This window comes from Furipterus horrens, unplaced genomic scaffold, assembly GCF_987537825.1.
Source record: "Furipterus horrens unplaced genomic scaffold, mFurHor1.1.pri manual_scaffold_5, whole genome shotgun sequence".
In the NCBI taxonomy this organism is placed as follows: domain Eukaryota; kingdom Metazoa; phylum Chordata; class Mammalia; order Chiroptera; family Furipteridae; genus Furipterus; species Furipterus horrens.
Window position 1 is genome coordinate 141,791,787 of NW_028327175.1, and position 60,948 is coordinate 141,852,734.

The 60,948-nt window shown below is 38.3% G+C and overlaps 1 pseudogene; it reads right to left on the reverse strand.

The window, feature by feature from the left end:
• Positions 1–46,692: 46,692 nt before the first annotated feature.
• Positions 46,693–47,083, reverse strand: LOC150010017 (NADH dehydrogenase [ubiquinone] 1 alpha subcomplex subunit 6 pseudogene; annotated as a pseudogene).
• Positions 47,084–60,948: the final 13,865 nt, after the last annotated feature.

Consider the following 60,948-nt stretch of genomic DNA (forward strand, 5'->3'; position numbering starts at 1 on the left):
CAATTTTCTTGAATTTGTTGAGGCTTGTTTTGTGACCTATCATGTGGTCTATCTTTGAAAATGTCCCATGTGCACTTGAAAAGAATGTATATTTTGCTTCTTTGGGGTGAAAAGTTCTATATATATCAGTTAGATCCATGTGGTTTAGTGTGTTGTTCAATGCCTGTATATCCTTGGTGTTTCTTTGCTTTGATGATCTGTCTATTGTTGATAATGGAGTGTTGAAGTCCCCTACTATGAGTGTGTTGTTGTTGATATCCTTTTTGTGGTCTTCTAGTATTTGCTTTATGTATTTGGGTGCTCCTATGTTGGGTGCATATATGTTTATCAAAGTCATATCTTCTTGATGGATTTTTCCTTTAAGTATTATGAAATGTCCTTCTTTGTCTCTTTTTATTGTCCTTGCTTTGAAATCCACTTTGTCTGATATGAGAACTGCTACCCTGGCTTTTTTTTCCGGTCTGTTTGCTTGGAATATTTTTTTATATCCCTTTACTTTCAGTCTGTGTAAATCTTTTGTTTTCAGGTGTGTTTCTTGTAGACAGCAAATATGTGGATCCTGTTTTCTTATCCATTCCGTTACCCTATGTCTTTTAATTGGAGCATTTAATCCATTTACATTTAAGGTTATTATTGACGTGTATTTATTCATTTCCCTTTGTACCTCTGTTCCTCTCCTCTCTTGTTTTTTCCTTCTTTTTTCTTAGAACACTCCCTTTAGCATCTCTTGCAATGCTGGTTTGGTGGAGATATATTCTTTCAGTCTTCCTTTGTCTGAGAAACTCCTTATTTCACCTTCTATTTTGAATGAGAGTCTTGCTGGGTAGAGTATTCTTGGTTGTAGGCCTTTGTTTTTCATTGCTTGAAATATTTTTGACCATTCCATTCTGGCTTGTAATGTTTCTGTTGAGGAATCAGTTGATAGCCTTATCGGAGCTCCCTTGTATGTTATTTGCTGCTTTTCTCTTGCTGCTTTTAGGATTCTCTCTTTGTCTTGGAATGTTGCCATTTTAACTATGATGTGCCTTAGAGTGGGTTTTTGGGGGTTCCTCTTGATTGGAACTCTCATTGCTTCTTGGACTTGCATAGCTTTTTCTCTCATCAGGTTCAGAAAATTTTCTGTCACTATTTCTCCTATCAGATTTTCAATTTCATGTTCCTTTTCTTCTTCCTCTTATATTCCGATGATCCTTAAATTATTTTTTCTAATGCTATCCTGTAATTCCCTTACATCTTGTTCATATTTTTTCAATCGTTTTTCATTTTGCTGTATTGTCTGGGAGTTTTTCTCTACATTATCTTCTAACTCACTAATCCGATCCTCTGCTTCATTTAGTCTGCTTTTGACTGATTCTACTGTGTTTTTCAGTTCAGAGATTGTATTCTTAAGTTCTTCCTGGTTCTTGTTAACAATTTCTATGTCTTTTTTTATGCTGGTGTAGTTCTCTGCAAGTTCCCTGTAATTTTCTTGGAGCTGTTGGTAACTTCCTTGAAGGTTGTCATAGTTGATTTTAAGGATGTCGAGTATATTGAGCTTCTTTACCACCATTGTTTTGAATTCCATGTCTGACATTTGGGCTATGTCTATTTCATCTATCTCTCTTTCTGAGGATTCCTCTTTTCTTTTCATTGAGGGGTTATTTTTGCGTCTTACCATGTTGGATTCTTTTTGTTTTTATTTATTTATTTATTTATTTGGTTTTTTTTTGGGGGGGGTAGTCTGCTTTGACTTCCCTCCTTTGTGGTGTAATAGTCTTTATCGAAGGTCTGGGAGTTTCAGTGGTGCAGTCTCTTTGATATCCTGAGCCTGATGTTCTTGAGTTACCCTTTATGTCGTTTGTTTATGCTGTTCGGTTATATTTCAGATGTTCTTTGATAGGATCTTCCTTCTGGCTAGTTGGTTGAGAATCACTCTATCCGCTTTGTCTTGAGTTCTTTTGTGGATATGCTGTTAAAGACATAAACACACAGCCCAGGCAGGAGACCCACACCCTCAAAAAGTATCCCCCACTCTATCCTGCTATCGTTAGCCAACTAGCCCGTATTAATATAAATGTAATGAGATTTGAGCTTTTATACTATAAGAAGAATAGATAAGAGTTGTTTTTGGGGAGGAAAAATATAATTTTTGATACAGGGGGTGATAGATTAATAATATTTGAGACTGTGCAAGCCAGTTAGTAATATTTACATTGTATGTTAATAAAAATAGAAGAAAAGGATAGAAAAATAGAAAAATACATAATATAGTAAGAAAGTGGGATTGTATTGTATTTGGGTTTATATAGTAATTATATTATATTATTTAGAGTGATAGAGGGCTAAGCTAGACACACAAACAAATAAACAACGATTAAAGAGAAAGGATGAGAAGGAGAGGTTATATGCAACACGTAAGAGATAAAGTTTGTTATTATTGGAAGAGGTGAAGGAAAAACACCCCCCCAAAAAATCCCCAAGAAAATAGAAGAAAGAAAAGAAGAGAGAAAGAGAAGAAAATAAAAAATTTACCACAACCCCCCCCAAAAAACCCCAAAAGGTAAGAAAGAAAGGAACAAAGAAAGATAGAAAAGAAAGAATACAGAAGAAAGAAAGAAAGAAAAAAGAGAGAAAAAAAAGTTGAACAAAAAAAAATATATATATATATACCCCCCAAGAACCCCCCAAAAAAACCCCAGGAAAAGAATAAAGAAAGAAGGAAAGAAAAGAAATAATTAAGAAGAAAGAAAGAACAAGGGAGAAAAAATTTGGGAAAAAAAAAAAAAGCGATGTTTTTACTCCGTTTTAGCCTTGGTGTGTTGCCTTCTTTTTCTGGGTCCGCAGCTGGTCTAGTGTGGCAGGTCAGAGGTTCTTGTTTTTTGCAGGACTGGTGTGCGCCCCCGGTTGCCGCTATGGTGCGCGCCCGCGGTTGCCAGCACGGCGCGCTCCCTTGCTGCCCGCTGGAGCCAGTTGAGGTGCCCTTGCGCTCGAGCCCTTGCGCGCGAGCCCCTGCGCACTTGGGCGGCCCAAGAGTTTGCCCAGCAGTTGGAGCCCACTGCTGCCGGGCCACGGTGGTTCCCCGTTCGCGCCGAGGTGTCCCTGCGCGCGTCCCTGCCCGCGCGGGCGGCCCGAGTGCTTTCCCCGGGATTGGCTCCTGCTGTCGCTGAGCTGTGGTGGTTCCGCGTTCGCGCTGAGGTGCCCCTGCGCGTGTCCCTGCACTCGCGGGCAGCCCGAGAGCGTTCCCCGGGATTGGCGCCCACTCACCCCGGGCTGAGGTGCTTTCGCGCTCGCGCGCCGCCCCGTGCCCTCAGTCCCGCTGAGCCAAGCTCCGGGAGTTGGTCTCTCGCCTCTTAGGGCAGGGCCGGGGACACTTGTGCTCAGTGGAAGCGAGCATCTGTGGGTCGCTGCCTTCCCCTGTTCCCGTGCTGCAGCCGCCCGCCTTCCCTCACCCGTCTGGGCGGGCACAAACAGAGCCTGCGCTAGTGGTCTGCTTTCCGGCCTGGGGCCCTGCGCCCACGGGAGCTGTCTAGGGGTGTCTGTGCACGGTTCTCTGCCTGTTCAGTGGGCCCTCCCTGTGCCTGTAGGGGCACTGATCTTATGTCCGTTGGGGAGTGTCCGAGGGACGCCTGGACTCATGGCACCACGCACCTGGGCCAGTGAGTGAGAGCACTTCCCTATGTGCGCCCCCGCGACCCAAGGGTAGGGTTGGGGAGTGGATGAGCGCGCCTCTGCGCCTGGGCTCCTCCAGAACGGCCTACCACCCCCAAACTTTCCTCCCCTCTCTACCGTCCACTAGAGAAAAATATAAAGGAGAATTATGTTCTCACTTGCCCGGCAGCACGCTGTCTCCTGTCCTTCAGCGCCAATGCCACTTGGTCGAGTCCCGTCTCTGCCAGCGGGCAGAGATCTGCTCTCCGCCTGACTCCTCTCTGGGGCAGCCTGTGGTCGCCAAAAATCCTTTGTGTGCTTCCCGCCGCAGCTCGGGCAGCCGTACCCTTTTTCTCCGCTATCCTCACTAAACAGGTTGTTCCCAGATGGATTTTCTCTAATCCAGCAGTGCCTTGGCTCAACTCCCACCAATGTCCAGCTGCTCACTGAGATGTTCTGTCTGCAATTAGCCCAAACTGCAGATGGGTCTCCGGAGCCTAAAACCGCAACCTCTCCTCACTCCTCCGCCATCTTACCTTCTATGTTGAACACATTTTCATATACCTGTTGGTCATCTGAATGTCTTCTTTGGAAAAATTTCTATTCAGATCCTAAGCCCATTTTTAAATCAAAAAAATTTTTTTTTTCCTATTGAGTTGTACGGGGGTATATGATTTGCAATTATTTTCTTCCATTCTGTAGGTTGCTTTTTCATTTTGTTGGCTGTTTCCATTGCTCTGCAGAAGCTTTTTAGTTTGATGTAATCACAATAGTTTATTTTTACTTTTGTTGTGTTTGCTTTTTGTGTCATATCCAAAAAATGGTCACCAAAGTTGATGTTGAGGAGTTTACTGCTTATGTTTTATATTAAGTTGTTTATGGTTTCAGTTCTTATTTTTAAGTCTTTAATCCATTTTGAGTTAATTTTTGTGTATGGCGTAAATTAGTGACTTGGTTTCATGTTTTTCCATGTGGTTGTCCAGTTTTCCCAACACCATTTATTGAAGATATAATCCTTTCATCATTACCTATTCTTGACTCTTTTGTTATAAATTAACTGACCATATGTGCCTGGGTTTATTTCTGGGCTCTCTAATTTGTTCCATTGATCTGTGTGTCTGTCTTTATGCCAACACCATACTGTTGTAATTGGTATAGCTTTGTAATATAGTTTGAAATCAGGAAGCATGATGTTTCTTACTAACTTTGTTCTCCTTTCTCAAGATTGCCTTGACTACTTAGGGTCTTTTGTGGTTTCATATATATTTTAGGATTTTTAAAAAAAGTCCCATTGGAATTTTGATAGAGAGTGCATTGAATCTGTAGATTTCTTTTGGTATGGACATTTTAACAATATTAATTTTTCCAATCTATGAGTATGGAATATTTTTCCATTTGTTTGTGTCTTCTTCAATTTCTTTCATCAGTGTCTTCTAGTTTTCAGTCAGTTTGATTTTAAATACTCAGGCAAAAGAAAAAAATTTGATGGAGCAATTATTAAAATAAAGCATCAGAAAATTAATAAATCTGAATAATAGAGATGGATACATGGGAGTTCATTTTACTATTTTCTCTAATTTGGGGAATATCTAACTAGTCTATGATTTTAAAAGTTTTCTATGATAAAAATGTTTTAAATAAGGTCTTCTACCTTTAACTGTTCCTTTCTGACTTTTTTTTTTTTTTTTTTTTTTGCAGAGCTTTGTCCTAGGTTTGAATTTTGTGCCTAGGTGATTTTGATCATATTCTCAGTTTCTATCATCAGTTCAATTTTTACCTGAATTATTCTGAGTTTCCAAGCTTCTCTGTCTGTTTTCCATTATATAACTTCTGTTCTGTAGCCAGAATAATTTTCTAAGATGAAAATATTATTTATGCATTTATTTCATTCAGAAATATTGATCTGAATATTGAATCATAATCATATGTGGAAACCATATTATTTAGATTTAATTTTCCATCCCTCAAGTCATATTATAAAATGATGAAAGAATACCAGCTCCCAGATTATAGGTTCTACTAGTTATTCTATTTGGGCACTATAATCTTTTCTTTGAATATAATCTTTGTCTGAATCCCAGGAATTCTCTTTTCTTCCTATTAACATAATACTTTTTTCTGACTCACTTTCCTTTTCCTCTAACTCCAGATATTTGAGTTCCTTTGCCTTTCACCCTCATTGTTCTCTACTCTACACTTAAAAAAAATTGTTTTTAAACCTTAAAGATTAATAGATTTTGTGAGGGGGTGGTCATTGAAAATTATTTCCTTTTATTTTATTTATTTATTTATTTTTTAAATGTTTTTTATTGATTATATTGTTACAACAGTTCCAATCCTCTCCCCCTTGCTCCCCCCCACCCAGCACCCCCCCTCCCCCAGCAATCCCCCCCCAAGTCCACACCCCTGGCTCGCAAAAATTAACTATCCCCCCCCTCAAATATTAGGACCCTTTGTAATCTTGTAAAGGACAATGGGCGAAGGTCTCAAGCTCCTCTAGCTGCTTCAAGCTGGACATGGTCATCGTCCTACCTACCCTTGGGTCCAGAAAACCCTAATAAGAGTGGGGGTGTGGAGGGGAGGGTGGCCTTCCCACATGGGGAAGGATCGTGCAGACTCCAGGTCAGTTGGCTGTCTCCGGTCAACGGCATGCTTGGTTTAACAGGCTGGTGTCCTTGTTGTGTTCTTTGAGTCTCAAGAGGCAGCGCTGCAGAGAGGATTAAGTGAGGCTTATGTGTACAGATAATCACTCAGGTAATGCGATCATTGTCCTGGCTGGTTTGGCTCAGTGGATTGAGTCCGCCTGCGAGCTAAGTGTCGCTGGTTCGATCTTCCAGTCAGGGCACATCAGAGAAGGAAAACTCTGACTCCAAAAAACCTCCGCTGCCTTGCGGCATACCTCTTCAGGGGAAAGGCTAAGGGAGTAAACCCCGACAGAAAATCCGGAGCCGGAGTCCCTAAGGCGGTTTGACGTTGTAGTCAACACCGGCAACTCCTGCGGCGCACCTGAAACCAAGCTGTATTGACTCCGTCTTTCCCTTGGATCCTTCAGCTGCGAAGAGAGGGGGGGTCTGCTGCATGGGCAACAGCAGACCCTCCATATCACCCTGCCCAGGCTCTGTAGCTTCAGCTTCACTGGAGAGGACACTCCAGCGTCATCGCAAGATGTTGATTCAACACGGGAGGAGACAGATACCATGTCACTCCCGAGTCGGACTGCACAACCATTCTCGGCGGTGCAGATAGACTCTTAAGAAGCTACACCATCGTCTCTCGAGATGGACGGCTGCCGACAACGAATGCGATCATAGGCTTATGTCCTCTGGTTCAACCTTGCCCATCCGCCTGTGTTGTTCATTAGTTTCCTGTAATAGGTGACAGCATAAGGTATTTTTCTTTTGTTGCCTGGCTTATTTCACTAAGCATAATTTTCTCTAGTTCCATCCATGTTGTTGCAAATGGTAGAAGTTCCTTCTTTCTTTCTGCTACATAGAATTCCATTGTGTAAATGTACCATAGTTTTTTGATCCACTCATCTACAGATGGGCATTTAGGTTGTTTCCAGCACTTGGCTATTGTAAACAGCGCTGCTATGAACATTGGAGTGCATAGGTTCTTTTGAATTGGTGTTTCGGGATTTTTTGGATATAATCCTAGCAATGGAATTGCTGGTTCAAAAGGCAGTTCCATTTTTAATTTTTTAAGGAAATTCCAAACTGTTTTCCACAGTGGCTGCACCAGTCTGCATTCCCACCAGCAATGCACCAGGGTTCCCGTTTCTCCGCATCCTCTCCAGCACAAGTTGTTTGTTGATTTGTTGATGATTGCCATTCTGACTGGTGTGAGGTGGTATCTCATTGTGATTTTAATTTGCATCTCTCTGATGGCTAGTGATGTTGAGCATACTTTCATATGTCTATGGGCCCTCTGTATGTCTTCTTTGGAGAAGTGTTTGTTCAGGTCCTTTGCCCATTTTTTAATTGGGTTGTCTGTCTTCTTGGTGTTGAGTCGTATGAGTTCTTTATATATTTTGGAGGTCAATCCCTTGTCTGAGATGTCATTGGCGAATATATTTTCCCATATGGTTGGTTTCCTTTGCATCTTGCTGATGTTTTCTTTAGCTGAGCAGAAACTTTTTAGTTTGATGTAGTCCCATTTGTTTATTCTTTCCTTTATTTCCCTTGCCTTAGGAGATATATCAGTGAAAATGTTGCTATGTGGGATATCTGAAATTTTCTTGCCTATTTTTTCCTCTAGGACTTTTATGGTATCACGGCTTACATTTAAGTCTTTGATCCATTTTGAGTTTATTCTGGTGTATGGTGTGAGCTGGTGGTCTAGTTTCATTTTTTTGCATGTCCCTGTCCAGTTCTCCCAACACCATTTATTACGAACAACTGTATGGCAAGAAATTTGACAACCTAGAGGAAGTGGACAGATTCCTGGAAAACTACAGTCTGCCCAAACTGAATCAAGAAGAAGAAAAAAGTCTGAATAGACCAATAACAGCTAGCGAAATTGAAGCAGTAATCAAAAAACTCCCAGCACACAAAAGCCCAGGACCGGATGGCTTTACAAGTGAATTCTACAAAACATTTAGGAAAGAACTAACTCCTATCCTCCTCAGACTATTCCAAAAGATACAAGAAGAGGGAAGACTCCCAAACTCGTTCTATGAAGCCAGTATAACCCTAATTCCAAAACCAGGTCAAGACACAACAAAGAAAGAAAACTACAGACCAATATCGCTGATGAACATAGATGCTAAAATCCTCAACAAAATATTGGCAAACCGGATCCAGCAACACATTAGAAAGATCATACACCACGATCAAGTAGGATTCATCCCAGGGATGCAAGGATGGTTTAATATTCGCAAATCAATAAACGGGATACACCACATAAACAAAATGAAAGACAAAAACCACATGATCATATCAATAGATGCGGAAAAAGCATTTGATAAAGTACAACACCCATTTATGATAAAAACTCTCAGCAAAATGGGAATAGAGGGAGCATACCTCAACATAATAAAGGCCATATATGAGAAACCTGAAGCCAACATCATACTCAATGGGCAAAAACTGAGAGCATTCCCCCTGAGATCAGGAACAAGACAAGGATGTCCGCTCTCTCCACTCCTATTCAACATAGTCTTGGAAGTTCTAGCCACAGCAATCAGACAAGAAAGAGAAATAAAAGGCACCCAAATTGGAAAAGAGGAAGTAAAACTGTCATTATTTGCAGATGACATGATAGTGTACATAGAAAATCCTTTAGACTCCACAAAAAAACTACTCAATCTAATAAGTGAATTCGGCAAAATAGCAGGATACAAAGTCAATATCAAGAAATCGAAGGCATTTTTATACACCAACAATAAAAACTCAGAGATAGAAACTGAAAGAAAAATCCCATTTACCATAGCAACAAGAAAAATAAAATACCTAGGAATAAACTTAACCAAAGAGGTAAAAGACCTGTACACAGAAAACTACATAACACTGAAGAAAGAAATTAAAGAAGATACAAATAAATGGAAGCGTATACCATGCTCATGGATGGGAAGAATCAACATCATTAAAATGTCCATACTACCCAAAGCAATTTATAGATTCAATGCAATCCCTATTAAAATACCAGCAACATATTTCACAGACCTAGAACAAATACTTCAAAAATTTATATGGAACCAAAAAAGAGCCCGAATAGCCACAGCAATTTTGAGGCAGAACACAGTAGGAGGAATCACAATACCTGATATCAAACTATACTACAAGGCCACGGTAATCAAAACAGTCTGGTACTGGCATAAAAACAGACATACAGATCAATGGAACAGAATAGAGAGCCCAGAAATAAGCCCAGGTTCATATGGTCAACTAATATTTGACAAAGAGGGAAAGAACATCAAATGGAGTGAAAATTATTTCCTTTTAGACTTGACATGACATTTTATTCCCAAGTCCTGGAAAATTTAAGTTTGCTATTATGTTGCTGTATGTTTGATTAGCAATATGTTTACTTATCTGTCTTTCCACTAAACAAACCAGTATCCTTGAGGATGAGAGATGGGCTTTCATCTTATTTCTAGGGCCTAGTCAGCTTGAAAATGCACTAAATATGACTCCTTAGTTTCTAACACATGGAAATGTTTTCTGAATAAACAAAACAGGAAAATGCAACTGCCCCTCAATGGAAGATGCCTGATTTACAGCCCTTAGCTCTTCCATTCATTCACTCCATTCATCAGCGTTGAATTTCTTTCCTTAGGAGTCAAAATTCTCTAAACTTCATGTGTCACACTTCTGCAAGCAAAGACACTAATTAGATTATTTTGCTTTAAAAAAAGATATAATTGGCATATAACACTACGTTAGTTTCAGGTGTACAACATAATGATTCAATATTTGTGTATATTACAAAATGACCATCATGCCACAGTGTCTAGTTAACATCCATCACCATACTTAGTGAATTGCTTTTCTTATGATGAAAACTTTTACAATCTACTCTCTTAGCAACTTTCAAATATAGGATGCATTATTATAAACTATAGTCAACATGCTTTACATTACATGCCTAAGACTTAATTATTTTATAACTGGAAGTTTATACCTTTTGATGAAACTGTTGAAGAAATAAGCAAATAAACAAGTGTGTGTGTGTGTGTGTGTGTAAAGAAAAGAAAGATTGAGAAAGGAAGGAAATATAGATAAATATAGGTAAAGTATATATGGGAGTTTATTTTGTATTTTAAAAATTTATAAAAATTGAAAGTCGATAGAACATGCAAGGATCTGGGATTGATTTTTAAAAAACAACCCATGTCTAACTTCCCCTTTGAGAAGTTTCAAGCATCCCCAGAGGTATGCAGTAGCTCTGCCATCCACACCTCTGACTCCTTTCCTTTTTCCCTTGTAATACTCTGTAGGCTGAGCTGTTTTCTTCTTGCTCCCAGAAAACCTAGAATTTAGATGTTTGCATGTCTAAGTTCCTGGAGAGACATCTCAATTATCAAAAATATCTAGACTCGAAAGATAGAAGAATGGTGCCCTGAAAGCCGGGTGGTTTGCTCTTGGAAACATTACCAGAAAGTGGGTGGAAGCATCAGGAAACTGAGTTTCAACCTTAAAAACCAGCTTTTGCAAAGGAGTAGAGAGGTGAATTCCTGTTTCTACTTTCTAGACATTTTCTCTTTTCCCCTTAGCAACCCCCTCAACAAACATTCTCATTTCATTTTTTTTTTTCTTTTTCTGTTTGACAGTTTTGTTTTTTTTTATTGTGGTACAATACAGCAACATAAAATTTACCACCTTACCCTGGTTGGTGTGGCTCAGTGGGTTGAGCGCCAGCCTGCAAAACAAAAGATTGCCAGTTGAGGTCTGAGTCCCAGTCAGGGCACATGCCTGGGGTGTGGGCAGGGTTCCCAGTTGGGGTCCTGCGAGTGGCAACCAACCAATTAATGTATCTCCCCCACATCAATGTTTCTCTCCCTCTCTTTCTCCCTTCCTTCCCCTTTCTCTAAAAAATGAATAAAATCTTAAAAAAAAATTTTACCATCCTAACCATTTTTAAGTGTACAGCTCAGTGGTAACATATATGCTCATATCATTGTGCAACCGTCTCCAGAACTCTTTTCATCTTGCAAAACTGGAACTGTGTTGCCATTATACAATAACTCCCCATTCCCTCCTCCTACCAGCCCCTGGCAACCATGAGAGGCTGTCTCTGTGATATTTACTACTCCAACTACTTCATATAAGTGCAATTATATAGCATTTGTCTTTTTGTGACTGGCTTATTTCAATGAATACAGTGTCCTCAACATTCATCCATTTGTAGACTATGTCCAAATTTCCTACCATTTTAAGGCTGAATAATACAAGGTGGGGGAAAAGTAAGTTTACGGTTGTGAGTACACAAAACACAGTTTATTCTTATACTATTATTTATTAATTATTGTATTATTTTCCATGTGAACAATAGTTTCAATGAAGGAATATTCAAACTTAAAGCAAATTTGATGCAGAATCGTTGTTCTACTCACTCAGTCATTTTGAATGTGACAGCCACACAGTACACATGCTCACTCAAGGCATCTACCATCCCCACTGACTAGTACAGTGTCATTATGGTTCACGCATGCGCATTCCAGTCCACTCTCCTTGGCTCCCAGGTTACATTGATGTCGTGCAAACTGTTCTCCTTATATTAACAATGGCTGGACGTTTTCTGGATAGACCTTGTATATACCACATTCTGTTTACCTACTCATTCATTAATAGACATTGCTGCAATGAACATGGGGTATATATATATAATGTTTTGAGTTAGTATTTTTGTGGGTTTTTTTTTTTTTTTTTTTTTTTTTTTTTGATAAATACCCAGAAGTGGAATCACTGGGTCATATAATAGTCCTCTTTCAACTTTTTGAGGAATCTCTGTACTATTTTCCATAGTGGCTGCACCAATTTATGTTCCCACCAACAGCACAAGGGTTCCCTTAACTCCATATTATTGCCAACACTTGTTATTTCTTGCCTTTTGGATAGCAGCCTTTCTAACAGATGTGAGGTGATAGCTCACTGTGGTTTTGATTCACATTTCCCTGACAATTACAGAAGAAGCCACATTGAGATTAGTATAATAGAAAGAGATGTGAAAAGGGCTGGCCCCACTCAGAGAAGACAAATAATGTATAATTTCACTTATATGTGGAATTTAACGAACAAAATAAACAAACAAACAAAATAGAACCAGACTCACAGATATAGAGAACAGACTGATGAGGGGCTGAGTGAAGCAGGTAACGGAGATGAAAGGGCAAAGGGAGGATAATTGGTAACAGAGAGAGACTTGACTTGGGGTGATGAACATAACACAATGTACAGATAATGTATAAGAATTGTACACTTGAGACCTATATAATTTTATTAACCAATATCACCACATTAATTTAAATAAAAATGTTTGAAAAATAGACTATGAATAGGGTAAAAAGGCAACACAAAACATGGGAGAAAATATTTGAGAATCATATATCTGGTAAAGGATTAATATCCCAAAAGTAAAGGAAACTACTAAAATTCAACAATAGCAAAAACCTAAAAACCTTATTCAAAAATGGGAAAAGGACTTCAATAGACAGTTCTTAAAAGAAGATATAAAATAGCTAATCAGCACATAAAATGATGTTCAACATCATTAATCGTTTGGAAAATACAAATCAAAACCACAATGGGATACTACTTCACACCCATAGAATGACTATTATAAAATAAAAAAATTAAACATCAGAAAATTATAAGTGTAATTGAGGTTGTGAAGAAACTGGAACTCTTGTGCACTCTTGGTGGGGTGTCAAATAGTTAAGCCACTGTGGAAAACAGTATGATAGGTTCTCAAATAATTAAAATAGAATTACCATATGATCTAGCAATTTCACTTGTAGGTATATACCAAAAAGTATTGAAAGCAGGGTCTCAAAGAAATATAGGTGCACCTGTGTTCTTAGCAGCATTATTCATAATAGCTAAAACATGTAAGCAATATATTCCAAATAATGAGTTAGAGTATTTTATAATATCATCTGTATATAGGTTAGCTCCACTTGTTATTCTATTATGTCACAATAGTGCCATTCTTATAATATTTGTGGAGATATATTAACACTTATGTTTTATGGAAATTACAGGATGTCCTGCAATTGTTAAATTCACTAGGCTTATTTTGTCTGAAGGATTTTTTAATTCTTCCTGAAATCCTCTTTTCATTTTGTCAACATATGCAAACTAGAGAAATGAATTGAGGTAAAAATTTAGTAATGCTAGTAAGGAATTTATAGTTCTGGCCAAATGCATGGAAAAGTCTAGCAAAAGTAGTTTGCAGTTCAAATTGTCCATTCATTTTTCTCAGATTGTGGCAACTGATAATAAAACAATTAGGCCCTACTCAAGAGTACAATTTATCTTATGATTCAGTGGCAACAAATGGCCTTTAATTGTCAGATAACAAGCCAGGTCCTATTTCATGTAATCACTCTTTACTATAATTGTATTCTACTTTGGTTTAACTATACAACCACATTTAAAAACAGAGCTCAATCAAAATCAGTCACTTATAGAAGAAAAGTTTTTAAATCAATGCAATTTTCACTTACTACTGTCTGTTCCCACCCCACTACTGACTCTTCTTTTTCAATAGCTGAGGATCATTCCTGAGAACTTACTTCCTGGCACTACCTGCCTATCTTATGCACAGGGTGAATATGAGGTGAATGGTTGCTCCTAGGTAGAGGGCTGCAGGAAGCCACTGCTCTAAATAAAACTGTCTGCAGGTGTCCTGCATGATGAGCAGTGTATGAATAGCATCTGCTATAAAATTCCCGGCCTTGGAGATGAAGAAACAAAGGCTATTTGTTACTCTAGGCTTTTAGGGTCCAGTTTTGAGAACTATGAGTTATCGTGAAAATAGAAATGACTATGTCTTTTTTGGGAGAAAATCTGCTAGCACTTCAAAGGTTGTTGGTGATATGCACCGTTGCCGGGATTTGTATGCCAGGCTGCCAAGCAGACAGCCACAGGAAAGGAAAAGACTTCCTAGAAGAAACATACCACTAAATGTTGTAAAGTGCAGTTGGGAAATCAGACCCAACTGGGACTTGAGAAGGTCAAATGACTACTCCACCCTCCATGTTCCCATTGATATCACTATAAACAAAAGTAATTCCAGCTGAAGGGAGGAAAGATGAAGCAATGATAAAGAACAAGACCAAAAAGGGAAGTCAGGTTCAAGAGGCCTATTTCATGTAAATATGACTAAGCTCCCTGAGGTCAAGTCCCACAAACAGGGTCTAAGGGAAGGAAGGTGAAGATCTCACTTTTGGTTATAGGCTCCCCCATGGAAGTTAGAGCTTATGCCTTCTAATTTGCTTTTTAATTTAAAGGGACAAGAAGGATTGGCACAATCTCTAGCTCACAATGTAACCCAGTATGATGGATGTGAAAACAATGGACAGTTCTTTTTAAAAGTGAAAAAAGCACTCTAGGAGGTAGAAACACCTTCCCAGCTGTTTTGGTTGATAAAAGGACTAACATCTTGTGGCAGATCATGTGTGTGAAGGAAACTATTTTTTTTCTCTTAAAAAGGGATGGTGTGCTGCAAGGGGCTGTTGCATCCCCATGAGAGAGAAACCCGGGAGGGAGGAGCTGCGGTGGGAGGACCACCACTAGATGTGGCTTCTTTCCAGATAAGAGGGTCAGGAACTCAGGGAAGGGCTATGATTTTGAGAGTACAAATGTGACCTGTACATCACTGGGAACCTACTCTGCCACAATGGAGGTAATAAAAATTTCCATTCCCCAGGCTCCCAGCAACCCTCTTAACAGGCACTGGTGCTGGTAGCCCCTTGCATGGTGAGGTCAGGATGGTGGTGATCACTGTAGGAAGCCGAGAAGATACTGCCCCTGGATCCAGCCACCAGACTGAGTAAGGAAACTGTTCTTCCAAAGGTTCTGCAGATACAGAAGCCCAGAATACTTCTGTGTTTTAAATTAATAATTGTTTTCAGAGATGTGTAACCTGGGAGTTTATGTCCTTAGGATCCCGCAAATTTATGGTTGACAGTCTTTTTTCCCAAATGTGTCTGAGCTGAAATAGCTGAATTATGCAAGAGGATGAGTGGAGTAGACTCTCAAGTGGAATTGTGGTTTTCCATCAATGTGATTCTTTCCCCTTGGATAATTCACAAAATTCACCTCCCGTTGGTTTCATGTATAAAGGAGAATCAGGAGCATCACTATAAAAAACAATTAGTACTGTTGTTGTTGGGATCATTTTCTGCGTGTTCTTTCCACACAGCCAAGTTAAGAGATTAGCCTACTGATTTATGTGAATGACAAAAGGTATCTGGATGTGTTCAACTGCTTTTATAAATAGTCCAAATTCCTTCTTTGGGAAGTATATGTAAGAGATCTGTGTTTAGTTGGAAAATCATTTGCTCCTTTCTTGATAATTGAGGTGAAAGTCCACATTGTTTTGATTAAGTAAAAAGAATTCCTGGTCTGTTTCTATGTCTGTTTCCCCCAAGTGGGAATTTCGCAGAAGACACAACTCATCCTCTGGTGATTGAGGAGAGCTGTGCTGACAGGAGGGAAGATCCATGGCAGAGCTGTCATCATCTGGCGTGGATGATCTGTCAGGCTCCCAGGCACCTGGCCAGGCAGATGCATTCTACTGCACGGGGTTCAGAGGTCGATGCTCTGGTCACTGAGCACGTCAGTGTTAAGAAGAGTGTTCTGCTCTGCTTCTAGCCCAATTTACCCAGAACTGGAAAATTGAAGGCTCTGAAATCAGGGAAATACATATCAAAGTACTTGTACTACTTGTACTAATATTTGAAACCAAAACTAGACAGTGGAGTAGAGTTAGATTCTTAGAAATATAATCATAGCTGGTGCTCTTTCTATTTCATAACATTCTTAAGTTCTTAATTGGTTCCTCTGAACTGATAAAATTTAAACATAGCTTATCCTTTCTTTCCTAACGACACCAGACTAAGCGCAATTTCCGGACCACTCTGTTTCTTCACACCTCCCTGATGTTCCTTCCACCAGGACTCTCTTCCCTCTTCTCCTGACTCTCTAGGCAGTTCCATCTCATTCCTCAGGACTCAGTTCAAGTGACACCACCTCTTATTCCCTGAGGGAGCCTCTGCTCCCCAATATTCACAATTATTGGAAAGTTTCTATAGTGTGGTTGTTGTTGGATCTTTTCTTCTAAGTGAGGGTTTCTCAAAGTATAATCCTTGGGTCAGGGGCATCAGAACACCTGGTGGCAGGCAGAGGACTTATTGAAATGCATTTTCCTGAGCCTCGCTCCCCACGTTCTCAATCAGAATCTCTGGGATCTCTTGGGAGTGAATCCCAAGAATCTGCATTTTTAGTAAGCTCCTTAGGAAATTCTTAGGCAAACAAAAACTTGAGAACCACTGCGATATACTATAAGAACAATAAAAACTATATTTCTATTAATCTTTGTGTCCCTAGTTAACGTGCCCAGTTGCTTACTGCATTCTTTATTTCTTTCTTATTTTCTTCCATTTAGTCATTTACTAAGAACCGACTGTACTATAAGTCACACATTTTTCTAGGAATAAGAACTATAAGGGTAAGCAAGTTCTACTCATCCGGAATCTATTGTCACATGATGCCTTCTAAACTCTGTTATTATTGTCAATTGCATAGACATCAAGCTCCTTATTCAGATATTACTATTTATAACTCATCATTATCTCCATCTTTAGTTCTCACTTTGAGTAATGCTTCATCTCACCCACAAACTCTGCCACAACTTTAAGCTGCAGTTTAAGTTTCATTTTCTCAACAAAGCTTTCTTCCTTAACTCCTTAGTTCTGTGTTTATCTTTTTGCTTCTTGGTCACTCAAAGACAGCTCAACTTAACTACTTCAGCAATTGTTTTAGCCATTAAATATTTTTTTGAGGGTGGATGTCTCATGTTATTTTCTAATTGTCTATGGATATGTATTTGTATATATGTATATATTATGACTCACACTAGATCATAAATTTCATGTAAGCAGGAGTCAGAGTGTGTCTTTTTCTACAAGTTTCAAGGTTGCTAGCATTTCGTTTACTTGCTCATGTCTGCATTCAATGCATAAATACTGTATTTTTCACACTATAAGATGCACCTGACCAAAAGATGCACCTAGGTTTAGAGGAGAAAAACAAGAAAAAAAAAAAAAAGAACCAAATGGTGTACTAAAATATTTAATAAAATATAACAGAATAATAGTTCAACCATGTAAAGTGAACAGCAGTCAACAGCGGCATTAAGAACCATCATCACTGTCACTAACAAATGAGGAGAGACTTTAAGGCTCAAGTACTCTTCTAGTTTTCTGGGACCCCCAAGAACTCATCATTTCTAGTGTAAGAATTATGGGGGCCTTTAATAACAGGCATTGAGGGAGCTAAGAGGTATCACTAGTTGTAACAGTCACTGAGAGTATCACTATCCTAGTTACAGGTTCTGGCAGACTACCCCCAGTGCCTGTTATGGCTAGTGATACCCCTTAACCCCCTCAGTGCCTGTGTTACTACTAAAATAGTGGCCCCACCATAACTCCCTTTATATACTACAAACTTCAGCATTTATGGCTATATACCCAGTTACTGCTGGCCTCCTCACACAGAAATCTGGTGTGCACTGGAAAGAGTATGGACATAGATGAGACAGCTGTAGCATCTAACGGAGCCAGTAGCCAGCAGAGAACATGTTACCTCAGCTCCACCCATCTGCCTCTTGTGATTGGCAGAGCTTAAGACACAGTGATTGGTGATTGAAGGTGGTTCTATTGATGCAGACCCCACCCAGTGTCAAAGACAGTATGCAATTGGCACTGTGCCTCATACCCATTACTAGCCTCAGCTGATTCGACAGGTCAGCAGTTGTAACTGGGAATGTCAGGTGGCTCTCTGAACTCTCCCAGGTCCCAGGTGATGGGCAGAGGCAGACAGCAATTGACCAGATGCCCTGATACTCAGCAGTAAAATGAAACATTTAAGTGTCCCCAGGGGTTTCACATGGGCCCCCTACTTTCTCTTCTACCAGCTGTTGCCACCACTGACAGGCCAGGTAATACACATCATGGTCTATGACGCAATATATGCTCCATAAGACACACAGACATTTCCTCCCCACTTTGGGCGGAAATAAAAATGTGTCTTATGGAACAAAAAATAGGGTAGCCAGTAAGCACCACCTATGTGTGAGACTCTTATTGGCTAGAACCTGAGGGCATAAAGAAAGCCTGAGGTGGCTGCATCAATGATTCACAATCATCGGAGGAGCAGAATTATTGGGAAATAATTTCAACCACCTGAGTGGATAGCTATAATGTAGGTATTAACAAAGATCCATGTAGCATCACCAATGTGCATAGTAAGATGCCAACTGAATGCCCATTGATTTAATTTGATTATACACAAAACCAATACTTCATATGATTTAATCAAATGAATGCACTTTCTTTTGTATTTTAGCTAAATCTGTGCAGGTTCTTGCATTCATGTATATTTGCCCACATTGTTTCCTTCCTTAACCCATCACTGCCTGGCAATATATTACCTTTTCCTTCCAGCATTTATCTCAAGTTTCCACATTAGAATTACCCAAGGAGCAAGAAGGAGAAGAAGGAGAAGGAGAAAGAGAAGGAAAAGGAGAAGGAGAAGGGGAAAGAAGGAGGAGGAGGAAGAGGAGGAGAAGGAGAAAGCAAAAATGCAAATGCCCTAAGTTTGGACTTTATCCAAACCAACTGCATCAGCATCTATAGAGGTGGAGCCCTGACACTGCATATTGTGGTTTTAATTTTTTTAGGTGTTCAGATGATTTCCCTAAGTAGCCAGGTAGCCAGCTAATGCTAAATGTAAATATTTAAATTAATTGGTCCTTTGGCTACAACGCTCATATTAAACTTATTCCAACACTTTATTCTGCCACCACACCCAGTAAAACAAGCACGTCTGAAAGATGTGGGCTCATTTCACAATCTCCTGCTTGATGAGACCTCTGCCATTTCTACAAAGAGTAGGGATTAGGAAAAGAGAAATGAAAGGTGAGAAGGGATTGAGATGAGTGGCAGATGAGGAGACTGCAGAGAGTGGTAGAGTATGAGGAGACTGAGAATTGTGTCATTGTGACTTTTATAAGCCATGAGTTAGTCCAGTGTCCCTGGAAAAAAATATGTGTGTACACACACAGAGACACACACACCACTGCTTGGCTTGCTTTTGTACTTTTGTATGTGGTTAGAAGCAGAGTATCTTAAGAGAGAAAAACAAAGGAAAAGGAAAAGTGATACAGGATATTCTGTCATGTAGTTTGTAATAGTTTGCCTTTTACTGAAAGAAAACAAAAATCCACAACAACAAAAAACTAAAATGATTCCATTTGACTAACAAATTTTGTGCTTCATCTTGAATTGAGGTGCTCTTTTTAATTATAAAAGAAACTACAGATAAATTAGTACTACTAAAAACAAGATATTTTAACAATGTTGTTATCTTCTAACATCTTATACATATCTTAATTGCATGAATCAGTGAACTCAAGCCAAGTATCATTAATATAAACACACTTGTACAAATGCAAGCATCTTTTCTCTGATGGCTCTTGGGTAGATGGTAGTCTCCATTAGAATCATCTGGAAAAATCCTGATGCTTACGAATTATTAAGTCACAATGTCTGGAAATGACAGAGAAAGACCTGGATTTTTAAAGATTCCCAAGTAATTCCAATGTGCAGCAAAAATTGAGATCTACTGTCCTAATAGATTTTTTATGCATGATTGAAAAATATCTGGAAGATAATTAGTCATAATAAGTAAATATCTTTTGCTCTATAATGCTTGGATTTCTAAAGGAACCTGATTACACACATGCTTTAAGGAACAAGTCTTACATCCACCTGCATTTGTATTGTATTAATTTATATACATGAAGGATAATTCCAAAAGAGTGAATGATTCAAAAACCTTCGAGTATGCAGTGTATGAGTTTGACTGTGACATAATATCCAGCATTCTTATTAAGGTTCCAGAAGCTAATATTCCAAAGAGGTTGTCTTTTTGTGATAAATACCACTTAACAACAGGAGAGGAATCCAGAATGATTTAAGGAGGCCGACGTCAACCTGGAAGAAAGTAGCAATTGAAAGACTATATAAAAATAAACTCAGGAGAAAAATTATGAGTTTATTTTAGTTTTAGGAATTTAATAGTAGAATGTGAGGTGACACATTATGTTCTGCACTGTTACAGACCCCAGGACATAGTGCTTATGTAAGCAAAAATGGTGAGAGGATGGGGACAAATGGACTTATTACTTGATCATCTACTGTTAGTAATCATGCATTTTATATGTTATCATGTTTTGAGGACAATAAAGTCTGTCAGGCTCCCTCAACCTGGATGCCCAAGTGTGGGCTGTTTAAAGAGATAATAATTAGATTTGAATGTGCAGTGCATGTGCAGTTATATAAGCATTGATGTCATATTTTGGCTAGTAGTCAGCTTTGTCTATGTATAGTATATAAGAGGTGGAATCCCCACAGGAGTGTACACGGCTAGCAGCAAGAGTGCACAGCGAGCAGCAGGAGCACAGTTGGCAGTGGGCTGGTGGTTCAGCACATGCACGTGGCAAGAGCAAGCACGAATGCTGTAATATCTGCAATAAAAGAATGTCAGAAATCCCATCTTTACCCCTCATGTTTTTCTGGTTGCCTGAGAGAAAGAAGAATCTGCATTGGTTCCTTGACACATGTTTAATTTGGCCATAGATTCTGCAAAGTGAATTATTGTCTCCTTTTTCCAGGTGAAGAAATTGAGGCTCAAAAAGATTAATTGGAATAAATGTAATTAAGTAAATAAATTTAAATTACAGAAGTTAGCTAATACATAATTATTGTTTCTTCACTGTCAAAAGAATATGATTTTCTTGTATATATTGTTCTACTCCAGATACAATATTAAGGAAAGTTTTCTGTCTAGAAAGCAAAGATTTTATGTTTTATTAAAATAATTATGTCATATTGTCATAATTAAGTACTTGATTAACTTAAGTAAACCATCTTACTCTATCCTAAAAACTAAAGGTTTGCTAGATTGTATGTTTGATACCTTTTACTGTCACTTTGGGTAAATAAATAATTTAATGTTGTATTATGAGGAAAAACAGTTAATTTCCTAAGGTGACAGATCTCTCTGTGACAAAGCCAGGATTCAAGTTCAGCTTGACCCGTCTCTGAGATTGATATCCATTCCATTGCACAGACCACACAACATGGTCCCCTTTATCCATCCTCTTGTATCTCCTCTGGGTGTACAGACTTGTGTGGTCCACAGGAACAGGCTGTATCTTTAAAGAGAGTAGTTATTAATTACTGACCTTAGCAAACAGGAACTGACAGCATCTGTCCCTGTGGGCTGCCTAATATAGCTGGGTGGAGACAGGCATGTGAGAGAGATTTGATCTCTTACGTTTGAGGAAACTGAAAAAGTTTGCACTGATTTGAATACATTCTAGACTGGATAAAATTAGTCTCTGACATCAGCATCTCCCAAGACTAAGAGCAGTTTAGACTTAGGACTTGTTCCAGAGGCCAGAGAAGATATTTCTGCTCACATTGCCAGAAACTCTTAGGAAGAGAGGATGCAGTCTGCTGAAAGTAGTGTGCCTTTGGGACCGTGGCTCCTTCTTGGAAATTATTAGAACTTCCACTAGCCATGGGTGAAGGAAGGCGGGTGTGATCCTGGTGGTAGTTATGAAAAACTACTATGACTCACTGCTGTTCCCTTAGCTGTTCTCAATCTACTGTACGCACACCATTGGTTTGCGTCATTAGCTTTCCTCATTCAGTAGTTTTGAAGATTCCCCAGACTCGCAGCTCTCACTCCACTTTCTTTGGATTGTGTCACCTCATTGGTTTATGGGGACCACTATCTATTTTAATAAGGCAAGTCCATTCAGCCATGCTGCTGCCCTCAGCAGGTTTCTTGCACCTTGCTGGTAGGCATGGTGGAGACCCTTTGTTGTGTGTCAATACAATACAATGGCCATGGAATTACTCAAACAGTTCCCTCACTTCAAAATTCCTTGATATTTTCTACTGCAATGACCTTTGTTTCCATTTTACTTTATTTACCTGTGGCCATCCCTGTTCTTTACACCTGCTGGAAACGTTGTATGGCAAAAACTAAGGTGCCAATCTCTGATTACAGTCTTCTCTCCCTCCAACTCCCCGAGTCACATGCCATCACCTTAATCAAGATTTCTAGTCCCTCTGCAACTGCCTTTTCTCCCTACACAGTACCCATCTCCTGGCTTTACTTCTTCTTTTTATGCAGGCCTTACCCATGCTGCGTCATTTAATCCACTTCATCCTCATGTCAGAATCTCCAACATCCCAGGGCTCTTTCCCTATCTATGCATCTGCAAATGGCAAACTTGGGTATCATCCAACTCTCTGCTTTCTCTGCTCCTACAACCACTTACTGCAACATGCATACACACACATACCACACTCTATGCAAGTGTTATAATGGTTTGTATTCCATTTGAGCTGGATATTCACCACCACTTGACAATACTTTTAGTAATAACTATATTTTAGGCCTTATATTATTACTCTGGCATTTGATGATCTTTGTTTGAAAATCATTTCTGTTTTGCCATTTTTTCAGGTTCTCCTCTAATCTAACTGATTTCTTGCATTCACCTTTATTGACTCATCTTTCTCCACCTGTATTTTAAATATTACCCAAATTTCAGTCTTTCATTCTCTTAACTTCTGTTTCATTCATTATCTTATGCACCCATGGTACCTACAATCATCTGTGGATGACAGTTCCCAAATCTCTATTTTAAACCTTAGTATCTAGCCTGAGTTAGTCTTATGTCAGACTTCCTGATTTTCCCTCAGTTTTCTCACTTGTGAAGTAGAGAAAATAATCATATTCACCTCATAGGTGTTTTGGGATATTGAGAGGATTGAAGCAAATGGTTTGTAAAGTATAGAATGCAGCTTCTGAAACAAGAAAGGGTGTGATCAGTGGAAGCTATTGTTATTGCAATTGCTCTATATGTTAAATCCCCAGATTTTCCTTAAGATACACAAAAGAACCTGCAGGGTATGATGCAGATGAACAATAGAAGTGAATGGTCACTAATTGGTCTCAGTAGATTTTTTATAGTCCCTAATTCTGACCCCAAGTGGGAAAACACGAAGTGCACTGTCCAGTATGCAAGCTATTCAAACCTGCATATCAAACCAGTGGAAGCATCAAAAAGTGAATCTAGTTTTTCCTTAATTTACAGATGAGCCTCATCCCAAATCTGGACTACGGATAGAAAGAAAGGGCACAAGGAAATGCTGTACTTAGATAAAAAATGGAGGATTCACATGCTTCAAATGGGTGAGGAGTCATGATATTTCACCATGGTTTTCATAACTAGGGGCACGACCACTTAAGCTCAAGTGGACAACATTCACATCTCACTCAGTGTTAGGCAAGGAGGTTTATAGAGGACCTTTTTCACTATTTCTCATTAGGAATTTATTGTTACAAATGGATAGGCAACATCTATGACCAAAAAAGACTTAACACATGAATAAAATCTAAAGCATCTGCTATCACTCTCTTCTACCTTCTCAGAGAGAAGCCAGAGGAGCCATGGACTCTAGTTGGAATGTGGTATTGCAGAAACCTGAGTTGGTGATCACTTCTCAAAAGGACTAATCAAAAACAGTGAGGCAAACACAAGCAAACCCAAATGTCAGACAGAAATCCACTTCGAAGAGCTTATTGTAAGAAGGCAATCAGAGATGCACGCAAGAACTTGTGAGGAAAAATGTTTATATTAGCTTTCTTTTACAGTGGCAACAACCCAGTTGAAAACAATGCAAATATAATAGGTCATAAACTCAATAACTCGAGTACAGTCATATGACTGGCTGAAAATTACAAACAAATGCTGACGAACAAGTATGTTCTTAAGAGTATTACTTCCATGAGAAAAAAACCATAATACAATCCTTAGGAGAAAATCATAAGACAATATAAAAGTTAATGACAGTTTTTTAAAAAGAAATATATATATTTGTATATATATATGAATCACTAGGAGGGATATTGCAAAATATTAGTAATGGTGGTCTCTAGACCCTGGCTGGTTTGGCTCAGTGGATTGAGCGTCGGCCTGCGAGCTAAGTGTCGCTGGTTCGATCTTCCAGTCAGGGCACATCAGAGAAGGAAAACTCTGACTCCAAAAAACCTCCGCTGCCTTGCGGCATACCTCTTCAGGGGAAAGGCTAAGGGAGTAAACCCCGACAGAAAATCCGGAGCCGGAGTCCCTAAGGCGGTTTGACGTTGTAGTCAACACCGGCAACTCCTGCGGCGCACCTGAAGCCAAGCTGTATTGACTCCGTCTTTCCCTTGGATCCTTCAGCTGCGAAGAGAGGGGGGGTCTGCTGCATGGGCAACAGCAGACCCTCCATATCACCCTGCCCAGGCTCTGTAGCTTCAGCTTCACTGGAGAGGACACTCCAGCGTCATCGCAAGATGTCGATTCAACACGGGAGGAGACAGATACCGTGTCACTCCCGAGTCGGACTGCACAGCCATTCTCGGCGGTGCAGATAGACTCTTAAGAAGCTACACCATCGTCTCTCGAAACGGACGGCTGCCGCCGCCGCCGCCAGTCTCTAGAGGTGTGATTGCTGGTGATATTAATAGTCTTTTTCCTATATTTAAAAATATCTTATTTTATTTATATTATTTATTTATATAATTTTGTAATAGAAGAAGCCTTCAAAAATGTAAAGGAAAAAAATCCAAAAGGTGAATTTTGTGGTAAAAAAGTCAATAGGATGGAGAGAGAACAGACCGTTTAAAAAGGAGACCAATTCAAAGAGGCAGAGTTTAGAACAATTTCAAGCTGAACAGAGGGAACTGGCAGCCTTGAGCATGGTCAGAGAGGGGGACATATGCTCATAATATATACCAGGATTTATAGGACACATAAGGTCATCGAAGTTGTATGTAGAATTCCTAACAAAAGTCTATTTGGATAACTGGAGCATATACCTGTAAGAGTTAAACAGCAATACTAGGTAAGAGCATACAACTGTACTAAAAACTTTTATTTCTGGATGTGGAAGAGGAGTGAGAGGGACAAGGAAGCACACTGATTGCACAACATAAACCTTCCTGGTGTAATTCTCCCCAAATGTTCTTTTAATTTTCCAACGTTAAAATTCATTTGTCCAGTGAATTCACTGGGGAGGTTTGTGTCTGTCTGTGTATGAGTGTGTGTGTGTGTGTGTGTGTGTGTGTTTGTGCATGCACTTGTTGGGGGTTATTTCTAAAACAGTTCCTTTCGGGGGTGAGGAGTAGTGGTACAATCTCAAACTGGTATAGTTGCCCCAAAAAGCTGATCTAGCTCTTTTTGTATCAGATAAAATGGACTTAAAAACTAAAATATTATTAGTGAAGACAACGATTACTGTATAAAAATAAAAGTTTTAAATCACTAAGAACATAAAGCAATCTTAAACATGTATGCATCTAATATTAAACACATATGCATCTAATCAAATAGTCTTGAAATACATAAAGCAAAATAGATAAAATTACATAAATAACATTATCAACCCACCATTATAGTAGTTGACTTCAACATCTCTCTTGATAACTAACATTATATATATTAATCAGCAAAGATATAAAAGATCTAAATAATACCGAAAACAGTCTTAACCTAATGGGTACAGGTTTCTGTATTTGATAGTTATAAAAATACATTTTTCTCGAGCACATATAGAACACATTTTAAAATTAGTCATATACCAGACTCCAAAATTAGCCTTAACAAATTTCTAAAAATAGGTATCATACAGACCACGATTTTTGACCACGATAAATGTTACAAATTCATTAAAAATATATTAGTAGTAAAACCCCACATATTTAGAAAATAAAATAAACTTCCATTTAATTTATGGGATCAAAAGACATCATAATAAAAATGTTTTGAAAGTTAGTACTGCATGATAATTTTAAAAGACTGACAAAATTTGTGGGGCATAGAAAAAATGGTGCTTTGAGACAAATAAGTAGCCATAAATAATAGTATTAGAAAACAAAGACTGAAGAATAATGAGTTAAGTATATACTTTGTGAAGGAAGCAAATTAAAAAACAAAATAAACCTCCAAAGGTAGAAAGAAAGATACAATAAAATAGGATTAGGAATCAATGAAACAGAAAATAAAGATACAATAGAGAAGAACAACACTACAAAAGCTTATCTTATTTTTTTTAAGTAGGTAACAAAATAGATCAAACTCTGGAGAAACCACACATTATTATATTATGAAAAAAGGAGTAATTAACCAACAAATAAAGCATTAATCTAAGAAAAGAATAAGATACATTAATAATTATAAGTGAATAACTTTAAAGACAAATAAAATAAAGAAATCACTAGAAAATTATACTATACCAGAAATAACTCCTGATAAAACATAGTGTCCATCTAATCCCAAATTGCTCAGGTGTGAGAGGATTTTCTTCCCACATTATCAACTCCAGCCTAAGTGTCTAAGATAGATAGTTTATGAATGATTTGGTCTACTGAAGAAAGCTGTCTGCATGAGGTGGGTAGGTTGGGAGGTAGGTCCTAAGCCAAAATTTTGGAACATGGGTGGACATCCACCCTCTAGGATGATCATTAGATGAGGTTCTGGTTGCTATTCATGAATTCTTCTCAGAGGAGTACAATGAAAAGGAAAACTCATGTAGCTCCCTACACCACACATGCAGTGTCTTTGAATGGAGATCCTAAGTTTAGCAGCTTTGAACTCTACATCCATGAAGGTTGCTCCTGGTACTGTCAACCAGTGATTCTTAGTCTCATTCTTAGTCTCTTCATGCTGATTTCATGCTTCTCAATTGATTCCTTCCCTATTTCCTGGATTTTCTTCTCCCCCACCCTAATCCATGGAATATTTTCTTGGTCTTGGAGATGTTAGGGAAGAGACAAAACAGTTCCTCTATCTTCCAAATCTTTTTATTTTATCCCTTCTTTTTAGTTTTAAATTCATATCCCAGAGATATGTCTGTGGTTTTGCTGTGAGACATCAATGGGTAACTCATAAATAGTTTCCTGGACGAATACAGGGATGGGAGTGCTTCTGAAGGAGAGCAGGCATAAGGAAGTGGGAAATACATATATTAGACTTTGGGACATACTAGTATTTCTTCCTCATATGTAAATAAATAACTATGAGACAAAGTCACATGTGCTAGAGCAGAGGCATGCAAGAGAGTCCATTGTACTATTACCAAGGAGCCAGGAAACACAACTTTGGTGTTTAACTTGTCTTCCAATGCCCATCCTATGCTATATATTAGGTCAAGCTTTGACATTAACATTGTAAATTCATGTGTAAGACTAGGAGCCATTGATTCACCTAATGCAGCATTAGCTTTCCATTTATTTATTTATTTACTTTTTATTTATTGGTTGCTTGGTTTGGGTCTTTGTCAGAGAATGAAAATGCCTTATCTGTTTAAAACTTGTTCATGCAACTTTCTCACAAGCCTCTCTAAATAAATGAAATGTTAAAATACATTTAAAAATTTTATTTGGAGGAGAATTCTCCTTGGAAACTTAAAATTTAAAGTTAAAATTAAAGTTAGGCTTAGGGGTTAGACATTTTGGGAATCTTGATTTGGGGTGGTAAATTTTTCTAATTCTTAAAAAATAATTTGGTTAATGTGCTTAAACATTTATAAGATCCCACATGTACAGAAAAAAAAAAAAAGAAAGAAAGGAAAATGTACTCAAGCATTTTAATGTGTTCTTGGCCTAGAGACAAAAAAAAAAAAAAAAATACGATTTATTGTTTAAGTATCTGAATGATTGAGAGCTCTGAGCTCTGTTGAACTCCATCCCATGAATAGTTACAATTATTCAGATTACTCTGTTCTTTTACTATTTCAAATTACATTCAGGAGCTCAAATAAAGGGACATAAAATGGTTAAGAACTTTCTCTTCATGAAAACAGTGGGTATAACATGCCTTAGGAAAGGGAGAAGACATGAATTTGGAGGTTTGGCAGTCAAGAATGGGACACTGAATGCAGAATTTTTCCCAGAACAAGTCATCTTATCCAACTGAATGAGCTCAGTTGTTTTCTAGCTTGTTTCCACTGTTTCTATATACTGCTGATGTCCACTAAGAATTTTTAAAAATGCTTGGTGTTCACAAACCCTTTCTTGGACCTTTGTGCTTCTGGCTCTGCCCCGAGGCACTCTGCTTCCCTTTCTGGATGGGTTCCTAGTTCTGATATTGGATTATTGACTTTCTGTTCTCTCTCTCATCTCCCATCCTCCATCTTTTTTGCTGATGTTGGATGTCCTCTTTTGGTTCAATAATATCACGAACAACTTTATGTTGTAGCAAATGAATGTTATTTGTTTGTTTTGGCCAGGCTCGAAGCCACTCCTCTTTGTGTGTAGTGCACACAGGAAGATCCATGGACAAGGCCTGCCTTTAAGTGGGCCCAGGAATAGATTCCACAGTGGTTCCAGACCCACCACAAGTCATTTCCAACCCTGTGTCGACAGCTATTTGGCCATGTGGTCAGGCCATAAACCATATCCATGAGCCGGCTTTCACATGTTAGCATTTGTCTTCAGAGAAAACTGGCTCCATGAGTATGGTACAAACAATGCAAATTTGTTTCCTCTTGAAAAAAGTAAGTCCTAGCACACACACTACTAAATATAAGTCAGTTCTCTGAGCTTTGGGGTTCTTTTTAATTGCTGTTATAGAAATATTAGAGAAAATAATAAGCTCTAAATTATTTTTATAAGCTAAAAAGTTAAGATGCATATAAAAAATGCACCTCCCAATATAAGAAAGTTACCTTGAATCTAGGAAGAACAGAAGGTCATCTACCTAGATGCTTTCAATGTACTAACTGCTTAGATGTGAAGGCAGTATATAACTTTAGTATTCATGACCTTAACTTCTACCCTTTCCAGCCGGAGACAGTGACTGTCCTTGACATGTAGTAAAGTTTTGTATACTACCCCAAAGAGAATCACTTGGCTTTGGAGAGTCTGACCCATTTGACAATCTGAGAAGCTTATGTGTCCCATTGAAGGTAAGTTCTGTTGGGACAAAAACTAAGTTCATCTTGTTCACAGCCGTAACTCTGATACTCAGCACAGTGTTTCACAGGACACATTTTTGCTGAAAAAAAAAGAGAGAATAAATCTGACTTTTCTGCTCACTGCTCATCACTATGTAAGCTTTGTCAACTAATAAACAAGTTAATGTGAAAGTGGCCATGGGGTGAGAAATAAAACTTGATAAAAGCAATTAACTTTTATTGTGAAATTGCTCAGGAAATTGAGGCTTCTCCATGGAAATGTAACACTGTAGAAAATCTACATTTAGACTATTGAGATTATATTTATGAATTTGTCATAATTTATTCAAGAATGTTTTTCTCTGGATGCCTCCCCTATGATAGGTGTTATGCTAGGAAATGGGAAAACAATAATGACAGCATTGATGGTCTTTTATATCTAAAACTCAGCAAGTGATGGATTTCTTCTTAGCTTAAGTTTATACCCAAAGGTTGTGTTAGTGTGTGTGTGTGTGCTGGGATGGGGCTTGGGGAGTGGGGCATGGTTAGAGGTAACAAATTTGAAAGTCTAGCCAAGTACTTTAGTTACCTGTTCAGGACCATTAGGTGCCAGATACACATTGCTTGCCAATGAGATTTAATTCCTAGAGTACACTGATGGGTATTACACTTGTAAAGTAAGCCTTGTGGGAGTCAGTAAAACAGCTCCTTCCTTCCTTCCTTCCTTCTTCCAGAAAAATGAGACAGGAGGAGACAAAGAGGAAAAGAAGAAGAATGGGAAGAGGTGGGAAAGAGGAAAACAGGAATGGAAGAAGAGAGAGGGAAAGGGGCAACTAATTTATTTTGATGGGTCAAAATTCCCATTTTCTTTATTTTGTCACCAATTATCAAAACCTTTTTATTATACTTAATGAATTAACATTACAATTAACCATTAATCTGGTGTAAAAGCAGAAGTCCAAGTGAAACAGGGTCATTTTATGCATTTTTTTTTTTTCAGAATTACTTCTTGTCCTCCTGGCCTTTCCCAGTTGAGTGCTCAATGGAGTTTTCCTCAAACTATTGAAGAGCACCACTCACCAACCTGCATATATATCCCCATGAAGAGACATTACTGCCCTTGACCCTTGCCTTTTCCTTAAGTCTCAGGGTGCCTGAGGGTGCCCTCCACTTGAACTCTCTGGTCTCTCTAAGTATCCTCCAACTCTTTAGAGCAAATTGAACCTCCTCTATTTTTGGACTAAAGACACACAGAGTTAGTTGCTGCTCTCCTTAATTTTTCCTCCTACTCCAAACAACCAGAAGCAACCCATATTATTTTTTAAATAAATAACAATCCACATAAACAAGATATAACAGTAAATGAAACATCAGCGTCTTAAAACTTATGGTGCATGATTTGCCATTTTGGGAAATCCAGGTGACTGGGTCCATGGGTGACACCAATACAAAAGTAGAGCTGAAATGTTTAAACCAGTTTCCAGGGAAACAGAAAAGGGTCTGTATTTCTACTCAATTTTAGGTATGACACAAACTAGAAGTTGTCATTTTAACAAAAAGTTAAGACTTGTATACAAGTCCATACATGATTACTTTGAAATGTGGGTTATAATGGTAGCCAGTTTCATTTTGCAGAGTATATAGGAGCAGAGTAAATGTTCCTAATCCTAAGCACTGCCTGGAGCTCTGCAGTAGCCAGAGACTAGCTATACAGATGCTGTATTTGGCATCTGCATGGTTGTGCCATTTGGGGAAATGTTGAATTGCTATATTATAGCTTAGGCAGTTAGATGCTATCCTGAGCCTGAACCCTCCCATCACCCTGCTATTACAGCCCCTCCCCAGGACTCTTCTCAGAACCTCCTCATAATCCAATGTCTAAAGACAACCAGGAATGGGCTTTAGCCCATGGCTATGTCAATCAGTTTGTTGCCTGAGCTACACTGAATGAAAAATATATTTGAATGTTATCCTTGAAAAGAGTTATTTCAATGCAGATGGCTTAAAAAATATTTATATCTGTCTGGAAAAAGTTCAGCCATTGTTAATATAATGAGAATAGTTTACATGACATTGATGTAACCTGGCGGCCAAGGACTGGAATGTGCACGTGTGAACAATGACAACTTCACTGTATTAACCAGTGAGGGCAGCAGACACCACTGAGTGAGCATGTGCACTGTGTGGCCGTTGCATACACAATGACTGAGCGAGTAGAACAACGAATCTGTATCAAATATGAGTGAAGCTCAAACATTCCTCCATGAAACTGGGTGATTCAGAAGGCCGCAGCTGTGGGCAAATGGTGATTGGCAGCTTCATCATGACAACGGATCTGCTCATGCATAACGTCTTGTGCAGAGTTTTTTGGTGAAACATCAAATCACCCAGGTGACTCAGCCCCCCTACAGCCCAGATTTGGTGCCTTGCAGCTTCTGGCTTTTCACGAAACTAAAATTACTTTTTTTTTTTTTTTTTTTAGAAAAACAGGTCTTTATTTATAATATTCCAACCTTGGGTGGGTGGGAGGACTTCAGCTCAGAGTCCTGTTCTCCCACGAGACCTAGCACTTTCCTTACTCCCCAAAAGGCTATAAACCAAAACCAAGCCCAATAGTTCCCATCCCTTATCTGTCAGCTCTCTCCTTCAGGATTTGGGGTATGATGTCACCAGCTTCTGTATAATAGTCCAGGAAAGCGTGTGCCATGTTACATTGGATCATTGTGAAGTCCAGCAAAGGCACAAATCCTAAGAGAATGTCCTTTCCATATGTCCTGAGTTCTAAGAGTCCAGATAGAGTCCTGGACTGCAAGGTGGAGTCCTTGGTGGCTTCAGAGTCAGTTGGAGCAGGCACGATCAAAGCAGCACATGCCTGCTTTCCTACTGGCCTGGGCCACATGGCCGAATCCTGACTACAGACTGCATAGCTGCTTCTCCCTTCCCACCACAGACAAGCTTCACAACAAGCTGCATAGCTGCTACTTCACTACAGACAGCGTGGCTGAATCCCCTTCCAGCTCACGGCTCCTTCCTCATAGCTACTCTTCCTCTTCTTTTCTACACTCACTTCACCCACATGGGCCTCTCTCATGGTGGACCAGCCCTCCTACAAAGCTGCCTAGCTGCTACATCATGTCTCTCTCCTACACACCAGACCTCCTAGCCAACTCCCATCTACACCCTTTCAGAACGAATGGCTTCTCTCTACAATCACCTTTGAAAGGGAAGAGATTTCAGACTATCAAGGAGATCCAGGAAAATACAATGAGGCAGCTGATGATGACTGGGAGAACTGTGAGGTCCCAAGGTGCCTACTTTGAAGGGGACTGAGGCATCATTGTCCTATGTACAATGTTTCTTGTATTTTGTATCTTCTTCAATAAATGGCTCTATTTTTCATATTATGTGACTAGATACTTTCTGGACAGACCTCATATATATACAAAGAGGACTGGAAGAAAAAGAGAAGTAAAATTATTATAGAGGAAAATAAAATCATTTCCCCAAATTGTAGTCCTCACAATTTCCAACTCATGAGGGAAAACGATGAAGCAACTCCAGAGCCAGACTACATATTAATTGGAGTCTTTTAAAAAATAAATGATAATGCTCCAGTTATTACCTCGATTCTAAAATAATTTCATAGTTTGCCTCTCTCCAGAGTGAGTCTGTGCACTGTGCCTAACACAGGGTCTGGCATATAATAGGTGCTTAACAAGTATTTGGTGAATGAATGACTGATTTTACATGCATCATTCCAAAGGATGATCATTCAGGGCTCTTCATATTCTAAGAGAATGAGAAGACATTTGTAACACAGATGAGATAAGTATTTATTCAGTGATTTATTGAAGAAGTATTTATTGTGTATGTATTGTAGGCTGAGTGCTGAGACTACAGGAATGTGGGGCAATTTTCATTCACCCACTTGACAGATGACTTGTCCAAGCTGATGTTTCTAGCAAGTGGGGAAATAGATCTGGAATCCCAGTCTTTAGTCTTAAAGACATTTTTTAAAAATGCCTGTAATTATTGTTTTAGTTGTGCTATGGCTGACCAGTTATGTGTATTATACTTCATTTGCAAAGATGAGACGTACTCTCCACATCAGTAAAGTGATAGACTTCGAGTGCTTTTTTGTTTGTTTGACGATAGATACACATGGCTATAGGCAACAGATGTATTTCTGGCAAGTACACTGTATACATAAATTTTATAAATTGAATTATGTTTTTCTTATTTTTAAAAAATGCCCTTTTTGGGAAGGTATTGTGTTTTGTTTGTCTTTTGATCCTAAGCATGTGGGACACTGCCTGATGTAAAGGTGCTCAATAAAAAAATTAATTAATTAATAGATAAATGCTTTCATGAATCTACCAGGGACCCCAAAGAACCTTCCCTGGTTGCTTCTGACCCTTGTATTCGGGTATGAGTTGCTCAGGCTGTGAGGAGCAGAGAGTGTAGGCGGACATGCTGGTCTGAGCCTTCATGGCCAACATACCAGGAAGTGTTATTAATTACCATTCAATATCTAGCATTTGAAATTTTACTCCTCAGCTTACATCAGTTTGGCTTAGATAAACGTTTACAAAAATTCTCAAAAAAATATTCATAGCAACTTGTTGAGCACCTTAGGCAGAGCAAAGAATACAAAGATAACATAGGCTGGACTCTGCTGTCAAAGAGTTTATATTTAGATATTTTATACTGACTCAAGTGGTGAAGTGTGCCTCAGTGATATAAAAGTTCTCAAAGAAACTCATAGAACTCCCCAGTTTTCAGCACCCCTGAGATCACACTTTTTAGTAAGGACTTTGACTCAGTTTCTCTTCAGGTATAAAGAGCTTTATCCAAACTGTTTTGGGATGAAGTAAACTCAATAAATACAACCTGAGGACTTCTGAAAGAGGATTTTCTTGTGCATTTTTCTTCCAAACCACAACCATTAGTTAGGGAAAGAAGCAAATTTCATGACATATCTAGCCTACTCCTTGCTCCACCCTTATTTCTGCCCAGTCAGAAACCCAACCAGGTAAAACTTTATTTTACTAGTAGCAAGCTGACCTCCTTCCTTGGTCTCTTTTTCCCAACCCAGCACTTCTCAGATAAGACTCTGACCTGCCACATCCTCTCCAACTCCAAAAATTTGCAATGCCATGACTCCCAGCAAACCCTGAAGAATGGAAACTTTGAAGTTTCAAGAGAATCCTTTCTGAAATTAAACAATACTTAAGAATACAATACAGTCAGTCTCAAAATACTTCATTCTTCAATTTAAAATTCATATTGCATTTCTCATAGTGAGTCATACTCTGAAGAAAGGAGCTTGTTACATGTTGTACATACTCCTCCATTGCATATTCTGGCCCATTGTTAGAGAGAAGATGAGGAATCAACTTCTTCTCTTTCCTTGAAAAATTCACTGACTCATGTCTCTTTCTGTTATGGCTTTGTTAGCACTCTTGGATGATTATCTGAACGCCAGCTGTGGCTTTCTTTGAAACTCTCTGTTTGGATGTAACTAGCAAGCATGAGTCCAAATGAAATTACCTTTATCTGCTGTTTCCTGTCCTCAAACCAAATGTCTGACCACATGTTTAGCTTAGAAGAGATAGGCTGCCATTTCACTTCTTAATAACTTATTTTTGCTAGACCCATAACAAGTGTTCCCAAAGCCCTGAATGGTGGGACAGTTCTCCAGCTGTCATGTGCAGAGCAGCTATTTCCTTTCCAAGGATGTGAGGCAAGCTTGGCTCTTGAGTCATGGGCCATTTTTTGAAACAATTATTTTAAAATATAGAGAAACAGATAAAAAGGTACATGACATTTTGGTAAATGCTCTTTTTTACTTCCTCTAGCCAAAAACAATAACTTAGTCTGGGAGTCCCAGGTCAAAAGTTTTCCCCTGGAAAAAAATCATGATATTGTGGCAAATGTTTAAGGCTCTACAAATCTTGCCCAGCATCCATGCCTAAGAAGCTGTCCTGTATTTTATGACTGTGATGATATCTTTAGCAAGGCTCAGTCCTTTCTGAGTCAGACTCATGCTTTGTAATCTCCAGGATGTTCCCCTGATGGCTCTGATCCCTGGACTTAACCTACAGGAAATTGCTGTATTATCTCCTGGAGGAGAAATTTCAAACTCTTACTCAGTTTCTTGAGTCAAGCTATCCCTCTCCCGGGTTCTATCTCCCTACCCTCCTCTTTGAATTATTGTGCAACCTTAGTTGTCCTCACATTTAATGGCAACAGCTACCATTATTGAACTCTCCTCTGAGAGGAAGTTTAGCCTGAGGTTAAAACATTGCTCCTGGGGTCAGACTACCATGTTTTGGAGCCTGAGGATGCTACGCGTTAACTGTGAGACTTTCATAGGGTTTCTTGAGCTCTTTGCCTTAGTTTCCTCAACCACTAAATGTGGCTGCTGATTGTACCCATATCTCCCTCACAGTACTGTGTGAGAATTAAATAGATAATATATATAAAAAGTACTTTTTCCTGGAAGGTAGTAGATGTTTTCTGTACAGTCATTAAAATTCATAATAAATTTGTATTTGAATGGCAAGGGAAATGTCAAGTATCCATTAAACAGTAAGAAATAACAACTCCTTGTTCTCATGGGAGCTCACACATTGGTCAGAGCCCTACCTCTCATTCCACCTGTGAAGAATAGATAGCCTATTAATGAAAATATATTCTAGCTAATATTCCATTTCTTGAACTTAGTCTTTCAGAGTAGGCAGTTCATAATATATTGTGTTGCTTAAAATATAGATAGATTTTATTTTAATTGATTTAAAAAATGCTATTAAGAAGGACCCATCCCGTGTACTGAAGGTGAGAAAGGCTATGAGAGGCTGGTGGGGGAGACAGTGAGAGAAAAAGATGAGAAAGGAGAGATAAGATAAAAGGAATAGTGACTCAAAAGGGTCGTGCCATGAACAATATACTTGTATAACAGCTGCAAAGCATGGATAATTCAAAACAAATTTTCATATTGGCTCAATAAAGAACTATTGGCATTATTTGCTGCCTTTATTTATGTAGCAATTAAAGACTTTTTAGCTTAAATTTAATCTTTCCCTGCAATAGGTTCTGTGGGCTGTGGCACTAAGTAAAATGAAGTCGAGATCTTAAAATGGTTTATAACTCAGACTAAAATGTAAGCAATCTGGTCTGAAAGTAACCATTGTGGTAGTACAGCTGTCTAAGCAGCAATGTTAGATGGTGTCTACAGCTGGTCCTTCAATTGCTGCAATAAATAAGTTATTCAACTTTAAAAATACTGTGTTATAGAGGCTTGGAAACAAGGGACTGACAGCGACCAGACGGGATGGAGGAGGGGGAAAAGGGGGAGAAGAAGGGGAAGGGTCTAGTCAAGGAACAGATATAAATGACCATGGACATGGACAACAGGGTGGGGAGTGACTGTGGGAGAGGGGGATAGGTGGGACCCGGGAGAGCAATGGGGGAAAATTGGGAAAACTGCAATAGATCAACAATAAAAAAAAAAAAATAACCATAAAAGAATAAAAATACAGTGTTAATCTGTTTGACCACAGCCTGAAACAGCCTCATACTAAAATGGTGGTATTTTCAGTCTCATTCAGCAAACTTACTGTTAGTGAGCTAAAAAATTACAAATTACATATTTAGTTTCCAGAAATGAGGTCCTATTATTTCTTTATTCTAAGAATTTAGAGATGTTTGAAGGGATCTGCTTTGTGTGGGGGCCTGTTAGGATTAATGACTAGGTGTATCAGTCAGAATTCCTCAGAAAAACAGAACAGTGTGTGTGTGTGTGTGTGTGTGTGTGTGTGTGTGTGTGTGTGTAGGGGGTAGTTTTTAAGGAACTGGCTTATCATAGGGACTGGCAAATTGAAGTCTGTAGGGCTGGCAGGTAGAAACTCAGGCAAAAGCTGAGGTTGTAGTCTTGAATCTGAAATATATAGATAAAGCTGGCTGTCTGGAAACTCAGGTAGGATTTCTATGCTATAGTCTTGAGGTACTGCCCTGGCTGGTTTAGCTCAGTGGATTGAGCGTCGGCCTGCGAGCTAAGTGTCGCTGGTTCGATCTTCCAGTCAGGGTACATCAGAGAAGGAAAACTCTGACTCCAAAAAACCTCCGCTGCCTTGCGGCATACCTCTTCAGGGGAAAGGCTAAGGGAGTAAACCCCGACAGAAAATCCGGAGCCGGAGTCCCTAAGGCGGTTTGACGTTGTAGTCAACACCGGCAACTCCTGCAGCGCACCTGAAGCCAAGCTGTATCGACTCCGTCTTTCCCTTGGACCCTTCAGCTGCGAAGAGAGGGGGGGTCTGCTGCATGGGCAACAGCGGACCCTCCATATCACCCTGCCCAGGCTCTGTAGCTTCAGCGTCATCACAAGATGTCGATTCAACACGGGAGGAGACAGATACCATGTCACTCCCGAGTCGGACTGCACAGCCATTCTCGGCGGTGCAGATAGACTCTTAAGAAGCTACACCATCGTCTCTCGAGACGGACGGCTGCCGACGACGACGAGTCTTGAGGTAGTATTTCTTTTCCAGGAAACTTCAGTTTTTGCTCTTAAAGTCTTTGACTGATTAGATAAGACCCATCACCATTATTGAAATATCCTTTATTTAAAGTCAACTGATTATAAATGTTAATCCTATATACAAAATACTTTCACATCAATATCTAGTCTAGTGTTTGGCCAACCAGCTGGGCACCAAAGCCTAACCAAGTTGACAAGCAAAATGGAGTTTTCTCAATAACTTAAAAATGGATCTGCCTTATAATCTAATGATTCCACTTCTGGGGACTTAACCAAAGAAACCCAACACACAAACATGAGAGAACATATGTACTCCTATGTTCATTGCAGCATTATTTACAATAGCCAAGATATGAAAGCAACCCAAGTGCCCATCAATAGGTGAGTGGATAAAAATGTTGTGGTACATATATACAATGAACTATTATTTGGCCATAAAAAAATAATTAAATCTTACAATTTGTGACAGCATGGATGGATCTGGAAAGTATCATGCTAAGTGAAATAAGCCAGTCAGAGAAAGACAAATGCCAATATAATCTCACTTATATGTGGAATCTAAAGAGCAAAATAAATAAACAAACAAAATTGAAACAGACTCATAGATACCAAGAAAACTGGTAGTTGCCAGAGGAAAAGAGGGGTTGGGGCACTGGGTGAAAGAGGTGAAGGGACTAAGAAGTACAAATTGGCAGTTACAAATAGTCGTGAGGAAATAAAGAATAAGAAATACAGTCAATTATATTGTAATAACTATGTATGGTGCCAGTTGTGGTACTGGAAATATTCAGGGGAACACTATGTAAAGTATATGATTATCTAACCACTAAGCTGTACATCTGAAACCAATAAAAAAAATTTAACCATCAGGGCTGGCCACTAAGACTAAGACCCTGAATAATTAGGTAACTGTAGCTACCTCTTAACACTTGAGATTAAGTGCCAAGTAGATTTAGTCCCCACAGTGTGACCTGCTAACTGAAAGCTCCTGGAGACACTCCTCATGGCTGAGTCATGCATTTTAGTTTTGTCAAAACTTGGAAACTTCCCGAATACCTCCCTGCTTTTTGAAGGTTTTCTCTTCCTCTTCTTAACCTTCTTCCATAGGCAACTTCAAAGTTCAGCAAATGTCTTAAGAAGAAAGCCAGCAGATCTCTAAACCTCCCATCTCAAATTATTCCTCGGCCCCCAAGGTCTCTAAATGTTGTCAGTCCAATCTAATAGTCCTGCCAAAAGAATTATTTTTCTTTCAGTTGAACAACAATGTCCGGTGAGAAACAAATCAGTTTGTGTTAGATTGGGAATGGATTTGCACTAATGCATCAGCTTTCTCTCATCTGGAGACCATCTGGCTACAGTTGAGCATTTTGAAGTTACAGACAGGTGTTGAAGCTACATTCTCTGACCATTGGAAGGAGTTTCTTCTTGTGCAAATTATTTGCCTCCTCTGAGACTTTAGCTATGTTATTTCTATCCAGTGTCACACATAACTAATCCACACAGACCATTAATTTTTTTTCCTTACCTACAAAACTGAAAAATGTGTTGTTATTAATCATTTGTAATATTCATGTTTAATCCTCACAAACCAATGGAGCAGGTATTATGGCCATATTTTACAGATAAGGAGACTAGGTTCACATTGCTTCTAAATGGTCAAACTGGAACTGATAAAAAGAAATGCCACCAAGGTTCAAGGCTCTGATTTATCCAGAACAAGGGATGCCTCCCAAACTTTCCAATTTCCTAAGAGTGATTTTGTAATATACTTATATTTTAAAATCTGTTTCTTATTTATTGACTTATTCTTTCTTTCTTATTTTATTTTTTATTCCTTGAGTGTAATGGATTTCTTATATACGCTACCTGCCATGACAAGTTACTTGTCCCAATGATTAATTATCAGGTCTTTAAAAGATGTCTAACTCTCCTCTTTGACAAGGTCTTGAGTGATATTCCTAAATATGTGGTTAGTTTTAACTGAATCTTCATATTTTTTCACCAGGCTTTTTGGTTCTACCACTGCCTATGGCTAGTTCTTTGAAGTTCTGTTATGAGGTATAGACATCACCCTGAAGATTTATTTAGTGAAACAGATTCTCTCTGCATTATTCATTCCCTTTGTGGTTTTCACAAACCAAAGTCAAATCAATGTCAGGTATATCTTTTTCAAAATAAAAACTTCTTTTGTTTTTTAAAAATTATTCTTTTAGTAACTGTTTCTGATCTTATTTTCTTATCTATAAAATAGAAATAAAAGCAATACCTTATATGGTTATTATGGCTATTACATTTAATTAGGTGACAATTAAACTGGGTATTAAAAGGAGGGTTCCAAGAGGAAAGGTGGCAGAGCAGGGTGGGCAGAGGGAGGCATTCTGTGTACAGGGAACTTTCTAGGCATATAACTTAGGAAGAGACTGGCATACTAAGGATAATTTGAGTTATGTTTAGAGTTATGTTTATTGAATGCTAGAAGTCCTTGCCCATTTTGAAACAAATCTGTGATTTTTCTGCCACTCCCCAATGTAGCAGTCTTTCTAATACAGTTTCTTTTCAAAATGTGTGTTTTGCTACAAGAATAAGTCATTAAGTCAACACTCAACAAATCTCCAATCTTGATTCTCTCCTCCCAAACATTTTATGACCGGGTTAAATAAAACTGGCCTCAGAGTATGATATTTGTAAGATTCCAATTCTTACTCTTCTCTTTACTTCTTATCTCTACAACATTTTTTTGCCCTTTTATAATGTGATTCCATCTTATTTTCCCCTGCTCAATTTCCCACATCCAAACTATGCCATGGACATCTCTGATAATGTGAACCTCATTTTTGTCTCCATCCACCCCCATATTTATTCCGCACCGCCTGACACATAGCAGCATTGAGACTTTGGTGTGGTTTAACCTATGCCCAGTTCCAGAGTGTACCCTGGTTGTATGAGATCATTCAGATCATCTCTACCCTTTTCACCACAGCTGTTACCTCAGAGTGAATGTTGCAGGCTCAGCTGTGGTATTGCCTAGGACTTTGACTTGCTGATTGGGGGAAGAGATGCTCTCTGTCTTTGCATGTGAACAAGAAAGCACGTGGTCATGATTCTGCTAGCAATGAGGAGTGGAGAAGGCATTGCAACAACAATTTCAGAGACGTGGGGTTAGAGCCCTAATCAAAATATACCTGAAGCCTAATTATCTACAGACACTAAATTTCCCTTTGTCATTGGGCATTTCCAAGTTTGATTTTCTATTATTTTCTATAATACATTCTAACAGATATAATTGCTTAACTAGACTAATTTTTATTTCTTGATTAAATTCTGGATAAGTTCCCTTATGGTAGGTCTTTATTTGGTGAGGTGGTCTATTTTAATCCATGAAATAGTCAAGAAGTCCCAAGATTAAAAAGTCAGCAAGCCCAGATATTAAGCCATGCCTCTTATTCTAAGGCTCACTTTTGGCTTCATCTCACAGTTAGAGAATCTCCCAGATGCAAAAGATCTCAGAAGTCATACTGATTAGTGTGCTTGACTCAGTAGTTAATGACTCCTAATTTCTCCTCCTTTGCACATGGAAAATCTGTCCGCATATGATGACAGACTTTAAGGACTGTTGGAGGGTTAACTTAGGTGATAGAGCATAGTTTCATGATATAATACTATACAACAATGACAAATATATAATACCAACTACGTGCTAGACACTGTTCTAAGCATTTTATATAACTCATTTAACTCATATTTAATCCTCATGACAATAGTTTTAGTAGGTATTATTATTTCCACACTTTATGTATGAGGAAACTTGGGTACTGAGAGGATAAGAAACTTGGGTAAGGTCAGACAGCTAGTAAGTTTAGACCCAGGAGTCAGATCCTAGCAGCCTGGTTCCAGATTCTATGCTTAACTAGTACCCTAATATGGTAAAATGAGTTTTATGTAAAGTATGTAATGGTGAATTTTATAGTGGTACCATTGGAAAAAAAACAAAAAATTGAGTTTTTCTTATCTCCCCAATGGCTTTGTGGTGATCCATCCACCTGCTCTATTCCAGTCCTTGGGAATGACCAACCTCTATTTACAAAGTTGCTAGCAAACATTAGGTGTGCCTCTTCTGGATAGGAAGAGTTTTACTTTATGGAAAGCTAACCAGCTCATTTGTGGCTTCAATTCATTGCAACTTTGGTTTCAAAATCTCTATGCTATGTGTCTGTACTTTGTGAAAAATATGTAGGAAGCTCATCTCTGTGGAATTTTGATTCTTAATCCTAAAAAATTACTTCTCTGACAATGTTTATTCAAGGCAAGAATGATATGTCATTTTTTCTTTATACAAGTAAATTTGTGTCCAAATACACATTTTCCATATAATAACACTACAAACACAGAGGAATGGTTAAATATATAAAAGACTGACAATACCAAGTGTTGATGAAGATGTGGATCAATCAGAATTCTCATATATTGTGGGTTGGACTATATTTTAGCACAGTCATTTAGGATAACTGGTAGGCATCACTTATACTAAACCCAGAAATATGCTCATTTAAACAATTTTAAATACTAGTTCCAGGTCTATAACCAACAGAAATACATAGATATGCTCACCAAAAGACAATATTAGAATGCTCATTGCAACACCCTTCGTAAATTCCAAAAACTGGAAGAAAAAGGCCCCAAACACTCATCTGTGCAATACGTAAACAAATTGTAATATATTCACACAATGAAATACTACATTGATCTACAGATACATGGAAAAAAGTGCAGGCTCAGAAACATATCGTGAGCTAGGAGCCAGACCAAAAAAGAGTACCTACTGTATGAGCTACTTTACATAACACGTAAAAAATGTGAAACTAACTCTCTTACACTATCAGGTTACTCTGAGGTAGACAGTGCTGGAGAAGGGGCACCAGGAGGTTTCTGAGATGCTGGTGTTGTTCTGGTTTTTGATTTGGGTGCCTGTGACATGGGTGTGCTTAGGTTGTAAAATTTATTTGACCTGTACCCTTATGATGTACACACTTTTCTGTAGGAATGTTATATGTAAATACATTTTTCTTAAATAAAGTACATGCGTGCAGTTTTTGCTGCCAAGTCTCAGTGAATAGTACATACTGTCAGTCTGTCAACAGACTAGGTTGGTTTGATCTTTTACAGAGAATGACCTTGATTCTGAGGGAAAAAAAAAACCCTGGCCAGATTCCATAACTTTTTAACCAAATAGAACCAAACAGACCAAAGGGAACATTTACAACATAATCAATCTATTTTTTTAGATTTATAAAGTGTTTGGATTAAAAAATAAACAGGATTTGCAACCAGAAAAATTATCCTCTTTTAATATTTATATTAATTTCCTGGGTAGTTGAATTTGGAATTTCAAAACTTTTATGTGTTCCTCTGGAGGGGGGCGGGGGAAGATATGCTTCAGTTTTATGATGGTGTCACTAGTAGCACAGTTATTTTGAAAACAATAATATATGCTTAGTTTAGTAAAATTCCAGAGCATTCAGGTTTTTTAAAAACAAGAAAAGAGATATATTGATAAGTAATTCAGGTTGCCTGTTGTTTTGGAGTTTTGGGAATAATACACAATATTGTGACCAATATTCATGATGCCAGCCAATTCTCTTAGAAATTCAAATTCAACCTTCATTTATTAGAAAAAACTTTTTTGCACAAAGCACCATTCTAGATATTTCATATTCATTATTTAATTACTTTTTATTGCAACGATGCAATATAGATATTTATCTCTTTTACACAGATATGGGAACTGAAGCTATTGAGATGAACTTGCCCAACTAGACCTCTCTCAGTTTGGGACTTTTTCATCATATTAGTGACCCTCAGAAACCATCTTCTTCTAGAGAATGATACTGCTGAGACATCCAGGAAGCAAGGAGCCTTATGCTGTGCTCACCAAGGCACCATCCCTTGCCCATAAATAAACAGATGTTAGTCTAGAAGAAGCAGGTATGAAGAAAAGGATATGGGTCTGGGAAGGTTACGGGAAGACAGGGAGACTTTGCCAAGCATTTCCATTTCTTTCTATGAGAATGAGGTCTAGACAAACAAAGTCCAGTCCAATATCTTTTTTTTTTTTTTTTTTTATGAATTACACGTGCTTTTCAGTACCTTAATACAGGGAAATTCAGTAATTCTTTTCCATTTGCACAAATGTTGATAAGAAGGAACAAACCACAGGGCCCTTTTGTCCTATGATCTTGACCTTGGAATTGCTAAAGAATGTGTTCATATGTCTTTGTCACAAGCTCTGCTGGAATCAAAAAGAGAAGAAATTGAATTCTGTAAACAAAGTTCAGAAAGACTCACTTTGGTTCCAGGAAAGGATTCACTTCAGCCTTGCACTCAATATGGGTTGAGTTGGCAGCTTCCACATCTCCTCTGGGAAGCCCCTGAGGAGGAGAACTTCTGTTGCATTAAAGGGTAATTGCTGTCATTGGAAAAATTAATTTTTGGGTTCTTTGGGTAATATTGTGAAAAGAAAAATATTTATTTAAGATTGGCCTGTATATGTAAGGCAAAACTAGACCCCAGAGAAATTAACAGCAACAACAAAAAAGTAGTGACTTCAACACTCCTCCTATTAGGGGGAAAAATAAAAGGCTATCAGGATGACAAAATTTTGTTCTTTGTGCCTTTCCCTTTAAGTAAAAAATAAAATGAAAAAGTGGACTAGGGAGACTGCTTAGGTATACGCGAAACTTTGCTCTTGGATCTCTCCTTAAGTCTTAAAACATTAGCTTTAACTGCTATTTCTACTTCCAAATATTCTGCGTGAATTAATTTAACTGTTTGTGTTTAGTGAGCCTTTTCTCTCTCTTTTGTTTCTCTCTCTTAAATTTGAATTGAGCAATGACAAGACTGGTTTGAAAGGTCAGCCTTCAGAGGCTCTTAATTTCCTCTTGGGCTCCACAATGAACCCGTGAGTAACCATCATAAAAGCTGGTGCCAAAAGGTTTTCCCAGAGAGGGGTCATTATTTCTGAGTCTTAAGCCTAGGTTTGCCATTTGACCAAAAGCTTTCTTGGTTTGCGAATTTGCTTACATTTTGTTGTCCATTTGAAGATAATTAAATAATTAAAATTGAAGCACATCTGGAAAGGAGCTCTTCAGTAAATGGTCATTGAGTAAATAGATAAATGAATGCATTGGTTCACCCACCTAAACCTGGTTCTGTCTCTGAGAAAAGTGGTTGACATTGACTCTTCTTTGCTTGATCCAAAGCTAGGATCTCTAGTATTCCATATAGTCCTCTGAAATTTCTTTAACGAAGGGATGAATTTAATGAATATGCAACTAGCTCATAGGAGAGATTACAAACTAATGTCCTATGGACTAAATCCAGCCCCAAACACTTATTTGCCTCTCATACTCTTTTAAATTTTTTAATTAAAATTTACCAGGCACAAGATTTTACCTAAAAATATAGATTCTCTCTCTTTTAAAAAATTTTTGATTTATTTATTGTTTTTCTATTACAGTTGTACCACTTTTTCCCGCATTGCTCCCCTCCACAGCCCACCTCTTCTCCCACAGTCAATCCCCACCTTGTTGTACATGTCCATGGGTTATTTATACTAGTTCCTTTACTAAACCCTTCCCCTACTAACCCCTTTCACTGCCTCCCCCCCACCCCCTGGTAACTGTTATTCTCTTCCTTGTTTACATGCCTCTGGTTCAGTTTTGCTCATTTGTTTGTGTTGTTCGTTAGTTTCCTGTATTACGTAAGATCACATGGTATTTGTCTTTCGTTGCCTGACTTATCTCACTGAGCATAATTCTCTCTAGTTCCATCCATGTTGTCGCAAATGGCAGGAGTTCCTTCTTTCTCTCTGCTGCATAGTATTCCACTGTGTAAATGTACCTCAGTTTTTTGATACACTCATCTACAGATGGACACTTAGGCTGTTTCCAGCACCTGGCTATTGTAAATAGTGCTGCTATGAATATAGGGGTGTACAGGTTGTTTTGAATTGGGGCTTCAGGATTCTTTGGGTATAATCTTAGCAATGGAATCGCTGGTTCAAAAGGTAGTTCCATTTTTATTTTGAGGAAATTACATACTGTTTTCCATAGTGGCTGCACCAGTCTGCATTCCCACCAACATTGCACTGGGGTTCCCTTTCTCCACCTCCTCACCAGCATTTGTTGTTTGTTGATTTGTTGATGATGGCCATTCTGACTGTGTAAAGTGGTGTCTCACTGTGGTTTTAATTTGCATTTCTCAGGTGATTAGTGACAGTGAGCAATCCTTCACATGTCAATCGGTCACCTGTATGTCTTCTTTGAAGAAATGTCTATTTGGTTCTTTGCCCATTTTGAAATTGGATTGTTTGTTTTTTGGTGTTAAGTTGTATAGGTGCTTTATAAATTTTGGATATTAACCCCTTATCACATTTATCATTGGTGAATATGTCCTCCCATTCATTGGGTGGTTTTTTCATTTTGTTGATGTTTTCTTTTGCTGTACAAAAACTTGTTGTTTGAGATACTCCCATTTCTTTATTTTTTTTCTTTTTTTTGAAAGAGAACCCAATTTAATTTACAGGAAACCCCACACTTTGGAGAAAGGGAACAGACAGGTGGTGTGCATGCCCTCGACCTACTTGTTCAGGCAAAAAGTGAGAGACGGTAGAAACGCAGCTTCCCGTTGGTTCATCAGCGGACCCCTATCGTGAGGTGAACTTTGTACACTGAGTTTATTTGTACTCTTAAGTATTTAAAGAACATGCACCCTTATACTGAATGACTTCATGGGTCATGGCCAGCATAGAACTTGGACAGGAAATCCTTTGGCCTTAGTGCTTCTGTTTCATGGAAGAAGCGCATGACGTGTGTCCGCTGCTTCCACACGTTAATCGTTTCCTCCAGTTCCATTTTTCCTTTAATGACCAGAAGATCAACCACTCTGGGGTCTGTGATGTGAGCATTCTTCATGAACATTTCTTGGACTTTATCCCGTCCCTGTTTCACAGAGATGTCTAGCTGGAATGAGCTCACAGTGGTTGGCACCTCCCGATACCAGGCGCGGTACAGCTCGCGCACCCTCCGCTTGGCCCCGTTCGTGTCCTGATTGACAATGGGCTTCACCGAGGTGGGGGCCGCAGCAGCAGCCTGGCAAAGGCCGCTTGCCACCATCTTGCTGTATTTTTTCTTTTGTTTTTCTTGCCCAAGGAGACATATCAGAAAAAAATATTGCTACAAGAAAGGATCAAAATTTTACTGCCTCTTTTGTCTTCTAGGATATTTTGTTGAGGATTTCAGCATCTATATTCATCAGGGATATTGGCCTTTAATTTTCTTTCTTTGTAGCATCCTTATCTGGCTTTGGAATTACAGGTAATGCTGGCCTGATAAAATGATCTTAGGAGTTTTCCCCCTTTCTGAAGTTTTTGAAATAGTTTGAGAAGGATAAGTTGTAGTTCTTCTTTGAATGTTTGGTGAAATTCACCTGTGAAGCCACCCAGTTCAGGGCTTTTGTTTGTTGGGAACTTTTTGATTACTGCTCAATGTCATTGGTTGTTAAAACTTATTTAATAATTTCATTTTTCCCATCAAGGTTTATCTGAATAGTGATTTCATCAACTCAGACTGTAAGCTAACTAAAGACTGATGATGTGAAGGCAAAAATCAAGTAGATGAAGCCATAGACTGGACAAGAATCAGTCCTGGGATGGGAACCTGATATCACACATGAGGCTGAGTCAAGCTAGAGTCAGACAAAAGGCTAAGGACCGACTCTCCAAGGTCCAACAGCTACCAAGAAGAGCCAAATCCAGAACTTACTGTAAAGTCCAAGTCAGAGTTCAGGAAACTCAGAAAGGAAAATATGTTTGGAGCCCGTGTCCTGCCTACAGGACTTCAACAAACATAGAAGCTTGAGGCCAAGTTTTTGCTTTTGTTTTGGCAATTAAGTTTATTTTTCTTTTATATTACAAAATTTTTAATGAATATGAATTCCATTTGTGGTGCCAGTTATACTCATTGAAGAATTATTCACTTTTTTCCTATAACCTGTCACTTAAAACTTTATTCTTACTTTTAGAGATATAAAAAAGTAATTTAGTTTTTTCCACTATTTTCTTGTTTGCTTATAACTTTAAAAAAAATTAATATCATTTTTATTGAGGTATATGCTTATCACTTTTCAAAGATACACAATAGTAGAGACTAGAACCTCCAGGTATCACTCATCTTCAGCAATGATCACTTGTCCAGTAAGTCTGATGACATGATTTCTGACAGTTATCTCTTACATCCTTTTTGATATAACTAGTGCTTCATTCGGATAATATCTTGGTGTTTCCACACTACTGGTATAATTACTGCCTTATACTAATTAATCACAGCTGATTTAGGGAACCTTTGATATACTGTTAAATTCTATTGTTGAAGTTAGCCCACTACTGTTACCAAAGAAACCCTGGTTCTTCTTAATGATACAGTCAAGAATTACAGCTCAGTGAGCCTATGCAAAGTTTATTAGTGAATGGGAGAGCAAAAGCAAGGGTGACCAAAGGCTGGGTGACCAGCACCCATGTGGCCAGAGCCCAGGAGGCCAGAAGGCCAAGAGAAGAGAGAATGACCAGAGGCTGGGAGGCCAGGGGTCCCCCCATATGGCAAAGGGGCCAAAAGAAGGGAGCAAGTCCTTTGTTCTGAGGACTTATATAGTTGGTGGGATGGGGCTGAGGGAGTTACATATTAATTGACAGGAAAAATGATGCCAGCTTTCCAGGGGTGATGTGACTACCCAAACATAGGTATGGGTGGGGGTCTGTTAGCCTGAATCCTTATCTTGCTGCAGAATTTATTTGTTCATTTTGCATATGTGACAGGGGCCAGGCAGTTAACCAAAGTTGTTTTAGGGGCTTTTCTTTGGGCACTTTAGTCCCCCTCCTCTTCCAGGCCTTGGGATGAATACACAGTGTTAAGGTTTTTCTTTTCCCAGCTAGTGGAGATGATACACACAGACTTTCAAGGGCTCGCCCTCTCCTACACTATCATAGTTTCCTTGTGGCATTCAGAATGCCTGGCAGCCTTATCGGATCAGGTTTCAAAATTACTGGGTCAATGGGGGAGACATTGCTTTAAGACTTCTATATTAAGTTCTTTGTCAGATTGCAATGGTGAGGGCCCTGCCTTTGTTTCCCCTTTGGTACTCATTCAACTGTAACACTACATTCCTCAAAGTATTTTATTTTACCTGGGAACATAAATTTTTAAAGTTTTACGTTTTGGCTTAGGTTGGGTTTGAAAATGTATTTGTCTGGTATCTGTTGGTCTCCTTGGGTTGGTCCATGTTTACCACATTGACCATCCAATCTTTGTGCTCTTTCTGTTAACATAGTAACAGAGAAGAAATTTATCCTCTGCATAGATAATCAGAATATAAAACTCAGCTGCTTGAATAATGACAGTGTGCATACCAATATAGTTCACAGCTTTTTGCAATAGGTCCATTAAGAAAGCTATATGATGCTCCTAATCCTACAGGTTTGTTGCCAGTGTGGACCAGTTGATTTTTCTCACTCTGATCATCGCTGAGCCTTCTTCACAACATGACAAAGTGAATCAGGTAAGAGAGCATGAATATTTCAACAAAAACTACCCTGTTACTGGATAAAACAAATAAAAACAATAACAACAGCAAAACTACAGTTAACCACTCTTGAGAGTGGAGCCATAATATTGCATTTTTATATAAATATTAAAACCACATTTCAAGGTTATTTTTAGGAATTTTAAGAATGAGATTGTTTTTCTTATAGCTAAAAGGCAATAACTCAGACATAGATTTCTTAACTTTCTTTATAAACATTTCAAGTTAAATTCTTACCATTTTACAAGGCCTCAAATGACTTTTAAAATACATATATCATGTATCTCTTTAAAAATAATTTTTTATTTTTCAATTACAGTTGATGTACAATATTATATTAGTTCCAGGTGTACAATCCAGTGATCAGACATTTATATAACTTGTGAAGTGGTCATCTTGATAAATCTAATACACATCTGGCACTATACATAGTTATTACAATATTATTGATTATATTTCCTATGCCATACTTTATGTCCTCATGACTATTTTGTAACTACCAATTTGTGATTCTTAATCCCTTCACCTTTATCAACCCACTCCTCAACCCTCCTCCCTCTGGCAGCCATCAAAATGTTTTCTGTATCTATGAATCTGTGTCTGTTTTGTTGTTCATTTATTTTGTTTTTTAGATTCTTCATGTAAATGAAATCATATGGTATTTGCCTTTTTCTCTCTGACTTGTTTCAGCACAATACCCAACTGGCAAGATATCATTTCTTTCTATGATGGAGTAATATTTCTTTGTATACATTTACCACTTCTTTATCCATTTATCTATTGATGGGCATTTATGTTGCTTCCATTTCTTGGCTATTGTAAATAATGCTGCAGTGAACATATGGATGCATCTATCTTTCAGAAATAGTGTTTTGGACTTCTTTGGATAAATATGCAGAAGTTGCATTGCTCTGTGTGTGTGTGTGTGTGTGTGTGTGTGTATCTTGTTATAGCTGTTGTTTTAAAGTCTATTTTGTCTGGTGTAAGTATTGTTACTCTGGCTTTTTTTCATTTCCATTTTCATGAAATATCTTTTTCCATCCTTTTACTTTCAGTCTGTGTGTATCTTGTGGTCTGAAGTGAGTTTCTTATAGATAGAATATGTAAGGTTTTGCTTTCTTATCAGCCACCCCATGCCTTTTGACTGGAGCATTTAATCATTTGCATTTAAAGTTATTATTGATAGATATGTATTTATTGCCATTTTATTATTTATATTTTTGAAATTTTTTGCTCTTTTAAAGAAGACCCTTTAACATTTCTTATAATACTGGTTTGGTGGTGATGAACTCTTTAGCTTCTCCTTGTTTGGGAAGCTCTTTATCTGTCCTTAAGTTCTACATGAGAGCTTTGCTGGGTACAGTAATCTTGGTTGTACATTCTTGCTTTTCATCACTTTTAATATTTGTGCCAATTCCTTCTTGCCTGAAAAGTTTTTGTTGAGAAATCAGCTGATAATTTTATGGGAACTTCCTCAAAGATAACTAACTGCTTTTCTCTTGCTGGTTTTAAGATTCTCTCTTTGTCTTTGAACTTTTAATCCTGATGTGTCTTGGTATGGGCCTATTTGGGTTTATCTTGTTGGGAACTCTCTGCACTTTCTGGGCCTGAATGTCTATTTTTTTCTCTAGGTTAGGAAATTTTCAGTCATTATTACTTCAAATAGGCTTTTAATTCTTTGCTTTCTCTCTTCTCCTTCTGGTACCCCCATGATGCAAATTTTTGTATGCATATGTTGTCCCAGGGGCCCCTTAAACTATCACAATTTTAAAAATTCTTCTTTCTTTTTGCTGTTCAGATTGGGTGTTTTCTGATACTTTATCTTCAATTTGATGTTTTAATCCTCTACTTTATCCAATCTCCTCTTGACTTCTTCTAGTGTATTTTTTATTTCAGTCATTATATCCTTCATTTCTGACTGTTCTTCTTTTATGATTCCTATTACTTTGTTGAAGTTTTCACTGAATCTATCTACTCTCTCCCTAAGTTAGTTAATCGTCTTTATAACCAGTGTTTTGAACTCTGCATCTAGTAGACTGCTTGGCTCCATTTTGTTTAGTTCTTTTTTCTAGAGTTTTGTCCTGTTCTTTCATTTGAGCCATGTTCCTTTGACTCCCCATTTTGGCAGCCTCCTTTGACTCCCCATTTTGGCAGCCTCCTTGTGTTTGTTTCTATGTATAAGGTGGAGCTGCTGCATCCCCTAGTCTTGGCAGAGTGGCCTCATGTAGTAGGTGTCCTGTAGGGCTCCGTGGTGCAATTCCCGCGGCATCTGAGCAGGATGCTCCAGGTACTCCTCTCTGTGTAAGTTGTGTGCAACCTCCTGTTGTGGTTGAAACTTGACTGTTGTTGGCACATCAATGGGAGGGATTTATCCCCAAGCAGATCGCCTGCAAAAACCAGCCAAAACTACAGTGGAGGAGCTTCTGTGTGAGTTAACCTCATGGAGCAGGACTTGCTTAAGCAGGGCTCTGGTGCCTGCCAAGTCCTTCCCTTGAGTGTGCTGTTTGCAGAGGTGCTTGGGTGGTGCTACAGCATGGTCTGAAACTGTACATTGTGTGCCCTGGCTCTGGGGATTCCTGGGAAGTGCAGGTCAAGGTCAACCACTACTTGTGCTCTTCCCATGGCCACTGGGTATAAACTGCAAAGTGACCTACAGATAGTTGCCACTTGTGCTGGGCTTGGAGGTGCCTGAGAGAGGCCAAGCTTCCAACAAAGGCTGGCTACCACTAGTGCTTGGCCTAGGGCATCTTAGCAAGAGGTACAGGGTACTCTGAGGCCAGATGCTGCTTATTTGCCTCTCCAGCCCTCACCCCAAAGCCATTTTGTCCCCTTATACTCCCTCCCCCCACCAATCACCACACTGTGGTCCATGTCCAGAAGTCCTTTTTCTTTTTTGCTCAATTCCTCTACCCTGTCAGCCCCCCATACTAGCTGTCATCCTGCTCTCCATGTATGAGTGTGTATATTCTTAGTTATAAAACTTCTGTTCATCTAGATCTCAGGCAGTTCTCAATGATGGTTGTTCTGCAGTTCAGATGTAATTTTGATGTGGTCACAAAAGGAGGCAAGTACAGCATTTCCCTACTCCTCCATCATGACTGGAAACTCAGGTTTCCTTTTCCTTTTCCTTTTTAATCCCATTCTAACTCACCCTTCCAGCAGATGACTTAATAAAGCATATAAGTGTTTTCTTTAGCAACTTTTTATAAAGTATGCATTTTATTAAAATGTAACACATGTACAAATGTTAAGCTTAATAATTTTTTTTACAAATGAACATACCATGTAACCAGCACTCAAATAAAATAACAAAACATTACTAACACCTTCTAAGAATATCTGCTATCTTGATATATAACACAGATTACTATTCTTGTGTTTTTATTTTATATACATGGAACAATACAGTATATATTGTCTTTTTTGTTCAACATTATATTTGTGAAAATCATCCACATTGTTGCATATGATATTGTTTTACTGCTGTTGAATGAAAACACTATCATTTATATATTTATTCTACTCTTGATTTACATTTGAGTTGGTATTAGTTTGGGGCTATTATAAATAATTCTACTACATGCATTTTTGTACATATTTTATGATGACTCTCTGTATGCATTACTTCTGGGTATATTTTCACAAATGAAATTGTTGGGTCATAGACAATGCTCATGTTCAATTTTACGATATACAGCCAAATAGGATGCCAAAGTACTTCCACCAACATGCACTTCCACCATAAGCATGTAGGAGAATGCTGCCTGATCTACAATATCAACATTTGCGGCTGCTTATCTCATTTGGGCCATTCATTTAAGTGTGAAATGGTATTTAAATTATTTTTAATTGGCATTTCTGTAAAAACCTATGAAGTTGAGTACCTTTTCCTGTGTTGAGTGGGCATTTGACTATCTCCTTTTGTAAAGTGTCTTTTCATGTATTATGCCCTTTTCTTCTATTGCATTATCTGATGTTTCCCATTCACTTCTATGACTATATATTGCATACAAATGCTTTTGATCTATCTCTTTTGCAAATATCTTTTCCCTTTCTGTAGCTTGTCATTTCACTGCTTTAATGATGTCTTCTCATAAACTGACATTCCCATTTTTTTAAGTTAAAAATGCTTCCTTTAGTACATAAAACCAATACAGCTTCTTCTAAGTTCAACTGTTTGGGTATCTCTACATTGTTCCATGTGTTATGCCTGTGATGTTAAAGAAGTCACTTCCAAGTGTCATCAAGTAGTGGCTTTCCATTGGTGTCATCATTTGTCATACCTGCTCCTTGTTTGAACTGAGATTTTAATTAAAAGGTAGTCTAATGTATCTTTGTTTTTTCTTTATGGATAGTGATTTTGAGTGTATTTTATTTATATAATCTTTGCCTACTTCAAGGTTAAAGAAATTCTGTATTTTATAAGAGAAGTTATATTATTTTATCTATAATACCATCTGTCCATTTAGGGTTAATTTTGTTTACAGGGAGAAGTAGGGATAAAAATTCATTTTTATGTGGGTTATCCACTTGACCCAGCATGGTTTATTACACCCTTCCTATTCTTTTCCCCACTACACTGCAATAATCAAGTGACCACATGTGAGCAAGTCTGTTTGAGCTTTCCTTTCTCTTCCATTTATCTATTTGTTTGTTCTTGAACTAATTCCACACTGAAACTGCTTAACTGCTTTATAAAAAGTCTTGATATCCATTAATGTAAGACCTTCAGGTTTGTTTTTCTTCTGCAATATTGTTTTAGTTATTCTTGTATTTTTGCATTTCTCACATAAATCATAAAGGCATCTTATTAATTTTATATGTACACACACTCATACACACAAACTTGCTTGGAACTTATTAAATTTGCATTAAATTTATAAATCAATTTTGAGAGGAGTCAGACTTTTACAACAGTCTTTTTATCCATTAACATGATTTTAGTTACTGTTTTAATAGGCTTTCACTCAAACTTGCTTATATTTCCAAAAAGTTCATGCCATCCTTCCTAGGAGATTTAAAAGCAGATCATTACTATTTTAACTATTTTATTAACAATTTGCCTTTTCTGGTTGCATAAGTAATAATTATTTAATATACAAAAATGTTTAAACTACAAAAAAGAATTAAAAAATCAATAAAACTTCATTGATAATATCACCATTTTGTGTAATCACCATATGTATTTTGGTGTAAATATCTTCCATCTATACCATAAAGCTCATATTATATATATTCTTCTGCATCTTTCTTTGTCTCTAACCACATTTCTGAGGCATTTTCTCACTTGAATAAATCTCCATTTAAACATGATTTTTAAAATAGATGGTACTACTACAACATATTGGCATCAAATTAAACTATTGAACAAAACCCCTATTGGTAATTTGGGATTTTTAAAGATATTTTTTTCCATTCTGAATAATACAGGAGCAAAAATTCTTGTAAATAAACATTTGTTTTATGCTTGACTATCAGGATTCTCTGAAAATGTTGGGATTCCTCTCTTCAGGCACCATTTTGAGAATAACATCATTTTAAAACCCTGTATTATAACCCCTGACATACCACCAGGATGCCCAGGGAAGACAGGCTGACCTGCAAGTCCAACTACTTTCTCAAATTGTCCAATGGCTGAATGATTATACAAAATGCTTCACTGTGGGAGCAGACAATGTGGGCTCCAAGCAGACAGCAGCAGATCCACATGTTCCTTGGTAGGAAGGCTATGCAAGGCCATCGAAGGCATCTGGGAAACAGTCCAGCCCCCCTCTCCCTTTTTTCCCATCCTCAGTACCACCAAATGTTGATTAAACCACATTTGGTAATTTTCCCCAGAGATATACAATGTGTTTCCTCAAGGCCCTTAGAAGCTGTAGAAGTGAGATCTACAGTGCCACAGAGAGCATTTAGGAGACATTCTTTACAACAGTGAGTTTTCCTCCAATGTGTTTCTCATACTATAGGAAAATTTCCTCTTCTCAATCTCTTCTTTGGGTCTCCTCTTTGCTCTGTGAGGAAAAAGCAATGGGGTGGGCAAAGAGCATGAGCCAGAGAGGTAGGGCTGCTGGGCCAAGAGTGTCTGGCATTGCATATGATTTCACTTACATGTGCAATCTAAAGAAGAAAATAAAGGAAGAAATCAAACAGAAACAGACTCATAGATACAGAGAACACACCAATGATTGTCAAATGGGAGGAAAATTGAGGGTGTGGGTGGAAAACGGTGAAGGGCTTAAGAAGTACAACTGTTAGCTACAAAATATTCCCTGGGATGTAAAGCACAGTATAAGGAAGGTAGTCAATAATAGTGTAATAACTATTATGGTGTCAGGTGGGTTTTAGACTTAACAGGGGGATCACATTGTAACTTACCTAATTGTTGCACCGCTATGCTGTACACCTGAAACTAATATAAAATAACCTTGAGTGTCAACTCTAATTAAAAATAAATAAATAAATAAAGTGGTGCTGTACAGTTAAGCTCTCAAATTTCTTTTTTAAATAAGAATGTCTGACTTTGTGCAGAACTCGGTGCCATCTCTGTGAGAGTTTGATTCTTGATCTTTAAGTTACTTGTCTGATTGTACTTCTTCAGGGCCATGGTAACTAGGTTTATTATTTGTTCAGGGCTACTGTTCTGGGGGACTTATTACTTATTTATATCCCATTCCAAAAAATTAATCCGGAGAAATCTGTCTAGATGACATACAGACTTAATGTGTGTATCATTTCCTTTTAATTTATCATGGGTAGCTGGAAAACTAGGTGGAGAAACACAATCTTGGTTTAGATGAAAAAAATGTGAGGATAGTTTGTCAATATTCATTAAAAATGTCTGTCAGGGGAACTATGGTTTTGATTCTGGGTCATATTTTCTTATTGCCTATGGTGCTAAGTTAAGAAAAACATGGGAGGTTGATGATAATGACCATTAAAAAAGAACTAGAGGTGAAAATCAGTTGGGAAATGTTAGCAGAGATATCCTCATTGTCATCTTGGCTAGTGGGATCTAATAATGTCCCCTTGACCAACCCACTTCTAATCCCCTGAAGGACCTTTCTTCTAGCCTTAAGTATATGTCCTTAAATTTTTGTGTTTTTAAAAAGTTACTTCACCATTATGTTTAACCTTAAGTTATTCTAATTTAATACAACTTAGTCAAGGCTCAGTTCAGTTGAGGTCAACCAAATTCCTCTAATTATAAGTTTTTAATTTTATAAACTTTCACTGATTCACACAGGTACACATACAAGCAAAAACGCAACAACTCTTTCCACCACTAACACATACTGTTATTATTCAGTAAACAGTTTAAACTTTGAAGCAAATAGCCTTGGATATACAGGCCTTTGAAACTTTACATGTTCTTAAAAGTAGGAACTCACATCAGGAAAGTGCTTGGCATGTGCTAGATACTGGGAAAGCCAAGATGAATCAGGAACAGTCACTTATTTCCCTTGAGGCTCTCACAATATAAGCTGATAGTTTTAATATAAGAGATGAATAATATTAAAATAACAGAAGTCATTGGGGAGACCACTTATCAAGAACTGTGAAGAATCTGAGGCTTTAATCCCCCTTGCAAGCTAATGAATTTGTCTGGAACAGTTTCACGGAAACCGGCAGAACACCGTTCTCCTGGATCAGTGACAAAAGACTATTACTCATGACACAGACACAAGCACATGTTTGCATCATTTCCTATTACCCAACAATTCTCACAAGGGTGACACAAAGGGAGCCAGGTGTAGCCTGCACAAGCAGTGGCCTACTTCACAGTTGAGGTCCCTGAGTTTAGGGAACCTGAATCTCTTACATAACACTGAAAACAAATGTGCCATGTCCCTCAGAGGGAGGCATTAGATCCATCTTTCAAGGCTGTTCTCCCTATAAACATCCTTGAAAAGACAACCAGAAACAAAATGATAGTGCCTCACTCATAAGACATGCAGAATCATAACAGCACTGCCTAGAAATCGAGGAGTTGCCTAATTTTAAGAATAAGTCAGCCCTGACTGGTGTGGCTCAGTGGATTGAGTGCTGGCCTGTGAACCAAAGGGTCACCAGTTTGATTTCCAGTCAGGGCACATGTCTGGGTTGCGGGCCAGGTCCCCAGTTGGGGGCAGATAAGAGGCAACCACACATTGTTGTTTCTCTCCCTCTCTCTCTCCCTCCCTTCCCCTCTCTCTAAAAAAAAAAAAAAAAAAAAAAAAAAGTCGAACACCAGGTAGAGAAGTAGGAGGCAGGATCCTTGAGAGAATGGAAACTGAGTGAGTGCAAAAGACATGGAGATAGATTGAGGAAAGCACAAGGACAATTTGGAATTACTGCAGAGTAAAGTATTTTTCTAAACTAGAAAAATTTAACCAAATTTTGGTCATTTAAATTTATTTATGCTACTATTCATGTCATTGTGGCCACAGTGATGTTTGTGAAACAAATCACTGCACTGAATGCACTAAATGTTAGTGCAGTTAGATCAGAAGCAAATTCTGCAGGGATGACTATGTTATGCCTTCTGGAGCCACACAGAACAAATGCTCCTCTACCCACCCCAAATTACGACAGTGATGCTGCAGCTATGTGAAGATGGGTCCTTTCCCATGGCTTTCAAAGCCTTCCCATCTTTCAGCCACTCCACAAATGCCATTGTTTGTAAATTCTTCACCATCTTGATCTTCTTTTTTTGAACTTATCCTGGAACACTCTAGAAGTGTTCCATGTAGAGCTAGACAGAATTTGGGGGTCTTGAGTTCATCCTTTATTTTATTTTATTATTGATTCAATTGTGCTGTTCAAGCATTAGCATTACTGCACTCATCACATGCTCACTGGATGGTAACAGAACTCTAAGAAAAGGATGGTGGGTTCATCGTTTAGAGGCTGAGGATGTAAATGGCTAAATCTATTTATTGCTTCTGGTTCTACGAGAATTCATGTTGCCAAAGCAGCAAAGGTATCATCCTATCAGCCCAATCAATATTATATGTGGCTTTGAACTGACCTAGTTTTGCCAAGAAAGGTAGTGAACAATTTAGAGACAAGAATTCTTGGTAGTCTAACAATCCTTCCTGAATTTGGGCCAGAGGACTGTCTGCATCAACTTAATGGGGAGGAGGAGAATCGTGACTGTTAAATGCAGATTCCTGGGCACTACATATAACAAATTAGTTCCCTAGCAAGTGGGACCTGGGTAGTCTGCATTTTAATCAAACTCCTGTGATTTTTATGCACTCAAATATTTGAAAACTCCTGCTTAAGAAATCACTTATAAAATCAGTCCCTTTGTCCTGAAGGAGTTAATAGACCTCCCTGCAGAGCCAATGCACTTTCCAGCCCACGGGAGAAATTTCCCACCTATTCTTGCCAGTGTTTCTCCAACACCCCTCAGAAAAAAGGATAGTTAGTTATCCTTATCTCACCAATAAGATGGAGTGGGAGCTGAGATTGTTTCCTGTTGTCCTGAAGTGACTAACACAGGTGACTCAGGAGCACAGCCTACACTGACGTAGCTTGAATGTGATAATCCTCAGAAGACGGTCCAGAGGGGTTGTCTGGCTCAGTGCTAGGTGCTCGTTGGTTGTGAGGCACACAATACACAATGAGCTTGGGTGTCTAGAGAAGGATACAAACACTAAAGTGATGGGCACTCCAAAAAATATGCATCACAGGGAGAGAAGGAATAGAAGAATTAAGTTTATTTTTCTTCAAAGGCAAAGAGAAAGATGTCCTGGGAATCCAAATAAAGAAAACACTAAATCTGGGAGAAACAAAAAGACAGGCACATGCCAATGATATGTCCTGAAATAAATACTTTATATTCCATATGATTACATTGAACACATTGTGTCTTTTAATCCTCACAATACTCCTCTAGATTAGATACAATGAGAGTATGAGGGTGTAAGTTGTTTATTCATTTATTTCAGAAACACTTATGGTATCAGGGTCTTATAACCCAGTCAGTAGCTGGCCTTTGACTTTAGGATGCAGAACGCCTGTGATCTCAGATGTCAAATTGCTCATACAGGGTCAGGCAAAAGTAGATTTACAGTTGTGAGTATGTGAAACACAGAGTTTATTCTTGTATTATTATTTATTATTTATTGTATTTTTTTTCATATGCACAGTTGTAAACTACTTTTACCCCAACTGGTAGTATGGTTACAAAAGATAGAAATGTAAAACTATAACTTACAATATAACTAAAATGTAAGCACAACGAACATAAAGGAAAATGTGAGTTATGTCCAAACTTTGCAAGTGATCTGTATGGATTAAGGATGTCAATGTCTATGGTTTGGAGGGCTTGAAAGGCTTCCTACCAAAGGATGGGCTTGAGATGGGCTTTTACAAAGTAATAGAATTTGGTGATGGTCTCAGGAATAGAGGACATTTACTCTGAGTTAACAGGAAGTTTAAAAATACAAACAATTCACTAATTATAATACATAAAAAATATCAGTTTATTCAATCAAGCAACATATATTTATTGAAGATTTACAGTGTGCACAACTTCTCAATTCACTGAGCTCTGGCTCTCTAAAATCATACGAACACCCAACGTTTGAAACCCAGTTGGGGGTATAAGATATGAAATTATAAAATGATTAGTGATAAGACTTAATAGCACTATGGAGTTACATAATAGACCACTCAACTGTCTAAATCAAGGAATCTGGTAGTAAATGATAAGGTGATGGCTGTTTAGATATAAGAGCCAAAGAAATCAGAAACAAAGTAAATTTGGCCTCTCAGTGATTTTGGAAATTCCAGGAAGAGAAAATCCTGGGGCAAATTAGTGTGGCATGTGTGTGTGTGTGTGTGTGTGTGTGTGTGTGTGTGTGTGTGTGTGTGTGTGATTATATTGTTCCAGGAAACATGGACTTAAGGTGTGGTTTAGTCTTTCCATATTTTTTTCAAATAAATTACTTCCTGACACTAGAAGAGGAAACGCGTGATATTTTCCCCTCCTCTTACGAGTACGCATTTCTATTAATATTTTATTTCTCAGCACTTTGTACTAAAATGTTCATTTTCCTAAGGTTGGGCATATTAACTTCCTACTTGATTCAAATTCTTAGAATGTAATTTTTTGTGTATTTTTGTAGTGCTTTTATGAGGGTGTATATTTAACATTTTTTTTCTTTTATTAAAACAGCAGAGTAGGGATTGACTGTGGGAGAGGGGGGTGGGACAGGGGAGAGCAATGGGGGAAAATTGGGACAACTGTGACAAACAATAACATCAAAACATGTGAAACACATGACAAACTGCTGATATTCATTATAATTGGATAGTGAGTACATGAATGTTTTCCTGCTGTGTTGTATTCCACAACATTGTATTATATTTCTATGTACCAGATATAGACAATATATTTTATATAAATATATAAATG